This window comes from Stegodyphus dumicola, chromosome 5, assembly GCF_044657685.1.
Source record: "Stegodyphus dumicola isolate Sdum_Otavi_A_Nest chromosome 5, ASM4465768v1".
NCBI lineage: Eukaryota > Metazoa > Arthropoda > Arachnida > Araneae > Eresidae > Stegodyphus > Stegodyphus dumicola.
The window spans coordinates 210,064,332-210,136,420 of NC_140772.1; the positions used below are offsets into that span (position 1 = coordinate 210,064,332).

At 34.8% G+C, this 72,089-nt stretch overlaps 1 protein-coding gene and 1 pseudogene across 3 annotated transcripts; both read left to right on the forward strand.

Moving 5' to 3' along the window:
- The first annotated feature begins 30,050 nt into the window (after window positions 1–30,050).
- On the forward strand, window positions 30,051–46,724 carry LOC118190131 (uncharacterized). 3 transcript variants are annotated; one of them, XM_085817620.1, is made up of 8 exons: window positions 30,051–30,217; window positions 32,250–32,387; window positions 32,901–32,942; window positions 35,061–35,157; window positions 35,414–35,552; window positions 41,926–42,010; window positions 44,012–44,097; window positions 44,895–46,724. In XM_085817620.1, the coding sequence occupies exons 1-8, from the start codon at window positions 30,124–30,126 to the stop codon at window positions 44,928–44,930; spliced, it is 717 nt and encodes a 238-aa protein (XP_085673746.1). In that variant the 5' UTR covers window positions 30,051–30,123; the 3' UTR covers window positions 44,931–46,724. The 3 variants fall into 3 exon arrangements, with proteins under 3 accessions (XP_085673746.1, XP_085673745.1, XP_085673747.1); XM_085817619.1 differs by lacking the exon at window positions 30,051–30,217 and adding an exon at window positions 31,049–31,297; XM_085817621.1 differs by lacking the exon at window positions 30,051–30,217 and adding an exon at window positions 31,405–31,656.
- Window positions 46,725–71,316: 24,592 nt separating this feature from the next.
- The window catches only part of LOC146997400 (uncharacterized), a 1,436-nt pseudogene continuing 663 nt past the window's right edge, over window positions 71,317–72,089 (forward strand).

Below are 72,089 nucleotides of genomic sequence, written 5' to 3' on the forward strand. Positions count from 1 at the left end.
GTAAAAGTGGCAGGAGAAAGGTGCGCATCCTCGTTTCTTATATAACTCAAAATGTGATATTCTTTAAGTTTGTGATAGACTTTTGAGGAGTTAGGAAAAACGCAATATAGCTCTCTGCAAATCTCTGCGTCTGTAATTAAGTTATTCAAAATACTATATTGCAAAACTCTGCATTTCTCTTCTTGAATTCATTTCTTGTTTATCTGTCGTGCAACTCTTTATATTATTTATTTAAAAAATACTCATATAAAATATTCTTTACCTTAATTTTTTGACGTCGCCATGGCTGATATTTTTGAAAAATACGTTTTTAACAATTTATTAATGTGAATACAAAATCGGGTAATGCTCCGTGGTTTCAAAGCGAAAGCGCACGAACTATTTCTTATTTTAAATTAAGTATTAGTCATATCATTGTTTAAACAGTTTTATGACATTTTATATTAATTTCAATCCATTATTTATTTACTTTCAGATACCCAAAACCTATAAAAGAGAAATGGAGATTGTATTGTTTCCCTCAGCTTGAATAACCAAGTATTTTAATTTTGGTATCTTTTCTGAACTTCTTATTTCTCTCGCATTTCCTCGCCAGGAGGCAAATTAAATTAAGTGAAGAGAGAATTTAAACAGATGAACCGCTAAGGTTAGGCAGAGCGTGATTTCGCTAGTATACGGAGCGTTTGCTATTTTGCACACCAGCTGTTAATCTTAGTTGCGGCTACCCACTCTGGCTGTTTATTAAGTCTATCCCCGGTGTAGGTTGCTGAGTCAGACTTTTAGATTTAACTAAATTGTGTAGTCTAACACTACTGTTTATCTTCATGAAATTATTGTTAAATTATCCTTAAGTTCCCACTGCAGATAGTCTGTGCTATTGTGAGCACGAAGTACGTGCCTTTTTGCTAAAGAGTTTAAAAATAAAAGGGATATTTACACCTTTACTTCTGCGCTGTTATTCTTCACACCTGTCTGAGAAGTCACCAAGCTTACTATTAAGATGGAGTCACTCGTATGATAGCAAAACAAAGAAGATTTTACAAGATCAAATGTTACAATCAAAGCACTCTGAAATGCAAAAGCGGAAAGAAATAAAATTTATGAGGAATGAAAGAAGCAAAAGAAAATTTTAAAACGCCAAAATCAACTTTGCGAAAACACCCTTAGATTTACATTCCTCGTGTAATTTTCAGTCCTTGTGAATATTACTGCCTTATAGCGTTAAATTGCCTCTTAAAAGATTTCTCACTGTATTAATATTATCATTAAAATTGACCATTATCTACTAGTTTTAATTAATTTTTAAACCATTAATCAACTTGTTTTTTAAGTAAATTGATACAATATCTATTCTTTTAAATGAGTAACCAATTACTGTCAAAATGTAAATAGGTAAAAGAAAAGATAATTCCAAGTATAACCTTGATTACAATTCCACTTGATGGCGGACATTTTTGCATTTGAATGTGGATTAGTAAAAATGCCGATTAGTAGCAGAAGTTAAGAATGTAATAATGGTTGATCTAACTTTCAGGTTATAAGTTATTTCTCCCTTCTTAACATGCCTTCGTGGTGTAGTGGTCAGCACGCTCGGCGCGTATTTGAGAGGTCAGGGTTCGAGTCCTGGCGAGGGCATTGCACATTTTTCACGTTTCCCAGAATAAAAAATACCTAATGTCGCTATAGTGGCGCCCAAACTAAAAAAGGTGGTGGATGATGATTCTGCACTACCAGAATTTGGCGATTTGGTCCGCTAATCCCCAGTCGCCGTTTAAAAGGAGGAGTATATAAGGTATCTCCCGCCTTCTTAGCATGACTTCGTGGTGTAGTGTTCAACACTCTCGAAGCGTAATTCGAGAGGTGCGTGGTTCGAGTCTCCGCGAAGGCATTGTTCATTTTTCCTCTCTTCTGCTTAATAAAATATCCTAATGTGAAATCTGAAATATCCTAATGTCTCTACAAAGTGGCTAAAGAATCGAGAGTTTAAAGCACTAAACAGAGATCTTAAGATACATTAAAGGTAATTTGCATTTTTAAAAGATACACTGAAAGACTTCAATCATGATATAAAATCAGGCAAATTTTAAACATGGCCTTATCAGCCCTTAAAATTTACTAATTAATAATGATGATTTGAGGAGTTGCCTATTGGAAATTTTTCTTATGAAACAGATCCTTTTTATGACATAAATGATTATAAATTGCATCCTTCACAAAAAAGGGCAAAACTGTCTTATATGTTACTATATGCACTTTAACGAAAGCACAGAAATTCGATACAAATCAAGATAATTCGCAGCGACTGATTCGTTGCAAAAGCCATTTTAAATATTTTCTTGAACAGCACCTTTTGACTGTATTGCTTTGAGCTCTCGACTTCAAGGTAAAGCATAAATATGATAAGAGTTCCTTAAAACAAGCATGTTAAGCAGAATGTATTGCATGAGGGGGTCTAGGCCTTTTCGCCGTCGGGGCATATTTATCTTTACATCACTGTACTTTATCTTGCCGTATTATACTCCTAATAAGTTTATTTAGTTTAATAATTCTGTTTACCTTTTGTATACTTAATAAAGGTTGCTTTTAATATATATAGTCATTTACAAGCATGAGATATAAAGAAATTACACATAATTATTTAGAAAATTATATCAGTAACAAAAAGAACTGCGGCTAAACCTTCGAAGTATAGGAAAGTTATACTATCAATTTTAAAATTATGCGGGTACGATATTTACATGATTCGTCAAATTTCTTGAAATTTTAATCGGATAGTTCAGTTTTATGAAATCCGAATGGAAAACGGAATTACTTTGGAATCTTGTCAGCACCTTACTATCTTAAAATGAATACGTCATGTGTAACGGTGTATTTGTATAAAACTGTACACAAAAACATTTTATATAAAATTTTTATTAAATTAAATTAAATTAATAAACATATTTAATTAGATATAGCCATTATTACATTCTTAATAAACATATTTAATTTAAATCAACTTAATATAATACGACAAGATATAACACAGTCGTGTAAAGAAAAATGGCTTGATGGCGAAACGTCCCGACGGCGAAACGGCCACGGCGAAATGGCAACAGCGAATTTCCCGCGCCAGTCGATTAGGTTTAATCTTACAAACTAAACTATAAAAGGAAGCAGTTACATGATTAGAAGTCATTCAGTTGATACGCTTATTATGAAAGCGTCTAACATTTATTTATTTATTTTAATGGCTGAACTTTAACTGTTCACACCGTCTGTCTAATCAGTTTATTTCAGTAGACATAGCCATTGTTTCGTCTTTCTAACACACTCCACACATTTATCACCTCCACAGATAAAGAAGACTCTTTGTAAAGAGCCGAAAATAAAACGGTTTTCGTGAGATAAAACTATTTCATACTGTATTATCTTAATAGACCGTTACAGAAAAGTCCATTATGTGTCATCATCTATTAAAAACATTTACTTTTTCCCAACAAATACTTTTTACCGTTAAAAATAAATTTGAGCGAAAAGAAATATAGCTGTCATTATTGATGGTACCTCCATAAAATGAAGTCTGACAGACACGCGTGTAGCTGCAGGCTGTGTACCTGTAGAATATACGTATTTTCATTCAACTATGTTGACACGAAGTGTGTTACGGGCCCGTGATTTCGATCATGTGCCGCAACTGTCATTCTCAGGTTAAATTTCAAAAGCACCAATCCAAACTCTGAAAAAACGAATTTATCATGGATGCAACAGGTACGTGGGGATTGCAATTTGAATCAATATTTTTATATATTTGCAAAGCGTCAGACATTGCTTTAAACATGGAAAATGAATCAAAATTATATTGCTTCATATAAAATATTAGTTTTTGTAATGCATATTAGATTATTTTCATGATCTTTTTTTCTTTTTAGATACCCAGTTCTTTAATAATACTTTTAGTCTTTAGTAAAATCCTTAAATATTTTCCCGTATTTCTCTGAAATTTTATTTACAAAAATAAATATAGATTGTTTTATTTTTATAAATTGTTTTATTTTTATCTATTTTATAAACTTTCCTCAATAAATTTTTCCTTTGGTATTTTAGGAAATCAGTGTTGCCGAAATGATGTACTCTGTGAAACACAAAACGGGACAGTTTTTATCTCCCGTTCTATTGAGCCGATTGATGAAATTTAACTTGCGTTTTTCACGTCTCGAAAGCGCGACTTAGAATATATATTAGATTTATATATAGCATGGTTCTAACATAAGTATTTTGACACAAAATCGGACTTTTTCTGAAATAAGATGCAGATTTTTTTTTCCATATTTCGTTTCTACGAGTCAAGTTATGTTACAGTGCCAAGTTTTGTAAAATTTTTTCAAAACTGACGCTAAAAATTTCAGCTCCTCAATGTTAATTGAATTTGGTATATATTTATAAAGATCTCTTTTTTATTAAACTTATTTGATTCTTCCTTTCACATTTCGAAATTTAGGTCCATTCAAATAAATTTCGTTCATTTTTTATTACTTATTTTTTAAATTTGTATTTTTAAATATTTTTTATTAATTTTTTTAAAAGATTTTGAGTTATAACTTATAAAATTTTTACCATCAGCTTAAAGTATACGTAGCTCTGTTTATTTTTAATTTATTATTATTCCGCCTGCTTCACCTCTCAATGGATACTACAGGTCAGTCATGTTATTCTTGGTCGTTGCACCAGCCATTGGTTGTTTATCTTTTCAAACTAATTATTGATAAACAGATTTAACATTAGTGATTACTTTTGTTGGGTGCTCCAATTTAGAATGTTTTGGGGTATGTTAGTAGAAAATTAGCAAAAAGGGTTAGTTAGTTTAGAGATATTTACATATATACATGAATGGAGGCTTGCTACCTTTACATTTCGTCAGGTGCCTAGACCTGATTATCTGCTATGTTTATGCTTCTCTTAGAATAGACCTACTCTATGATAGTTCTGACGCCACACTGTCCGTAATAATCCTGAAGGAGGTCTTTGAGGCTTTGTGATCCCTGGAGCTGAAGAAGGGAGGCTCTAATGGGAGAAGTGAGTGGACAGTCGTGGATGTAATGTGAGAAGTCTGCTGAAGAAGCTGAAGCACCGCAGAAGCATTTGACGTTTTGATGGCAGAACCTGCTGAGGTACGCGGGAAGTCTTCTGTGATTTGTGAAAGCTTGTTGTATATAGAAGTTTGTTTTGAGCCTCTTTGTGGAGACCAGGGTAGGTGTGTCGACAGGTGTCTGAGTCGTCCCAGCGAGCTTGTCAGATGGACATGAAGGCGCAGAAGATCTTGTGTTTGGCAGCTACTACGGTGAGAGGGATCTCTGAGTCGATGGAAGGGTGACTTGTGGCTTCTTTAGCTAAAGAGTTGGCCCTTTCGTTACCTTGGGTAACTTGATGACTGCGTACCCAACATAGAGACACTTGTCTGGAAGAAGACAGGGTAATAAGCACTTCTTTTACTGAGGAGATGTGGAAGGCTTGCTACCGTTCTTGTTAAGTGCCTGTAGGACGCTCATGCTGTCCGTGGAGAAGCTGGTGGATCGAAAATTAGTGTTGCCTGCCCAGAGAGCTGCCTTCTTTAAAGCGAAGAATTCAGCCTGGAAAACCGAGGCATGGTGGCTAAGTCTGAACAATTCTGAGTGAATTTTTGTATTGTTGTGGAAAATGACATAGACTGCACTTACTTGCTCTGAAACTTTAGAGCCATCAGAAAAGATTTATAAGTCCTAGCCTTTTGTTAGATATGTAAGCCATTTTAAATCTTTCATGAGAGCTGGGAGGGGTTATAGTGGCATTGTGGTTCTAAGGAGGCTGGTCTGTGAAAGAAGAGTCATCGAGCTGGAAGGAGACCCTAAAATGAACTAACCTGTAAGTGCGACATTCAGTTACTGCTTCCAGATCTAAGGGGAGAACCTCTGCTATGATTTGAAGAACTGCTGTGGATGTGGTAGTGAAACACTTAGTGATCTTGAGAAGGGTGATGCGTTGAATTTGGAGTAGCTTCTGACGAACCTTTACCGTGCCAGACGTAGGTCTAAGCCAGCCTACAAAAAATTAGAGTTTTGTAATAAATTTACGAAAATATACATGAGTTTACATATTGGTACGTTTTGAAATTCGGCATATTTGTTATAAGCGTTAATAACGCCAAATGTGGTTTACGCACTTTGTTAAAATTATTTGGAAGTATGAACGATGACCTTTCGTGTACAGTGGGAAAAAAAAAGAAAGGAAAATAGGTTGCTATAAATTAAAAAGTTCGCCAAGTGAATTATTCATGGCTCAAACTGAAAAAATGCGCCAAGATAAATTTTTTAATTTGTCTATAAATTTCTCACTAAAATTTACAAAATTTAAAATTTAGGCATAATTTGAGTCGTAGAATCGAAATATGGAAAAAAAATTGGCATGTCATTTCAGAAAAAGTCCGATTTTGTGTCAAAATACCCATATTAGAACAATGTTGTATTATCTTAAATTCACTTAGTTCGAAAACAAGTGTTTCTAATACTTGCACAATAGCTGCAAACTAAAATAATAATTATTTATTTACTAAAGAAATATTGATTATATTATCTCCTAATATAAATTTAGTAGAAGTATCAAAAATGAGTGAACCCATATGTAGGAAGTTTAATTCCGAAAATTGTGTTTTAAAGTAACTTGAATGTAAATTATTAAAAATGTTTTTACGGGGACTTGTATTAAATCATGAATAACAAAATTTTAAACTTTGAAACAGAAATTAAATTAAAAGCAAGTAATTATCGCTATTGATCGGAAATTTGTTGACTTTTCAAGGGGAACAAACCAACTCTCGTTCAATGAACAATAATTAATTAATACGAAGGTCTTTCGTCTTTTACTCAAGTAAGAATGGTGATGCCAAATTGGCAAATTAAGTTAAGCGAAGTTACTTTAAAACACAATTTTCAGAATTAAACTTCTTACATATGAATTCACTCATTTTTGATACTTCTACTAAATTTATATTAGGAGATAATATAATCAATATTTCTTTAGTAAATATATTAGAACAATGTTATATATAAATATAATATATATCCCAAGTCACGCTTTCAAGACATGAAAAATGCAATTTGAATTTCGTCAGTCGACCCAGTAAAATGAGAGATACAGAACTGTCCTTTTCTTTTCTTTTCTTTTTTTTTTTTTTTTTTTTTCTGCAATGTGCATTTTCTGCAAGTCGTTTACACGTCACAGTTTAAAAACAAAGAAGGAAAAGGAAGTTATACTTTGCTTTACAAAACGTGATTTTAATAAAACTCTAAAAGGTTTTGAAATTTCAAGATTTGATTAACTTGCATGAATTTTCAAAGTAAGTTATGATTAGCTGGATTTTTCGTACATAATATCAATTTTTTTTTCTCGCAATAATTCTCAAAATTAGTTCTGTTTTCTATTTGAATATTGACTCAGTTTGTTTTCAGCATTTTCCCAAATTATTGTATTACATAAAACTATATTTACTGTTCTCACAAATTGTTGAGTTCAATTATTAATAAGATGGCGTCTATGAATTTTGGCTTATTACCTCTACTTTAACTAGTTGTCCAACATTATTGAATGTTTTTTTTTCGAATTATAAGGTTTTTGAATAATAAAAAATAAAAACAGCTTATAGAACTTTATTCAAAGCCTCTTCATAATTATTTGCCCTTTTTTTAAAAAGCACATGCAAGCAATAGTACGGGAGTAATAACATTAATATAGGATTATTAAATTTGAAGTTATGTCAACAGTTATGGCTTCGATAAATTGTTCATTCATCCATCAACATTTTTCTAAAAATTAATATTACTGATAAGTATTTCATGTGACGTTGTCAAATCATATTATTCGTTGAACTGAAATAAATTAGTTCTGTGCTTGGCTTTTGCAATTTTTAGGCATATTTTTGGCTGTTTTTAGTTAATGAAACTATTTATAATTATTTACTCCTTTTCACAGCTAGAAATTCTTAATTTACTTCTCATCACTAATTTTTCACCCAAATTTGTATTTTGCGCTTCGTTTTTCAGTCCTTTATTAGTCATGTAGGGAAAGGTTGTATAGCATTTAACTTTATATTGATATTATAAATTTTTTAGGTTAAAATTTCCTAAAATTACATTAGGTTCAAGATATACACTCAATGTGGCTGGTAATGATTGAATGTGTATACGTTGCCCTCACCCCCCAAATAAGACAGAACATGATTACCTTACCAGAGAGAGTAATTTGATGTTTACATATAAGTTTACTTTTATAATTTTATAATTTTATAATTTTATAATATATTTTATTATATAAGTTTACATACAGTTTACTTTTGTACATGTTTATAATTATGAGAAATGATAGATTCTTGTTAGTTTCTTTTATAATTGTTTAAAATTTCAAGATATTGTGAAATTTTTATTATTATTTTAAACTGCGCAGATATTACTTTAATCTTCGGTATATTTTTGCCAAATGTGCCAAATTATTTATTTAACTGCGTAGAAATTACTTTAATCATCGGCACGTGTTTGTCGAATATGCTAAATTTCTATCTAATTTTACCTTTCAGATTTGTTTACATAAATTCTAAACGTCTTTTTGCTTCAGTATTTTATTTTGGTCAGTTATTCGTGTTTTTACTTGCTACAGTTTTCGTGTTACAGACAGCTTGATAACGTTGGATTGCGTTTATATGTAGTAATGCTTATGCCAGCAAAATAGTGCGCCTAGTTTTGATTTACAACTAGTCGCGTTTTCTTTCAGAAGAATGGAATAAAAAAGGAATCTACGTCGAGATCCTTTGGTACAAAAAATGTTTCTTATTGATATAGTTATCACAATATTTTTAGCCCAAAGGGGCAATTTGTTCAGAAGGGCTATTAATTTCGTTTTGGCATTTTGCATCGTTCACTATAAAACGGAGTTTCACTTTTCAAACTGTTGCCACCAAATATTCAACACCTGCATTATATTCAAATAAATTAAATAATGAAGTATCTGCATGAATGTATGTATGTTTCTTGCACTGTTAAAAAACAACGATACCTAAAGACATCGAATTTCTGAATAATGTGTCCTCCACTCGAATATGGGCGTCTGGAAGCCCAAATTTAGAATCTGGAATTTGTTTTAATATCTATTTATATTTTGTAAAACTTTAACGAAATTTTCCTTAACAAACTCAACGATTTCAAAGCGAGGAATTGCAACACTGTACGGGGGGGGGGAGATATCTCCAGCGCGCAAGAATGTGTATCAGAAATTCTAAAGATAATGCACTTTTAAATATTTTGTGGTATTGGTGTTGAAGTGAATTTAATGGTTTTATGTGCGAAGAACATGATATTTAATAAATAAAGGTAACACACAAAACGTTAAAAAAAATCTCTTTGGGGGTAATATAAAATCTGAAAGCTTTCAAACTGTTTTCTTTCTTTTTAACTTCCTTGTAGGAAGTAAAGGAAGTATTGTAATCGCGAAAAATTTCGAGCATCATATTTCAACGAAAATATCCATTTCAACCACTCTTGAAAACATTTGAACGATATTTTTGCTTAACATCTGTACGTAAGGACAAAATAACGGACATTTTTTGTCAAAGAGGATTGTAAAATAGACTTAAATACATTCAGAAGAGAATTTTTCTTGAAATTGGAAATATCTTCAAAACATACCTTCTTCATCTAAGTGAATACTTAGAAGCACTACAGATAAAAGAACATAATCTTTAATGAGATATTAACTTTTTACTTCTTTGTACGAAGTAAAGGAAGCATTGTTATCACGAAAAATTCCGAGTGTCATATTTCAACGAAAATATCCATTTTGACCGCTATGGAATGCGAGTTAACGATGTTTTTGCTTGACATCTGTACGTAAGGATATGATCAAGGACTTCTCCCCCCCCCCAAAAAAAAACGGATTATAAACTTGTTTTAAAATGGAACCAGAAGAAACATTTTCGTGACGTCTGTACGTATGTATGTATGTATGTATCTCGCATAACTCAAGAACAATTAGCCGTAGATTGTTAAAATTTTGTATATGAGACTGCTATAACATATAATAGCAGTCTCATATATAAAATCTCTCTCATATACCTTCCTTTTTCGTTATCCTTTCGTTACGCTATAGTCTAATATACCTTCCTTTTTCGTTGCAGTCGGCTGCAGCAATAGTATATAAATAGATATATATCCCACTCTGTTACGTCACTCGGTGAGCTTAGTTTTTTATTCTTATATGTTGGTAAATCGTGCAATTTTTTTTGAAACGTGACTGAATTACGTGGATAATGTTTTTATGCTTTTATTTAATCTGCATGCAATAGATATAGAATTATCAACAATTTAGAGGTTGTCGAGTTAAACCTAACGAGCCTCCATTTGTTTACATTTAAAACTCAGTAGAATAGTGAATTAAGTCAGTTATTGCACCTTCAATGTATTTTTGCCGAGTGGGATCATAAGAAAACTTTCAGTTTTGTGCACCGAAAAATCTACCTTCTTCACCGCTGGCCGCATTGATTGTTTACTTATTCATTTATTTATTTAGATCTCAATTTTGCTGATTTATCTCTAAAATTGTTTTTGCTCCTTTATCATTTCAACTTAAGATAAATTCTAAACGAAGCTGTAGAGTCTTTATGGCTTACGTTTCAGAGATTCAGACGTAACCATTACGTTATATATATTTTACATATGATTTTATGGAGCTTATAAAGACTTACATTTGTTACAAATAAAACGGGTGGAATAGGAAGAAAATTCAAGATGACTCCAAGGCAATAAAGAAAACAAATTACTACAGTTCCCCTTGTTCATATTGATTATTTTTCGGTGTTTCGAAAGTAATGCGCAATTTACTGTATATGATGATTAATAATTCAGTAATATTAATTTATTAATTTTCAATACTATTTTACTATCGATAGTTAATTAATTATTTATAAATAACGAAATATATGTATAAACATTCTAAGCTATGAAGACCTTTCAAAAATTACTGCTAATAATTTCATTATTTAAAAAATAATTAAGGTCATGCATATAGCATTTGCTATTAAATCATAAACTGGCTCATATATGAAACAAAAATCGTATCTGATGTGTTCTTTAGAATAAAGAAGTTGCTTATGGATCTAATGTAACTTTTGTCTTCAGAATTTCATACCCATTTAAAAAAAAATAAGTAAAACTTAGGATTACTTACTTTTTCTTTCACTATTAAACGAAGATTTTATTGGTGATATAACTACAACGATATATCTATGTTTATGATATCTTATATATTATTATATTATTTATACGTTATGTTTTCATGCTATGTTTATCACATATATTGTTAGCTTGGGATGGAAACTCGTATTCGTGGCCTGCGGCCACCTCAGAAGACTCAGGTTTCGTTGTCCTCTGAGTTGAACGTTGGGATACACTAAGTGCGTAAAAGGGGAGATAAAGCAAATTCTTTCGGTAATCAAGGTTCAACAAACTTGTTCTGCGGTAATCAGTGATCTACCAATTGTTGATACCCATAAGATTTTGGTTCCATCAGGTTCCTTATATAGTAATTTATATAAATATAAAGTCCGATAAAAGACATGATCATGAGTTCGAAAAAAAATGTGTTAAAAGTATTAGGAATTCTTTAGGCATAAACAAATATAATAGACCAGCGATTCTCAACCGGTGGTGCTCGCATCACTGGTGGTATGCAAGAGAAAAATAGATGGTACGCAAAGAAAGAAAAGTATTTTTAACTATTAAATTCAAAAATTAAATACCTCAACAACCTGTTTAATTTTTTTTCTGTAAAACTGGTAATGCTATGAGTCTTAGAGATATATATAATCTTATAATGAGCTTTGTTCAAGGTCGATAGCCGCTCATATACTTCAACAAAAAAATCCTTTTCATTTTCACAAATATTCTTTTAACCATGGACAAAACAAAATTTGTCATAAGTGATGTTGTTTTTAAAGAAGTAATAGAAATGGATGTTATAGTTAATATGAAATAAAAATAAGTTCTTATAAAAATATAATAGTAATTAATTCTATTAGACTTGATCGATTTATTAGCATGTCCACACTTAATGTCGCCTCCGTTTTCGGGCTCATACTGCTCTAGTTTCAGTTAGAAACAATTTTTACGTCGATTTGCTGTCGCTAACAGTAGTAACAATCTTCCTGTTGCTTTGCATTTGTAGAAACATTAGGAAATTTGAAAGCAGGAGAGGTGAAAAATGAGCAACGTCTAACCCCGGACCTTTCGAATATGCGCCGAGTGTGCTGACCATTACACATTACCTTATAAACTAGAGAATTGTATATTGAAAACATTTTGAAATCAGGTTTGTTGCCGTTATTATTACTCCAGTCCTAAGTTAATTTGCTTAAATATTGCAACGGGATTTTGTTTAGTTATTGCTACGGGTTTAGTTATTGCCTCGTATTGCTAGTTTGTTTAGTTAATATATTGGCAGACAAGGATATGTCATCATTAAATTACACCATGGTATAGTTTAAACAGGGGAGCCCTGAACTTGAGGAAAATACATATTGCGTGAACGAAGTTTATTTTCCCCCCACATTTGACAGATACGGCAATACTTTCTGAAAGGCAACCCTTCCATACCACATAGCCATAGAATGACTCATTCACTATACCTAAATTTTATGTTTAATGTGCTTAATACATTACAGAGCCGCCCAACCAGTATAGTGATTAGCGTCGCTGACTGCCGTGTCGAAGGGCCTGGGTTCGAGTCCTGGAGAAGGCATGGATGTTCGTTAATGTATAGTGTCGGTGCGGCATGGCGGTGCTCTAAATAGCCGAAAGTTCTCTCGTGTGATTTAGTGGAAGGGAAGAGGGGGGAGATTCTCAGACCCGCCCCCCGGGATGCTCTCCATCAAAACTGGGGGCGGAACTCAAATAAATCGCACTGTTACCTGTACGGTGCTCAAGCCACCTGTACGGTGCACAAGGCTGTTGCCAACGACAGGCGTATCTTGCGCTTCTTGCTACGAGGAATTTCGTGGGCTTGGGCTGATGTTACTCTCAGATAAATGACCATAAGTAACAACAGCAACATATCACAGATTTCGAAAACTATTGCAGTTTACTACCAATAAAAGACGAGAAGCTCTGAAGTATATTTTTTATGACTTGACAATAAAAGCAAAGTTTTCAGGCAGATGATTTTACGCAAGTGAATGTTTACTATCTTATCATTTGACAGATACTTTTCGTTATTGATCTTGTAAATCAGCTTAATACAGATATATTTCGAGAATGTAATTGCTATTGCCAAGCCATTAAATAAATGTTTCCAGAATGTAAATATGCGAGTGTATATAACAAAAAGTTGAAGCAGATTTTCATGGTCTGCAAAGTATAAATAATTTCCCACATTACCTGTTCCCATTGTCTCAGACGAACTAAATTAAATATGATTTTCTTAAATTTAAAAATTCAAAGGTCAAAATTACGGTTAGTAATACGTGCAGAGTTTACATACAAAGAAAACAGAAATTTGCAAGTAAAAAATGATAATTCATGTAATTTATTTGTTTACAGAGTATGAATTAATGTGATATCTGAGCTATTTGGCTTGATCAAATGAAATGGTAACAGCGAAGTTTAAAATTTCCGCCATAAAGATATGGATTAGCTATTCATTACGATGTAGCTTTGAACTTAACAAATGTTAAGTGAGATGAAAAAGTTCATAATATGAAGCAGCAAAAAGAAATGCAATAACAGTGCATTGTGTAATATCGGTTTGCCACCAATCAGGTGCCAAATGTACAGATGACAGTGTACGAAAATGGCACCTCAACTGCAAAAATCACACTACGATCAAGTTCTTTGCTACGATCCTCATTTTATGCCGTTCTTTCATGACTTGATGGGTAAAGATTGCGCTTCATTGGCTGTGTTTTGCCGTTATCCACAGATTTTCACAAACATGTGGAGAACGTGTTTTGTGATGGACACCTTTTCGTGAAACGCGATTTTCCCCATTCATGTCATTCTGCTATAAATGTGGATCAGATTATTGCTTTTAGCCGTAGATTAAAGCTCCGTTCAATTGGTGGTATAAATATCATAAAGGCTTATCATAAAACCTAAAATGCGTTAGTTCCGTCAAAGAATTTGAATTGGGATTCAAATTCTTTGGTTCCGTTCACCCCTGCGAGACAGGGTATAAGCCGTAGCTAATTAGAGAAGCTCAAATTTCCGCATACGTTGGATGTGTCTACAGCTTTCCCGTTCAGGTTCTGCGTGTTCGATCTGATCGGTCGACTCTTATAGCAAGTCCGCAAAGTTTGAAAATTTGAATAATATACCGAAGCCCCTAAACAGTCTTTGTGACATAGAAAGGTTTGTTTACCTAACAACGAAGCTCCGCTTAAACCAGTTTCGACATTTATACCATCGTCTGAACGGAGACACCTGTTTTCGCGCAACGTGCCATCAGACGCACGTGTCATCGAATTTAGAAGCACTAGTCCAACACATTGTGCTATTGCATATGATTGTTCTTCGCTTTATGACGTCTTCAACCTGTTTCTTTCTTGTAACATCCGGTATGGTGAAGGATATATTTGAAAAGTGAGCAGCTAATCTGTATTTTCGCGAGAAACATTTTTGAGCACTTTCATCAGCTTTTGAATTCCAGCCAGTTGCGATACACTTTCGTTAATAGCCTGCTTAAGTTTCAGCTGCATATGCCATCTTTGTAGCAGTTTTGTATACAGCTTTTATTTAGACTACTTTACGATGCAGACTTTGTAATCCGTATCCTGACGATTACTCAGGCTAATGTCCAGAAACTGATTATATGAGTCTGCAATCAAGTGAAACTTTGTTTGTCCTTTCAAATATGCTGCATATTAATCTAAACTATTTTATTTGACTTCTTGATATGATGTATGATTAGTAAGTTGTAATTCCATTTTGGAAAACCTTACAAGTATTTTTAATTTAAAATTGAGTTCAAATAACGGCTATAAAGTTTGTTTTTATATTTCTTTATTAAACATTTAAGCTAGAAGTAGAGAAAAACTTAAAAATTCAGCCGATATTACAAAACATTTCCGATTATAAATATGCAAAATTTAGGATCTTTTTCAGTATTCATTGCTTACATTATTCTTACAAACGGCGCCATATCTTATCAAACCACACAAACAATATCATAAATCATGATTCACCACCTTTAATACCTAGTACATGCACGGAAGATTCAGAACAGTAGGGACATAATTCTGCGGATAAGCTACAAAATTCTAGAGCTCCTAAATTTTTCTTAAAACCGTAAGAAAAGAATTTCCACCAGTTAGCGTTTTAGTAGTTTAAGTTGCAGGAAGTTGGTTGAGAAGGTTTAAGGTTATTATTAAACGATATTTCATGGAAGTGATATCACGAAACAATTCTCAAGACAGTGAGTTTTTATGATATTTTTAAGTTTTTCTTTGATACTCCCTACCCCTTTCTCCTTTCAAACGTTTCTTGGTAAACGCTGTAAATTTTTTAATCTAATCATATCTTTATACAAGTATAAAGCATCCGAATTTACTTAACTCTTTTTTATCTTTTGTGTAAATTTTTCGGCGCCAGAGACATTTGCTGGAAACAACATGCAGTTACAGGAAATTTCGAGAAATCTGAGTTCAGACTTCATTCTAAAAACTTCATAAGAAAATGAATTACATACCTTTGGACTCAAAACGGCTTCCTTATTTTAGTATAAAGAAATATACAGAGCGAAATGAAAGGAAGAGATGCTTTAAAATGGCTGGAACCATTAATAACTGATACTGAAAAGCAAAAAAATCAAGCAAGAAATTTCTTTTAAATGCTTACCATTCAATTAATAAAATTTAACAAGACAACTACGTTAGTGGAAAATTAATAAGCGATACTCCGTCTGCCAGTTGTATTATTATAACAATGTAGCTGAAAAATCAACACATTTACAAAATCATTTGCTTTCAGCACAAGTGGGCATTAGCCCAGAAGGGCTATTAGTCTCAAAACGGCATTTTGCGTTGAATCACTCTGAAAGTTTGAATCATCTTTCAAATTGTTGCCACCAAATAGTAGCCGTGTATTATATTTAAAAATAATTAAATAATGAAGAATCTGAGTGAATGTATGTATGTTTTTGCACAGTGAAAAAAGCAATAGTACCTAGAGCCATCAAATTTTGAATAATGTAACCCTCCAACCGAGTATGGGAACCTCGAAGCAGTATTTTGAATTTCGAATTTGTTTTATTATCTATTTCATAATTTGTAAAACTTTAACGAATTGTTGATTAACAAACTCAACGATTTCAAAACGAGAAGTGGCAACACTGAGATGTCTAATTAGAAATATTAAATATTGTTATGAAATGACATTAGCTGGACTCATTAAAAACATTATATACTTTTTTACGGTAACTGTTTCAGACGGCTGGCCACCCGAGGGCCTACTTTTCAGAAAATAATGTAGGGAATTTAAAAAAAATGTGTGGCAATCATTAACACTCTATCGGTAATTCTAAAGGCATACTGTTTTTAAATACTTTGTCATTTTGCTTTGAATTTTATGTGGCATAAGTGCGAAGAAAGCAATGCTTAATAAACCGCTCAAAATAATTAGGGTATATTACGATTTTGGATGTAAACTGAAGATGAGGAAATGTTTTGGTGCCTGATATATGATGTATAGGTATTGTAAGATAGGAAAAAAGAAAAAGAAGAAACGAACAAGAAATAATTAAAAGTTATTGTTGATATTTGTCGGTAAATACAAAATGCACGATTTGTGCATGTCATGAAAACAAACAAAAAATGTGATTTCTCGGATAGAGATGGGTTTCAGCAAGAGGTATTTTTTCCCCTGATCGAAAGCGATGGTACACACCTATGAGGCATGGAATCAATGAAGTTATGAAGTTGTCGATCAGGGTCTGGGATATTCTCTCCCACTCCTGTAGAATAGAGTTTAAACTACTGAATTGTTTCTGGGTGTGATAAGCGACTAGCAGCCCTTCACAATAGAATGTTCCAAACATGTTCTATTGAATTCATATCTGGGGAGCATGCCGGCCAATTCACTTGAAGGATTCCTTCTTCGAAAAGGAAATTGTACAATAGCTAAGCACGATGTGGACTGGCATTACGATATATGAGAATGAATTCATCCCCGCTTGCTGCAGCATACAGGGCCACAATAGGTCTGGGAATCTCATCCCTATATCGCTGAGTCGTTAGTGCTCCATTACTGAAAATCTGCAGGCGGTGCGGCCATTGACTGAAATACCTACCGGCCAGATCAGCACTTCGCCTCCACCAAATAGACACTTTCATGCATAAATTCAGAAGTATTCCGTGTACTAGGTTTTCTTCAGATCAGAATCCGCCTAATATTGCTCTGTACGTCAAAGCGAGACTCTTCCATGAAGAGTACGTCGCTCCACTCATCTCGTGTCCATCTAAATGATACGCCTATGCCCACCTTCTGCGGGCAGCACGTAGGTCCTGCGTCAGCGAAACACAAACCATAGGTCTGCACGCATACAAATACACACGGTGGAATCGGTTTCGAACAGTTTGAGTAGGAACTATAGTACCAACAGCTCTCTGAACGAACTGTTGCAAGAAAATGGCCTTTATAGGGTGGTTCTTCTGGCCGTTAGTGTTAAATACCGATCCTAATTTTGTTTTGTTACAGGAGTACGACCCTGTCCCGATCTTCGGCGAATATTTCCAGTTTCATAAATCGTTTTCATAGTCTGGAAATAACGCTTTAAAAAATTCTAACGCTTCTGCTACAACAGATTGAATTTGACTCCGCCTCTAAATGAGAGATTCCCCTCCGGGCAATCGATTTAGCCAAGTCATCTAGCTGAAACATCGTATTCACTGTTATAAAACATTCAACGTGTAGCAACTGTATTTAATCTCTTCCTGCAGAAGGAATGCTGCAGGTCGCTTTTCACTCTTTATCCGAAACGCGTAATTTTCGATGTCGCAGACAAAATTTATACATTGCCAATTTTGTAAACGTTATAACTTTCCTTTTTTAACCTCATCTACTTCAGTTTTTTTTTTTTTTAAATTGTCGATTATAGGGTAATTTCATACCGAACTCGTAATATTCCCTAATTGTTTTGAGTAGTGTAGTAATGCTAAAAAGACCCCTCCCCCCCCGCCTAAAAATAAGTGTGTTAGCAAGAGTGAGTCCACAAGTAGATTGGCAACCTGCGATGAAGCATAAAAAACTTAACAAATGCTCTGATGCGATGTTAAAATTCGAATTCTTTCAGATTTTCTTCCTTTTGAAAAAATGTTTTGGCGCTTTCAAAAGGTCGGTTCACAACATGAGGTTATCTTCGAAACTGCATCATTCGTTTTCAACAGTTTGATTATAGTGACCTCTGATGGCAGAACGATGATGCTAAATTTTGTTGGCCTTCAAAGCTAGGAAGCAAAATTATTTCCCGTCCGAAAAAATTAATTTATGTTAAGAATAACCTTGGTTAATTATCTTTTGAGGTTATGATTAAAGGTTGCTCAGATAGCTGATGAAAGTACAACGTTCACAGTAATCTATCTGTCTGCGATGCTATAATTTAATAATATATTTAAAAAATGTTTAAAAGATGAAGTACTTCAGAATTACTCTTTCCTTTCTTGTTTTTTTTTAAGGCATAACATTTGCATTTTGTATTTATATATTTTTTTAATGTTAGCTTTTCTTTTATAATGTATTTTTTATCGTGTACAGTGGCTTCCAAAAGTGTTCAGACATTTTCGATAGCTCTTCATTTCTTTTTAAATAACATTTCTATTATATTTTTTGTAAAAATTATGTGTGAAAGTTATCCAAACAATGCTTTAACATTTTTTAAGGAAATGAAAATTAATTAGCGATGAAATCAAAATGCCACAAACATCTTTGGACGTCGCCTTGGAGAAGCAAGGACTTAGTATAAGTGTCCCTCGTGCAATTTTGTCTTGGAATTGCAGCAAAAATTTAAATATTGTTGGATTCTATGTTTGAAAATTTATTATGCATGTAAATTAAAATTCACTGCATTATATAATACATATTATGCTATGATATCATAAAAAATGAAGATATTCTATAAAACTTTATTTTTCATATCAGAAAGGACAAATCTGTTAGGCAAATTACTAAGAACTGGAATTTGCTGCTTTCTGCTAGTTGCAATTTTATAAAGAAATCATAGAAGGAAATAGCATTCTAAGTAAGAAGAGAAACGTTTATCCATCGAAATTATTTTGTGAGACCAAACATCATTTATTCAAAAACGTTTTTAAGTAATCTACGTTTAAATGTTATAAACGTTCTGCTGGATTTAATGAACAATTTAATATATATAATTCTCCTGAAACTATCAGAACAATTGTTGAATATAACACGATCGATTTGCAAGGAAAAGATTTAGTAAGTAAGAAGAAAAATCTGAAAGCTTTCAGATTCTATATTACGCCCACGAGGGCTTTTTTTAACGTTTTGTGTCTTGCTTTTATTTATCAAATACATTCTTCACACTTAAACCACATAAAATTCAATTCAACATCAATATCACAAAATATTTAAAAACAGCATATCTTGAGAATTTTCGATAGTCAGTCTCGCGCGCTGTAGATGAAAATTATCTTTTCCGTATAATGTTGCCCTTTCTGGCTTTGAAATTGTTGATTTTGTTAATTCCAACTTCTTTAAAGTTTTAAAAAATATGAAACAAATAAAAAAGTTGAATTTAAAATTCGGGCTTCCAGTTGCCCACGTTCGGGTGGAAAATTAGGTTATTCAAAATTTGATGGCTCTAGGTACCTTCGTTTTTTAGCAATGCCAGAAACATACATACATTTATGCAGCTTCTTCATTATTTACTTTCTTTAAACATAATACAGGGCGATAATGTTTGGTGGCAGGCAACAATTTAATATATAGCCATAAGTGATATCTAATAGTTTATATAGTATAAGGAACATTCATAATAAGCAACTAGAATGAAAATTGCTTGATATATTTATTTAATTTACAATAAGGAATATAATGAATGGATTAATATGGTATTTACATTCGTCATGCAGAGATTTACAACCTTATTCTAATGAAATTTAATAATATAGTATTTGTTTAGTCGATAAAAAAAAGCTCTATAATTTGCATTTTTAAAGCTAACTTTCGTCAACTGTGAACTAGAAATAAATATTTTTTTGGGTTGCCTTCTATAAACTATTTGTATAACTAGAAAGTGTTTACAGTTAAAAACCCTGGTGCTTGGCTTCTTTTTCTGAGGCGCCAAAGCGCATGGCAGTTGCATAACGGAAAAGTACACTAATTTCATTTTGGCAACGGTTAGTCTTATATTTTAATACTCTGACTACTTAACATTAAAAAGAATAAAACCAAAAACAGATTTAAATTTAAATTTGCTTAGTTAATATGAAAATAGACATCAAATGTCATATGACAAGCAGTTTGCGTACACACAGTTTGTCCATATATTCAGTGAAAGCATTTTCATTCCGCTAAATGCGATTCTCAGTGCTCCTAACATACCGGATACAGAGCTCAGAGGTAACCGAAATTAATTAGATGTTACTAACAGTAGAAAATTGTGTAATTATGTTATTTTGTTATTGTTTTAAAATCATTATTATTTCATTTCAGTAAATATTTTTCAGAAATGAAACCCATAAATGCTCATGAATTCAACCGAAGTAAAAATTAATTTTTAGCATGATATTCTGTACTAGTTTCAGTATAAGTATAAATTTGTAAATTATATTATATATAGCATATAAAATTACAAAACATTTTTTTAAAAACAAAATATAAATATGCCTGGTATTTTCGCACTTTAAGCTGCTGAAAATTATCATTAAAGAAATAATTCAGCTTCAGCGACTTTAAGAAATAATTTAAGAAAATTAATAGAGAATTTAAGAAATAATTTAAGAAAATAATTTAAGAATTTAAGAAATAATTTAAGAAGTTAAGAAATAATTTAAGAATTTAATTTAAAATAATTTAAGAATTTAATTTAAAATAATTTAAGAATTTAAGAAATAATTTAAGAAATTTAGAACTAATGTTTCACAAAGACCAACAATTTTTTTAAATTTATAGTTAATAAATTTCAAATAATATTATAAATGCAACAAAGATTTTAATGAATATAAAAACCAAAACTTTTAAACAAGCAATACCCCAATTCAAAAAATTTGTTAAGGAAATTTAAAGGAAAAAGAACATAACAGAAGAGGAATTCAATTAACTTCAATGCCACTTCATCAGGGGGTAAGGAACATTGAAATAAATTGAAATCTCTCTTCTACAAAAATCCTTGCTTTTCTGTATCTGCAATTAGCCGATGAACCATTTCAATTTATTTTAATTACAATAGATCATCCGAAAATTCTGGCCCTTCCCCAAAGCAAGGTTTGGTTTTTTATATTTATTAAATTCTTTGGTACATTTATAGTATTATTGGAAATTTATTAATTATGAATTTCAAAAAATGTTTGGTCTTTGTGAAACATTAGTTCTAATTTTTTTATTTTATATAGTTATGATATAATTATTAATTAAGTAATATATATATATATTATATCAGTATAAATTTTTAAATTATGGATAATTTCTGATTTCAATTTAAAATTGATAATCAATATAAGAAGAATAGATAAAAATACTTTAGAAACTCATCCATACTTATTAACAGAATTATAAAACTTATAAAGTTCCAGTTTCAATATATAATTTTTTTTTTTTTTTTTTTTTTTTTTTTTTTTTTTTTGTTTTCCGGAATATAAAATATAAAGTCAAATTTGTCGTTTGGATGAATTTTTTGAAAATATGTAAGTAAAAACTAACTTAGTCAGAAATTTGTAAACCCTAACTGGCACATTTCAAAATCTTTTCTTTGCGAGATAAACTGAATGAAATTTTACGAAGTCCTTTGTAATAAAAGACACTTGTTAGTATTGAATATCCAATGAAGTTATGAGTATGTCCTAACTTTCAGCCCACCAGCAGCCGAGCGGCAAAGTCGCTGAACACTGAAAGTTCGGTCCGAGATCGAATCCCGCAAACGAGCTGACTGCATGGGTGTTTTCATAATTTTCACCACGTGTAACGTGTATAAGGCATTTCTCCCACCTTCTTAGCATGATATCGTGGTGTGGTGGTCTACACGCTGGGCGCGTATTGCCAGAGGTCCTCGGTTCGATTCGCGATGAAGGCGTTGCTAATTTTTCATGACTCTTGCTTCCAATTAACCTAATGTCTCTACAAGTGGCGCCCGAACTAAAAGGGTGGTGGATGATGACTCTCTACAGCCAGGATTTGGCGACTGAGTTCCCTAGAAACCCAGTCGCCCTTTAAAAGGAGGAGTATTTAAGGTATTTCTCCCACCTTCTTGGCATGCCTTTATGGTGTGGTGGCCAGCACGCTAGGCGCGCATTTCCAGAGGTCCGCGGTTCGATTCCTGGCGAAGGCGTAGCTAATTTTTCATGACTCTTGCTTCCAATTAACCTAATGTCTTTACACGTGCATATGAGCCAGTTTACTTTATAAAGTCCTTCACAAAGGTCTCCTTCCCCTTAGACAGATAGCTCTTGAGGTTTTGCCTTAATCACATAAACCAAACGTAACTTTTAATTGTTGATAAGTCGGTGGGCATTTTAGTTACATCGTAAATTGAAATCATTGATAAGCATTAACAATTTATCTACGATTATCATTATATTGTTCATTGGTAACCTATACTTCCTGTGACTGCAATCCTTGTTTTGTAAACATTGGTATTGTATCCTAGGTTATGTTATTAGTAAACTTAATTGTTATGTGATTGTTCTTAAGATGCATTATTTATTATTGGTAAACTTTTGACAATGATTATAATCTCGATTGTTTCAAATTATTGGTGTCTCATTGTTGGTTGAAATACTGGCAGACATTAGCACTGAGGTCGTATTTAAATTATATGTTCTCATTGTGACTGTAATCTTTCTTGATTGCTACAAATCATTTCGATTGTATCATAAGAAGAAACTTTTGATAAATTTTAGCAATAGAATTATCCTTAAGTTTTATCATTTGTAATCTATTGACACTGTGACCGTAACTTCGATTAGAATTATTGTTATATCTTTCAGACGGCATCAAAGCTTATAGAAACTGTAATTGGCGATACTGATTTAGGGCCACACTGCGTGATGTATTAAAATTTATTCGATCATTTTAAATGCCACACTACATAAATTAAGTTTGTTGTCTAAGGTTCAAGTTTGTCTGAGGTCATTTTTTTAAATCAAAACAGTCTTTTATTTTCAGTCATATGTGAAATCAATTACTTATCTTTCTCTATCTTGCATGGCTTACAACACCCAAAGCTAAAATTTTCGCTCTTGGTTCTCGATTTAGTTCTGATTTCTTATCACTTCGATTTCAAAATTTATATTTCATAATGTAACGTATTCATTCACGAAGATTTTAAATAAGATTAGTATATCGGTGTTAGATCAGATAAAACATAGTATCGAAATATGGTGAAATCAAGTCCAAGTTCTGTACGTGTTTCTATTTCGAATGGGGCAAATTTGCAAGCCAAAAATAAAAATAATGCAAAATAAATATAAAGCAAATAAAGATTATTCTAGTGCCATAAATTTCTTAAGGTTATACTATACACTGAAAGATGAATCACTGATAAAATGTTGTCCAACTTCCTGTTGCTGAAATATTGTGACACCACTAATAAGAGAAGATGACGTGGAAGGTAACCTTGTGTCATTTTTGGCCTTTTTCTTCTAGATAAGAAATTACAGAAAATTCTGAAAGAAAATTTGAAGCTTTTCTTATAAGATTCCATTTTAGAATATAGTTCCTAAATGAAAAACGGTAATAGAAATAATAGCTAAAAGAATGTAAGGAGATTTCAGAAGGAAAACCTTTAAAAGGATATCCAAGTAGGCATCCCTCCTAAAGCAGATAGCTGAAATATTCTTCGCCATATTCATCTAAACAAGCAAGAATGAAAAAATTAAAAAAAAATCTGAAAGCTTTCAGATTTTACATTACGTCCAAAGGGACTTTTTTATCGTTTTCTGTGTTACCTTTATTTATTCCTTCGCACTTAAGCCATATAATTCAATTCAATAGCAATATCGCAAAATAATTTTAAAATCAGAATATCTTTAGAATTTCCGATACACAGTCTCGCTCGCTGAAGATAAAAATGATTTATTTTTCGTACAGTGTTGCCACTGCTCGTTTTGAAATCGTTGAGTTTGTTAATAAAAAATTCGTAAAATTGTTTAGACAATAAAACAAATTCTAAATTAGGGCTTCCAGAGCCCATATTCGGTGGAGGAATACGTTATTCAAACTTGGATGGCTCTAGGTACCGTTCTTTTATCACAATGGGAGAAACATACATACATTCACTGAGATTCTTCATTATTTAATTTCTTTAAATATAACACAGGGAAATAATATTTGATGGCTACAATCTGAAAAGTGATTTGCCGTTTATGGTGAATCGACGCAAAATGCCTAAATGAAAGTAATAGTCCTTCTGGGCTAACGCCCTTTGGGCTAATAAATAATGTAAAAGAACAGTGAAAAAATCCGAACGGTTTCAGATTTCAAGGCCACACTAAAGATTTTTCAAAGCCTCTGGGGTGATGCTTTCTCATATATATAAATACATATAAATAATAGGAAGAAATATTGTAGTGAGCTTGCTAAAAAGATATATACCTCGAAACTCCAATGTAAATCTGTCTCATGCTTAGTGATTTGTTTTCTTCCGCTCATCAACCATAATGAAACATTATTTAAATTCAAAGGTTTTAAAGCTTAGAAAAATATATGTCATGACCACGGTGCTGCATAATTATTTGAGTTTCGAAATTATTTTCACCCATCTATTTAAAACCTCGCTTGTATGATAAATTCGATGCTACACCTGGAAGTTGAAAAAAATAAGTCTTTTCCATAATTTGAGATTAAATAAGTATATTAAAGATGGTTTCAGAATGTCAATGACAGAAATGAAATATTTAACCACTTAACAGTTTTGCCGGGGCACCGTTCAGATGCCGCGAAAGGGCACTTTCCTGATTTGCTAGTAGATCCGCTTGAGCTATTTTTTTTTTCCTACACTAGTCCGTTGATATACCCGGCTTTTTCCCTTTTTTTTTTTACTTTACAGTGTTTCTAATAAATATCTCTAATAGTCTATGAGAGACTGGGTTGTAAAACCAGTTCAAGGGCAGATTGGGCAGATTTTACTGCTTTTCGTTTAGACTTCGTTTAGGCTCGAAAATTAATGATAGAAGAAAACGCGTTAGAAAAGAAACCCCATATTTTTGTTCCCATTGTGATATTGGACACCATATTTTAAAATATATCATACCAAAGCTGAATCTTGGAAAGAAATAGAAATGTATAATATTTTTTTTAAAAAAGGTACATTTTCCCCTTTCTCCTGTAAAGTATTCTTTCTGGTTTGGCACATTGGTTAGAAAAAAGCCAAGTCTAAGTAAAAATGTCTTATTTTCGCCGTAATTAAAATGATCTTAAATTTATAAATGCGGTACTTGAAACAGTTTTGATACCGATTTGAGCTTATATGATTCTTTCATATACAATTTTTAAATTCAAATTTCAAACTATACCTTATGGTCATAATGCGGAGAAGAACAATATTGATAGTCTACTGATGCGAGTTTTAAGGGTTTGTAGTGATTTGTTCATCACATTAAATTTAAATATTTTAATTTGCTAATAGATAATGAGCCTTAAAATGTAAATTTAATCAACATAGTATTGCTGTTTTGGTGTTCAACTGGAATCACCTGGCGGGGGAGGAAGAAAATGGGCAAATTTTTTGTTTATTTTTATGTGCATCATTTTCATAATTAATGCACATAATATACATATGTATGTGTTATGCAATATTTTTCGAAATTAAAAAATGAATAAAAAATTAGTAATAAAAATGTAAATAAATAAGTAGGTAAATAATAATTATTTCAGAAATACTCAACCATTTTCAAAAGTATTTTTAATTGAATTTTTCCATTTTGTGTATGTGAATGCTCAGTTTCATATATATATATATATTAAATCCGCAAAAGACTGATTCAGCTTTCAGAATCAAGAGTATTGTGTAAGTACCGGTAGTGAATGACTACTCCCTGCTTTTCCTTTATCTTCTAATGCATACTAAACGTATAAAACTAAAGCAAGTTCATAAAAATTAGTATCTTATCTATAAATATGCATGCTGATTTAGATTGGTCATTATTTATGACATATCTCTTTTTCATAACTTCTCGACTGATGATTACTTTGAGATTTTATGAGACAGTATTTATTTGGCAATGAAAATTATTCATCAGTAGCTTTTAGTACTGCATAGCATTTTTTTCAAAACACAAATGAACAGTCCTTCATAAATAAACTAAGTACATACTACGCAGGTAACATAGTGTTACGGTTTTTGTATTTAGTTTGCTATTTTTAGTAGAATTATAATTAAAATTTTTTTATATCCCCGTGCAATGCAGCTTGAGACTTATTTTAAGAGAAAGCTATGCCGGAAAAGGGGATAAATAGATATCTCGTAATTCTATTCTTTTGCTTTCCAGAAACCTCGAGAAATTACCAGAAGCTTCTCGTGACTGATTAAAAAGACGGAAGAACATCTCAGTTTAGTTGTTTACTAAGTTATTTTTGTTTACTTTGCTGCCGTAATTTTTAGGTCGGATTAGCTCTTTGAATTGTGTTCTATTTAACGTTTTAGTAGTTTAAAATATAACTACTGTGTGATATTATAATATTGTACGGATATCTATGAGGAAAAATTTCAGCATTTTGTTTATTTCTTGTGATAAGAATAAATTTTATTAACTTTTCATCAGACTTGTGCATTCAATCTATGTATGTTACGAACCCGAACGCACGCAATGCTTTTTGGTGTCGGAATTGGGTTTGAATGCTAATCACAAGAGCGAAGGAAGAACAATTGAGAAAGCTTGTCACTGCTTTTGCTGTATTCGAAGAAAAGATGGAAGCTGGCCAAACATCCTTTAAAGAAGAGATAAAATCGGGACAGGAATCCGTTAAAGAAAGGTGGAAGCTGTTTAAGTAAAGATGAAAGCTGGTCAAGAAAGACGAAATTGGGCCACAAATCCGTTAAAGAAGAGATGAAAGGTGAAATCTTTTCGCGAATCTGTTAAAGAGGATAAGAATGGTGTTCAAGAAAAGACTGAAGCAAAGGAAATGGAAATAGAATTTACCAGCGTAGTAGAAAACAAATTCGAGGCTATTGAAGTCGAAATAGATTCGAGGCTATAAAAGTAGAATAGACTCGGTCGAAAGTAAGGTTGCAGAAATTAAAGAAAGAGTTTCATCTGTCAAAGAACAAATAGAAGGGAGAGTTTCTGCTGCGGAGGAATGAATTAAAGGAAGAGTTTCTGCCGTTCAACTCCAAAGCGAACAATAAATTGATGACAGGTTTCTGCGGTCCCCAAAGAAGTTGATACCTTGAAGAAATTCGTAGCGACGGCAGGGAGCAATATAGATGGTTTTAAATTTTCACCGATACCTGCTCTTCCTAATCTGAAACTATCTACATATGATGGAAAGGACCTCTTGGCAACTGTATGACACAATTTTCTGTAATGGCAGATGCGAATGGATGGAATTCCCAAGCTAAGGCCTGTCATCTCGCCGCTTCTTTGAAAGCAGACGCAGCGGATACCCTTCAGACTCTTCCCAAAAACAGAAAGCTAGATTTCCAAGCACTTTCCAGCGCGTTGGAGCTGAGCTTTTGGGAGAATTGTTTGAAAGACTACAGCAGGCTCAAATTAAAATCCCGTCAACAGAAGCCCACCGAATCAAGCAGTTTCGTGCGCTGGAAATAAAAAATTTTATTCTCAACACTCAGCGCCGTTCCTAGCTCATTGGCTGCCCACGTACTTTCTTGAGATTGCCACCCCCAAATTAAAAAAAAAGCTCAATGATTAATAAAATTTTTATTTCATGCTCACTAGATACTTACATAATGATAAATTGTATGAAAAGTACTTACAATAAATTTAATGAATTTAAAACATTTAGGCGTGGTATCGCCGAGAGTTCGGCCGCCCGCGTACTTTTACGCGCTGCATCCGCGCTACCAACGGCCCAGCCAACAGTTTTTCCACTGATCGCTTTCAAATCGTTGAGTTTGTTAATCAAAAATTCTTTAAAATTTCATAAAATATGAAATATAAAATTTGGAATTCCAAATCCAGGCTTCCAGGTGCACATTTCGGATGGAGGACAATGTTATTCAAAATTTAATGGCTCTAGGTACCGTCATTTTTTCACAGTGCGAGGAACATGCATGCATACATGCAGATTCTTCATTACTTTATTTATATAAAGATAATACAGGCCGATAATATTTGGTGGCAACAATTTTAAAAATGATTCGCTGTTTATAGTGGATGAGGCAAAATCCTGTTTTGAGACTAATAGCCAGTTTGAGCTAAAAATTGTTGTATTCTATGAAACGCCTTGTTTAATGAAATAGAGTTTTAATGAAAGAGTGCTTACTAACCACTCTTTCATTAAAACTCTAATAATAAAGAATTGCATATGAAGGCCCGTTAAACTAAAGACTCTAGTTGAGAGTTGTGATATATGATAAGTGGATGTTAAAAAAATAACCTAAATGTGCCCAAGTATAGTAATCTATAAATTTTAATAAGAGGGATTCATTATTCGTAAATAACTTTTATTTTTCTTCTCCTTATATTAATGATCATTTCCTTCGTTTTAATGATCTGAAAAACTGAATTAAAATAACTCCGGGTCTTAAACAAAACTGCTTTTACCTACGGATCTAAAATAATTAACGACTAACTTCATAACTAGAATCTTATTACGTTATTATTTATTTATAATTTTCATAATATAAAATAATATTTACATTATTTAGAAAGTGTTTCTATAATTATTTTACATTTTAGTTATTTTGAAAACATTCCTTAGTTACTTTTTATGAGTGATAAATAGACTTTGCTTATTTTACTCAAAGCAATACTATTTGCAGGATGTTTCAAGTTCATAATTTTAAAATTGGAAGCTTGATTTTTTTTTCTTTTTTGTAAATAACTTTTGTAATGTTAAAATATTCTCAAAAGTAGTATTTGAGTACCGGGCTATTCAAATCAGCTGAAAAAAATCGTTAAAAACCCAATTTCAAATTTTTAGTCACAAAGAAAGTATGATATCGCTTAAATAAAATAATTTCTAAAACATAACTTTATAAAATTTGAATATTTTGTCATATCTTCCTAAAATAAAACTATAAAGTATAAGTTTATTGACAAACAAATATATATAAGATGAAAGAAAATCATGAACTTGATTTCAAATATCATGCGCTTATCAGTTGCACTGTTTGAAAATGCTGTTAGAACTGTTTTTAAATTATCACATTGGCTTTACACTTCCTTCTGGTAATGTGCTGACAACGTGCTTTTATGGAAACAACCAACCCAAACTGTGACCAACTGGATGCAACAAATTAGGTCAAATGTGGGTAGAGGAAGACAGAAGATCCCTGTTTATTTCTTTCCATAAATAGTTTAGGTTATATGTATAATCATCTTATCTCGGGACTTAGCTCCCGCCGCTCGATTGACAAGTCCCGTGACAAACTTGAGATCTGAAAGAAGAAGGAACTGACTTTTTGTTTACGTTACCTTATCAGCGATAAGAGCGAAATCGTAAACGTTACAATATTCAACTGTTGGTTATTCACTAAAGTTAGGTTTGCACCCGTCTCAAGGATAACTAACAGGGAAACAACATTTTATCCCCGCCTTCTGAGTAGTAAATTTTGATTTCATGTGCACGTGATAACGTCGTGCGCTGACTGTTCTAACGCGTCGTAATCAGCAAACCTCCGCAGATAAATATCGGGGGAAACGATGCTCCTGAAACAGTCTACGTATAGGAGATCTCTCCAGAGAAACGTTTATTACGTTCTACCTTTGCAACATCTGAAATGGCATCTATTTTGCCTGCATCCCCTATTCACAACCTGAATCTGAAGGATTTTCCATGGAATTGTCGATATCCACGAAATGGGTGGTACATTGGTAAGAAATAATATTTTTTCTTTAGATTTTTCTTTTGTAGCATTTCATGCTTTTCTAATATCTAAGTAAGATGCAATTATTACTTAGCGACTAAGTTAAACTTTTGTACTCTAAGCTAAAACTTTGTTCATTATGCCACAAAATTTCTCTTTGTTTCTTAGAAACTCTTTTAAAATGAACATTTTAAGATCAAATATTAAAATACAATCCATCTCCAGGTCTTAACCTGCTTTAGAAATCTTGTTTAAGTATGGATTCTTTCAATTATAAGTATTCAGAAAGTGTAAAATTTGGAGCGATCACAGAAAGAAATTAAATCGCTCTTTCATCATCATTTAATCTTTTCTCTTCTTTTGTCGAAGGAAAAGGGGTTAGACTAGAAAGAAAATATTAACAACTTTAATGAACAAGAATTGTCTAGCACTGAAAATTTAGGTAGGAGGTCCACCCTGTCTATTATTCTCTATTCTCCATCTCATAGATCCAAAGCTTATTCCGATGTTCCGAATCAGTAAATTGCAAATTAGAAAAAGCCATTTGAGGTTTTAAAAAAATCGCAAGACCAATGGTTCATTAACAGTTCTTGTTTCTTTGATTCGGGAATTATAAAAAATCAAAAAAGTTCAAGATAAAATATTTAGATTTTAGTTTTCAGTAAAATGCTTAAAAACATTTAATAATCTTTTAATCATATATAATGTATTTTTTTTTTTTTTTTTTTTTTTTAATTTCTCGGAAATTTTTCAATGAAGCAATAAGGAATGCCAAGCTTGATTACTGTTAACCAAAGAAAACTTGAGAAGTACTTCAACTGCGACTACTGTTTTTTAAACAATGAACAGTACCACGTTGAATTACGGAGGAGGCATAGTCGTGGCATTATGCAAATTAGATTATAGTTAATGAGTGTGCTGTGGACTTGTAGATTTGCATTTCATTCAGCGTCTTATTCTCATTTACGTATTAGCCGAAATCTGATTTATTCTTTTACTGAGTCCTATAAATATTTCCGGTTTCTAAACATGGATGATCCAATAATTTCTAGGCCGTATCAAAACGGTATAATGGCTGTGGCTAAAGGTAAGAAAAGACATTTTATGCTAGAAACATATATATCTAAATAGGAGTTTACGCCACGACGTTCCTTACATTATTTCCTTAAATCTGATTCGTCTGTGCTATCTGATGTGGGAAGTGTTAGGTCATATTTTATCGATTGCTGTTTTATCAGATATGTGGCAGAAATGGATTTTTGATTCTTCATAACTTGGATGCATACTCACTCACCGTTTGCATGTCATTGTATAATTCATGAAATCTGTGATTTCCCTAATCTGATTAATAACTAACGAAAATGCACAGATTATTAATTAACCGTAGCCGAAACTATTTTTTGTTGTTTCGTCAGTACAAGAGACTGCTGAGGCAAGTTTTACTGAGTGAGTAATTTAATTTTTAAAAATTTTTTATCGTGTAAATAAATTGAAGGCTTGGAATTGCAATGTTTGTTCACTGTCTATAAAATTTATGGTGGAGGTCATTAACCTAAATTGATATTTAATCACGCAACGTAAGTTTTCTGCTAATTGTTAAAGATATTACTCTTTTTAAACTTTAAAACTGTTTGTGCGTTTTCATTTCTTTGCTGCATAATTCATTATTCAAGCCTAAAAGATAAGATTTTTATATCCTGATATGTATTATGAGGTTAATTTTCCTCATCATGTTGTAAGACATAATTTGTATTTAACACTGTTTCAGTGGCAGTTAATGAATGTCATTTGCTGTGTGTAAACTAGGATTAAACTTAAAGCGTTGTAAATTAAAAGAAAAAGGGCGTCTTAAACATGAAATATGTATTAGGCTTGATAATATTGACTTTTTCCAAGTTTTTGTTAATACATCTTGCATCCCTTTCCCCAAAAAAGAGGTAAAATGTTATTCCTCGACATGTAAAGCATGCGATTGTTGGTTTCAAACGTTTAAAATGTAGGAAAAGTTATTTTATGGGTGTGTTTTTCTTGCCTTTTAGGTGGTGTACGTTGGTTATCAAAGGAAAGTGGTGTTGCTAGACCAGTAGTCATTTGTGGACCATCTGGTAGTGGGAAGTCTACCCTCCTTAAATACTTGATGAAGGAGTTCCCGGACTATTTTGGCTTTAGCATTTCACGTGAGTGACTTGCATCAAAATTTAGGTCTGTTTTAAGTTATGATAAGAATTATTTTAAAATTAAACTCTAAGTATAGCCATGACTATTTATAGTAAATAATATATATTCCAGTGAATATTTTATGATAAATACAAACATTGCATTGAATTTGAAATTATACATAATAATATCATAGTTGATTAACTTTATTATAAAGATTGCTTAATGTTTAAAAGTGAAATATCTGAGGATTGTTGATGCTAGAAATTACTATTAATAGAATAATAAGTTTATTCTCAAAGTTATGATTAAACATTATTAATTCTTATCTTAGAAATTATTAAGCAAATAATTAAGAGTATAATATCAAAATATGTTCAGTTTTGTATAAATTAGTTGAGAGCAGTTTAAGTACTTGGTAAATTGATTAAAATCAAATTTACTATTGTTTAATTTTTAATTTAATATTAAGTAGTTTATGTTTGTGTACATAATTATGTTATGCTAAGAAAGGATTTTTCTTCTGCTTTTAGATACGACACGGAAGCCAAGACCTGGTGAAACACAAGGCAAAGGTATGTATACTCATTTTAAATTTCTGTTTTTAAGTTTTCTCTTTCTGGATACATGTAAGATAGTCTTTTTAAGATATATTTTATCCATTTATAACTCTTAAAAGGAAAGTTTCAGTTTTCCTAAATTGGTTTAAATGATATATGGGCAGAATAGTCCATCAATAAAAATAATAGATATGGTGTCGAAAAAGGTGTTTATTCCAATTTTATACTCTTGTATACACTGGTATCATCTAAAAACGTAAGCTAGTTAAAAAAAATAAGTGTATAAATGCACTTTTTCACATTGCTAGATTGGCATAAGTAAGATTCAAGTATACAGCTAGAGGCAGAAGTAAAGAGACATTCTTCTTTAAGTAAAAGCAATGTCCTGTGCCTTTTAATGTATTGCATTTATGCTTGTAAAAAGGCTGCCTATTTCAGTTTTGGAATTATGTGCCACATTTTATCCTATATCCTCGCCAATTTCCCATATAATCTGACACTATACGTTGTACTTGAGGAAATCTTATTTAGGTTGAATCAAAATTCTTTAAATGAAAAATCGAATGTTAATGCATTTCATTATTGTTATGCATCCTGTAATACAGAATTTGAGGAAGATTAAAAGTTCATTTTGTGTTGTAAAAATGTTATATATAATGCTTCACTCTTTCACTCATCATTAGTTACAAATATAACATGGGAATTTCTAAAATTCTGATGTCTATTAAATATTCAGCTTCCACAAAATTTCTGTAGATTAAATTGTAATCTATTCTAACATTGGTCTTAATTTTGTATATATCTGTATTCTAAGAATAAATATTTATTCATCATAAGAATATTGGGGTTTTCATCCGCAGAGAACCCATTTGGGAAAGAACCCGTTGGCACCGTTGCATTTTTACTCGCCAAGCTCATGTTTCATCGGTGACGAGCCGAGCCGCAAACGTGATATTTTGTAAACATGATTTTTCGTGCATGTAAATTCAAGTTAGCAGACAAAACAATATATTAAGCATATGGTAGTAAAAATTCACAGATAATAAGCATGTAGATGTAAAACTAACTGGTTAAATGTGATATACTAAATAAATTTGTATTAAATTCAAGTTAGCACAGAAAAGAATATATTAAGTATAAGACAATATATAAGCATTTATAACGGAAATAAAAATTCATTTGAAAAATATAAAGTAGTATTAATGTACTGAAATTAACCGGTTAAACGTGATAAACGAAAAAAATTTGTCTTAAATTCCAGTTAATACAGAAAACAATATATTCCTTACACCAGCAGTGGTTTGCTAATTTTGATGACCATGGTGATGCATCAAACTATTCTGTCATCTTAGATAATCAATAATATTTTTTTATTTCAGTTTAATCATCTATTTATGTCACACTAGCCATCCTCTGAAAGGTTATTGTTAGAAAAGCATTAACAATATATTGTTAAAATTTATTTATTCTCATTGTAGATGACAATAACCAATAATTAAAAATAAAAGCATTACTTAGTTATTTAAATTGCTGGTTCTTAGAGCTGTTGATAATCAAGAACACAATGTGAACAGCCGTGTTACAAATTAGCATTCACCCCTCCCGCCGTATTTTCTTCCTTTCATCCCGAACCGAGAACCGGCATCCATCTACAAAAATATTTCTATCCATTCATTGTTAAAAAATTTTTAAAAAATAATGATAAATAAGAGAAGAATAATATAAATCTGCAAATGCGAACAACGACAGTGATAATTCAACAAAATGAACCCAAGAGGAGTGGTTGCAAACTTCGAACAAGCGAATAGGATACATCCGCTGGGTTACCAGGTTTGAACTATAATCGCCAAAGTTGGCGATGTTTACATTTACCGGGTTCTCTGCAGAAGTGCTTCCAAATATTGAAGTTTATTTTAAAAATTATGAGCATCATAAGGTACCTTTTTGAAGACAATTGAATTCTAAATATTATCTAACCTTTATCATCTATGCTGTAAAATATATTAATATAATAAAAAATTGATTAATGTCCCCCTCCTCCTTCTTATCCTGATATGTAATGAGAGCAAATTAATTTAACATGCCTTGAAGACGTAATCCTTTTTAATTGAAACTTAAACCTTCATTTTTCAGATTATAACTTTGTAGACAGAAAGGAGTTTGAAGAGGCTATTGCTAATGGTGAATTTTTGGAGTTTACGGAATTTTCTGGAAATATTTATGGTACTAGGTATGTTCTGCATTCATTCTAGTTAAATTTATAAATCTCCTTGAAAAGATATAAAATGATTAAATTTTTTACCCTCTGAATTGAAATTTTTTAAATTTGAGTTTGGCATGTCTACATGCATATTTGAAATTTGGCATATGTAAAGTGTTAAATTTTATAACATTTTGCATGTTGGTATACTCATTCCTGTGCTTACCTCGTACTTGCGTGTGCTGTACATTTTTTGCATATATTTTAAAGTGCTGTTTCTTTGCAGTAAAAAGGCTGTGAAGAATGTGCAGAATCAGGGTCGGATATGCATTTTAGACATTGAAATTGAAGGAGTGAAAAACATCAAGAAAACAGATCTGAATCCAAGATTTATATTTATCAAACCACCTAGCATTGAAGTATTGGTAAGTTTAGATATATTTTGTATGTTTATTTTAATGTTACAATGTACTTTCTTAATATATATATATGTGTATGTGTGTATTTAATAGATACATGTGTCCAATAATTTTAATTTAATCAAATTCCTGGAGAACATAATCTAAAGTAATTGGTCTTTATAATATATTGCAGAATCATTAAAAGTAATAGGAACTTAAATTATCTTAAATACTGTAGCTTTTCCATAATAAGTGGACTGTGGAATAACTATTAATGGTTAATGTTGAAGGCCTAGTCTATACTATTAAAATCTGTGTGCCTCTGTCTGTTTGTGTGTTTGTAACATCATCTCCTCGGGAACGGCTGGGTGTAGAGCTTAGCGGAAGGTACCGTTGGATTCAGAATGCCCGTGGCTCGCCGGATTGACCATCGGCATCTTCGTGCGACTTTAATTAGCCGAGATATTAATTAAAAACTGATTTTCTCCCTACATTTCCCTACGTTTTGCACTTTCTTTCACGGGTTTCCCCTATTTTAGGGATTTGGCCGAGTGCCAAATTCGTTTTTCTCGAATATCTGCGGAACGGCTCCGAGTTGCAATTCGAAACGCATATCCCCGTATTCGAAAAAAATCAACGAATCCATCGATACCGGTCCCATCTTCGTACGACAATAATCGGCGGAGTTATTAATTAAAAACTGCGAAAACGTTATTTCATTTTTCGGAGTGGCAACCGTCTCCGAATTAGCTGAGATAAAATTGCTTGAGATTTGTGCTGGCGAAAGGTCACGTGTCAATTTCTTTTTTCTTATATATCTATGGAACGGCGATGAGTTGGAATTCGAGGCAGGTGTCTGCGGATTCCAAAAAATTCTACGAATCCAATGATACCATTCTCATCTTCGTAGGACGTTCATCAGCTGAGATATTAATTAAAAACTGTGAAAACGCCAATTTTCGGGCTCATTTTTCCGATTGCAACAGTTTCTTGAATCGCCGCAGATACAAATCAAGGTTATATTCTAAAGTTGAATAAAGCACGCGATTGCATGTTACCTAACTGTATTTTAAAAATATTTCGTTAATGTAGGCATTTTAAATAAACAGCTGCTTTTCACAATTTTTTTTTAATTTCAGGTTAGGATGATTGTCACGTTAATTCTTTTATTGATATTGAATAAAAGTTATTATATTACATTAAATTTAAATGATGACGTTCTTGAAGTTGTACAACTTTAATCAGCTGGGATATTAATTAAAAAATCTGAAAAAGCTATTTTTTAAAAATATGTTGTTATTTTTTTAATAATAAATTTGATTTTTTGGAATAATATATTTTTTTATGTTATTAGATACGTGCACTTAATTTAGATATTATCTTTTACTGCAAATGATATTTTAAATAAGTTCGCACCAATAAAAATTAAATTCACACTTTTTTTTTTTTTTTTTTTTTTTAGATTAAAGATTTTTCTTTGCTCCTTTGAGATGGTATACGGTAACTTTCGAATCCCGGTGAGCAGGCAGGCTACACTCATGTTTTTTGTGATTTTACGCATATCTGTTGTGTATGCAGTGTCTTCTGGATGCATAAATGAATAAAGCTGAACTCTGGTAGTTCGGTCCTAATTTCGAATCCCGGCGAACGGGCTGGGTCCATGGGTGTTTGCATGATTTTACGCATGTGCCTCGTGTACGCAGCATCTTCTGGATGCATAAGTGAATAAAGCGGCCGAAATTCGCTGAAAACCTCTGATTACTGGTAGTTCGGTCCAACTTTCGAATCCAAGCGACCGTGTTGGCTCAATGTGTGTTTTTGGGATTTTTCGCATGTGTAACGTGTATGCGGTATCTTCTGCATGCATACTTGAATAAAGCGGGAGCAGCCCGCGCAAAACTACAGAACACTGGTAGTTCGGTCCAACTTTCGAATTCCGGGGTACTGTACATAAAATTTGGTCGCATACGTGAATACAGCGCGCGGATACCGGGTAAAACCGCTGAACACTGGTAGTTCGGTCAAACATTCGAATCTCTGCGAGCGGGCTGGCTGCATGGGTGTTTTCCTGATTTTCCGCATGTGTATAGTGTATAAAGTGATTTCTGGATGCATATGTGATAAAAGTGGGCGCAGCCTGCTCAAAACCTCTTAACGCTGGTAGTTCGATCCAACTTTCGGTGTCCGCGAACGAGCTGGCTCCCCGGGTGTTTTCTTGCTTTAACTCATGTGTATCGTTTATGCAGTATCCTCTCCATGCTTATGTGTATAAAGCGGGCGCAGCCCGCTCCACAAAATCGCTGAACACTGGTATTTCGGTCCTACTTTCGAATTCCGGGGTACTGTATATAAAATTTGGATGCATACGTGAATACAGCGCGCGGATACCGGGTAAAGCCGCTGAACACTGGTAGTTCGCTCAAACTTTCGAATCTCGGCGAGCGGGCTGGCTGCATGGGTGTTTTCGTGATTGTTCGCATGTGTATCGTTTATAAAGTATCTCATGGATGCATACGTGAATAAAGCGGGCACAGAATACTGGTAATGCGGTAATTTCGAATCCCGACGAACTGGCTGGCTCCATGGGTGTTTTCGTGATTTTACGCATGTGTATAGTGTATGGAGTATCTTCTGGGTGTATATGTGAATAAAGCGGGCAGAGCCCGCGCAAAGCCACATAACACTGGTAATTCGGTCCAACTTTCGAATACCGGCGAACAGGCAGGCTCCATGTTTGTTTTCGTGATTTTACGCATGTGTATCGTTTATGCACCATCTTCAGCATGCATACGTGAATAAAGCGGGCACAGCACGCGCAAAATCGCTGAAAAATTGTATTTCGGTCCAACTTTCGAATCGGCAGCGGGCTGGCTGGAGGGGTGTTTTCGTGATTTTACGCATGTGTACGGTGTACGCAGTATCTTTTGCATGCACACGTGAACACTGTTTTGGGCGGGCTCCCGCCCAAAAGCGCTGAACACTGGTATTTCGGTCCAAATTTCGAATACCCGCGAAAGGGCTGGAAGCATGGGTGTTTTCGTGATTTTCTGCATATGTATAGCGTATGCGGTAACTTCTGGATGCATAGGTGAAAAAAGCGGGGGAAGCCCGCGGAATGCCGCTAAAAAATGGTAGTTCGGTTCAACTTTTCAATACCGGCCAAATTTAACATAGGATATCTTTTAAAAACGAACAATGATAAGCGGGCTTCAGCCGGCTAGTCTATACTATTAAAATCTGTGTGCCTCTGTCTGTTTGTTTGTGTGTTTGTAACATCATCTCCTCCGGAACGGCTGGGTGTAGAGCTTAGCGGAAGGTACCGTTGGATGCGGAATGCCCGTGGCTCGCCGGATTGACTATCGGCATCTTCGTGCGACTTTAATTAGCCGAGATATTAATTAAAAACTGCTTTTTCCCCTACGTTTTGCACTTTTTTCACGGATGTTCCCTGTTTTAGGGATTTGGCCGAGTGCCAAATTCGTTTTTCTCGAATAACTTGGGAACGGCGCCGAGTTGGGATTCGAAAAAACTCAACAAATCCATCGATACCGGTCCCATCTTCGTACGACAATAATCCGCGGAGTTATTAATTAAAAACTGCGAAAACACTATTTCATTTTTCGGAGTGGCAACAGTCTCCGAATTAGCTGAGATAAAATTGCTTTTTCGAAAGCGCCGGGGGGGGGGGACAATTGCTTCCACTCAGATTTGTGTTGGTTAAAAGGTCACGTGTCAAATTCTTTTTTTTTTCCAAATAACTTTGGAACGGCGCTGAGTTGGAATTCGAGACAGGTATTGCCGGATTGCAAAAAATTCTCTTAATCCATTGATACCATTTTCATCTTCGTACGACTTTAATCAGCTGAGATATTAATTAAAAACTGGATACGCTAATTTTCGCGCTCATTTTTCCGATTGCAAGAGTTTCTTGAATCGCCGCAGATAAAAACCAAGGTTATATTCTGAGGTTAAACAAAGCACACGATTGCAAGTTATCTCACTGTAGTTTGAAAATATTTTGTTAATATAGGTATTTTAAATAAAATAGCTGCTTTTTGCAATTTTTTTTATTTCAGGTTAGGATAATTACCACGATATGTTATTGCCACATTATTTCTTTTATCGATATTGTGTAAAAGTTGTTATATTACATTAAATTTAAATGCTGACGTTCTTGAAGTTCTACAGTATTTTAAATAAACAGCTGCTTTATGCAATTTTTTTATTTCAGGTTAGGATAATTCCCACGTTATTTCAAAAAATTTTCTATGCAGACATTTAAAGAAGTTGAAATTACTATGTAAACTATTAATTTAAATTTTCACTAAAAAAAAAAAATTCTTTTCGTTCAGGGATTTAAATTGAATATGTTTTTTCTTGGAGATGGTATAGGAAAACCTTTCTTATTATAATTAATTATGAATTATTAATTTCATTAATGTATATATTGATACAGTTTTGCGTGTGATCATATTGAAGTTTATAAAGTAAAAAGAATTTTAATAACGAATCTACTGTTTGAATAATAAATGCGAAAATTTACGCGATTACACTTTCTACAACGGGCCATTTAGCGGGTGAGCGGTAAAGTCACTAAACACTGGTAGTTAGGTCAAGTTTCGAATCCCGGCGAACGGGCTGGCTGCATGGGTGTTTTCGTGATTTTCCGGTTGTGTATAGTGTATGCAGTATCTTCTGGATGCATACGTGGATAAAGCGGGCGCAGCCCGATCAAAACATGTGAACACTGGTAGTTTGGTCCAACTTTCGAATACCGGCGAACACGGGCTGGCTGCATGAGTATTTTCGTGATTTTCTGCATGTGTAACATGTATGCAGTATCTTATGCATGCATATGTTAATAAGGTGGGAGCAGCCAAGGTAAAATCGATGTACACTGGTAGTTCGGTCCAACTTTGGAATCCCGCTGAACGGAATGCCTCCATAGATTTTTTCGTGATTTTAGTCATGTGTATTGTGTATGCGGTATGTCCTGTATGCATAAGCGAATAAAGCGGGCGCCGCCCGCCCAAAACCGCTGAACGCTGGCAGTTCAGTCCAATTTTCGAATCCGACGAGCAGGCCGCCACCATGGGTGTTCACGTGATTTTACTCATGTGTAATGTATATGCAGTACCGTATGGATTCATTTATGAATAAGGCAGACGCAGCCCGCACAAAACCGTTGAACACTGGTAGTTCGGTCAAACTTTCGAATACCAGGTAATGGGCTGCCTGTATGAATGTTTTCGTGATTTTCCGGATGTGTAACGTTTATGAAGTATCTTGTGGATGCATACGTGAATAAAGTGGGTGGAGAACACTGGTAGTTCGGACCAAATTTCGAATCCAATCGTATGGGCTGGCTCCATGGGTTTTTTCGTGATTTTCCGCATGCGTATCTAGTAAGCAGTATCTTCTGAATGCATATGTGACCAAAGCGGGCGCAGCCCACGAAAAACCGCTGAACACTGGTAGTTCGGTCCAACTTTCGAATTCCGGCGAGCGGGCTGGCTGCATGAGTGTTTTCGTGATTTTCGGCATGTGTATCGTGTATGCAGTGTCTTCAGGATGCATATGTGAATAAAGCGGGAGCAGCAAGCGCAAAACCGCTGAACACTGGTAGTTCGCTCCAACTTTCGATCCCGGCGAACGGGCTGTCCAACTTGCGAATAAAGGCCAATAACAGCGGGCTTGCCCGCTAGTCACATATTTAAATATTGCATTTATGTAAATATCTACAAGAGATTAGTCTATAATTACCAGTAAGTAAATGATTCTAATAAACATTCATTGTACAGGTGAAAAATTTTATATTAAATTTGCATATGCTGTTAACATGTAATAAAACTTTCTGTAAAATAACATTAAAATGTAATTGGATATGATTGATCTACTTTGTTTTATTTTTCTAAATTACTGAAAACTTAAAATGGAATTCGAAATTCTCATAAACTTTAAATAAGAAACTTGGACTGTAGGTGACATTTCTGTTAGTTGAAGACATTGCACCCCTTGGGGCGGATAGCCTTTGTGTGCTTTGTCATATTCAGATAATTTAGTCTCATCTTCGCATTTGCTAATTTCATTTACCTCTTACAGGAAGGGAACCACTGCATAACTTTTCCATTTTTGAATTTTCATGGAATATGTTAGCTCTTTAGTTTTCATTTTAAGCTGTCCATCAGTGACCATAATGAAAAGGGCATTTATTTCTTAGACTGATGGTCCTCTTTTTTTTTTAATCATGTTTTAAGATTTAACCAAAATTTTTAAATACTTTTTGCATTGCTTGTGCTTATTGAGCTACACATAAATTTCTTAGAACTTTCATATTTTATTGAAAAGTGATTCATCAAAATATTGTTATAATAACTTAATTTTTTTCTATTTTTAGGAACAGCGTTTGAGGGGCAGAGGTACTGAAAGTGAAGAAAGTATACAAAAGAGGCTTGCTAGAGCTAGAGAAGAGCTTGCATATGGTAAGTAACTATAGTTTTAAAAGGCATTTTGTAGGAATCTTTGGCATGTACAAAGTTTTATAACTTTAATATAGATTTAAGTTTTAAAATTGATTTTTTTTATCAACACTTTTGGTGTCTTAACTTGTAGTTTGTTTCATTCAAATAGAATTAGTCATGTAAAATCATTCTCTTGGAATTATTTGCTACTTATTTGTAAGAATAATTCTAATAATTGTTCTGTTAACTGATTATGTAGTTGTGGTGCACTTGGAAAAAAAAAAAAAAAGACACTGAAGTGTTGAAAGTTTTGTCATGCAGTCATGCAGGTGTCGGTCATACTCGATTAGTTTAGCTATGCAAGAAAGGCTTTGTGTTTTTCCTGACACATAAGAAACTTAAAACAAGTTTCTCTTAGATTTGTGCCAAATCATGAAGAAACTGTATGTATATATAAATCTAAGCCTCTTTCCCTTTAGAATGTCCTTTGCAAAGGCATCTCTCTCTTTAAGCAGACAGCCCACCAGCGGCCAAGCGGTAAAGTCTGAACACTTGAAGTTCAGTCCAAGGTTCGAATCCCGCGAACGGGCTGGCTGCATGGGTGCTTTCGTGGTTTTCCCCATGCGTAATTTGTATACAAGCCAATTTTCCTTAGAAAGTCCTCCACGAAGGCATCCCTCCCCTTAGGCTGATAGCCCTAGTGTGCTTATAAGCAGACAGCTGTTGTGTGCTTTGTTATAGTTAAATAATCCTGTGTGTGTGCCCCCCATTGTGAGAAAACTTTGGCGTTTAATTGCCAGATTCGAAACTTGCTTCGTCCCTTATCCGAGCATGCATACCTTGCAGATGGCTTTATGAACACTAATTAAAACATTAGCAATTTAATTCATTGTGTTGTCATTTGGCAAAGCATAAGATATTTGATTTCTCTTCCAAATTTAATCTATTACTGAATAAAATGAAGTGACTTAAAAGCCATAAATGCAGTTTATCTGTTATTAATTACGAACTAAACTTGTGAACATAGCTTAAAATCGTTAAATATCTTTTTCAATTTTTATAATTATTAAGTTATTGCAGTTTGTACAAGAGTAGTTGCTTGTCGAGCAGCTGGCCCCGCATGTATTTAATCGTATACGAAATTAGTGATTCCAAGTTAGCTAACCCTTCTAGATCTTTCTTTAATAGGTCGACAAACTTGTGTTGGTACTTGTGCTTTAAGCACTAGTATTCCTATATCTAAAATTTTGATGCTGCCTTGTGAATAAATATTGTTTTGTTAGTTATGTTCTTAACCTTTCACACTCGCCAGCACCCGATCATTCAAGTTGCTGAACTCTCTGGGGTGTGAATCCTGGCGAACAGGTTGGCTGCATGGCATTTCCGTGGTTTTCCCCCATTTGTAATATATCCGAGCCAGTTTCCCTTAGTAAGTCATCCACAAAGGCACTCCCCTTAGATAGTCCTTTAGTGCTTTGCCATAATCCAATAAATGAAACGTTAACTTTTCATTTATCGCTTTAAGCATGTGTTTAATCCTTCCCAATGCTTTGATCTGATTTCAGAACGAGTCTAATTTATCTAGTGATGAAATGGAATGTATATAGTTTATTTGCTGGTACTATTTCAACAGCTACTTTGAATATACTATAAAACAGGCAGTAACTAAGCAATATCGGTCAAAAATAAATACAACATGTAGCATAAGTTAATAAATATAAAATGTAGCATGGTTACCTCTGCAGCATCTGAGCTATACTCAAACTTATCAAAATTAACTTGTCACCAGAGTTTTTATTCAGTCTGGGATAAAGCAGAATTTTCCTTGTACATTCGTTCCACAGATCCTTTTTCTCTTAATAACTTCCGAAATTTTGTGTAGCGTTTTATGGTTGCAGGATTAGTATGTTAACTTTATATTTCAATTGAAGTCAAAAAATTATCTTTTAATTTTTTAATTGAAAAAGAAATTTTACTTTAGGTTAAGATTTTGACTAATCTGAATTCTTGTCTTTTAATTAGGTGAGACCCCTGGAAATTTTGATGTTGTTTTAATCAATGATGATGCTGAAGAAGCATATAAAGAACTGAAGAATTTTTTGCTTTGTGTGAGTATTTTTTATGTACTTGGCATGAGTAACTTATAATTAAATATATTCATAGCATTAATTCAGGAGACGCTGTTTAATTGTAAGAAAGATGATTAACGAATCTGAGAATGGGTAGTACTGTTCTGTTTTTTAGATACATGCACTTGGAGAAAGTACTTGAATTCAATAATTCGGTAGTCTCTAAAGATATAATCTTAATTGTCAGAATTATTTGTAGGAAAATCTTATAAATTTATAAAATTTATTTCATAAATTGAGATTCAGAGTTTTTTAAAATATTCGTGAATTGCATGCTATCCTTAGCATTATAAATATTGCCTTTTGCATTTATCATTGTACACCAACCCAGAAAACTTTCCGCTTTAAAAATACATGACTAAAATGGTTAACATTTAATGGAAGAGCATTAAAATTTTTCAGGCTTTCATTATTATGCCTGAATAATAAATAATACATAGAATAATTCCTAAGCAGTGTAATTGTCTCTCTCCAGTCATAAGATTTGTCGTTTGGTATATATTACTTTGTTGAAAATATTTCTTGTTTATTTTAATTATCTAAATTTCATCTTAATAAATGTCTGTGAAAACATAGGCTAAAATAATTATACAAATTTAACTATTAAATATTGTTTAAACTTGGTTCTTCATAAGCAGATGTTAAAAAAAAAAGCCATGCTACTAGAAGCCTTACTATCTAAATTTCTGATATTTCTTTTTTAATATCAAATCTTGCATGTTTCCTAATTTGAAAACCTAGGAAAAAATAGAAATATAATTTTTTTTTTCTTTCAGGATATTGAAGAGTTGAAGAAGAAAAATCAAATGTGATTATATCAAAAATAATGCAGGTGTCTATCACATTTAGAAGGCATTTGATGTATAGTTCTCACTTGTAAATCTTGTATGCATCATCACCGCCACCGACTACTGTGCATAAGATTTGTCATACTTCATAAGACCTATTGTCGCTTTAACTCATTTTTTCTATTTATTTTCATGTATTTATTTATCGTTTGGTGATATTTGCATTTCTTCATTAAGGGGCCCAATCTGCAATTTTTCAAGAAATTTTCTTCCGAACTGAAACTGTTTTTTTGTAAATGTTATTTTGCAGAAGGTGTAAATGTTAAAAAAATAATTATATGTATCTTTTTATAGAACTATTAAGCAAGAGTGTACTGAATGAATGTCATATTTTTAAATTATGTAATTATGATATTAATTATGATTATAAAACATTTATTATGTGATCTGAGATGGGTCTTCATTGTTCATGCCTGTAAATACACGAGCTTTGAGTAGACTTGTTTATGTATGAAGGCAGGGTTCTCATACTAATATTAATTTTTCATTCCAGAATTTTGGAGTTTTCTCTTTTAGTGGTCATATTAAATTTATACATAGGTACCATGTTAGTCTGTGTTTTCTTTGGACGAGCAGTAATGCATAGTATGCAAGATTATGAAACTTATCGACTAAATATAAGATCTTTGTGGTTTTTTGCTGAGAGCATATATAGGATTTGAACAGTAAAAAGGCTTTGGTGTCTGAGAGTAGACATGACCACAAAGGGTAAATTAACAGTAATGATAAACTTCATTGAGAACTTGCTTTTTGTTTACCAATTTGGAAAATATCTCATATGTGATGTGATTCTTTGTCTAAAAAAATTAATCAACACTAACTGTATAGTTCTTAAATTTGATAAAAATTTCCATGCAGGATTAATGTAAGGAAGTAAAGAATTGGTAACTAAAATAAGGGACCATTACGTACATTGTTTAAATGCCATGTAACATTCTTGAATAAGATTTTCTTGTTGGTATCTTTTATTCTAAAATACAGAATTTTAAACAAATCATGATTTTTGTCATGAATACATTGCAATAATTATGTAATGGTTTCCATTTCAAACTTTACTACTTAACTGAAAAAAATTCATTTTGGATTATTAACCCTCTAAGCATGACCACTTTTTACCCAGTCTTAAAAGTTTTTCATTTGTTAAATGTTAATATTGTTTAAATTACTTTAAAATTTCTAATTTTTTTTTAGATATACATTTGTCTTAATAAATTACTGAAATAGAGATCGAAATAAAAATATACATATTTTCATAATAAATGCTGTTTAAATACAGTTCTTCACAAGCAAATTCAAAAAGCTGTGTGGCTCAGGAGGTTAAAATTTTATCTTGTTAAATGATTAGACATAAGGCTGTTATAATTTTAAAAAAATTTACTTCCTTAAATAAACTGCAATCATTTTTTGTTCTAAATGTGCTCTTTACGTGATATGTGTAGATTTTCTTTTGTATTGGATTAAAAAGAGTAACATATTGCAAGAATTTGTATTTTTCTATTGTGTTAACAATTTTTTAAGTTTCACCTCGAGAACTTTGTAAGCAGTAATGTCTGTTTTAATAATATTGTGAATAAGCATTATTGATCTGATTGCATGCAGTAATGCATATTTTCTGGAAGTTTTTGTAGACTATTGCTATTTGCACTGTAGATATGTTTGTAGTTAATGGCTGTGAAATATAAATTTTCTGTAAATGCACTTTATCTAATGTGTAATATTACTTTTATTTGATTTCTCAAATAAACATTAGTAGATTAATTTTTGTTTTGTTTTTATTCATAGAAACTGAGTAGCATTCTATTTTGAAAATTTTATTTTGCAATTTATCGGATATGAAATTTGTAAATTTATGCTTTCATGTAGGATCAGATGTGAATTGAACTTTAATATACTTCCTTAAGATATCAGCACTGTATTTTTTCATATTAACATATTTGATCTTATGGTTCACAAACAAAATTAGCGAATGAATATGAGTATATTGTTAAATGCAGGTCCATTTGAATGAACCTGTAATTTTAAAACACTGATCACCATATATAAATTGATTGGAAAAAACTGTTTTCAGACATAGTTTTTGAGGATTTGTAAACCTGATTAGTATTTTTTATTATTTAGGTGTATCAAAGTGTAATGTTTTATCTAGTCTTTCGTGCCCATCGTGGTGCTAATGGAGTTACTGCACATGCCAGACGGGTCACCTTGCCAATTGTGCATATGACCTAAATTCTAGTGTTTTGACATTATTTGTGTATCATCATTTGCATAATACATCTTTTTTTCAGAAAAGTTCCAGCACAAAAGATTTTTAAAAAAATGCATTTATCAATTAATGATCCTAGCTATCAAATTAGTCCCCTTGTCTATTTACAAACAACTGCCAATGTTTCTGGAGGTTTTGAAAGCAATTGGGAAACCTTAACTGCGATGCTTGCTCTGCAATAATCTTTATGAAGCTTTCCTTTCGTTTGCCTTTTCTCTCATGGAAACAAGAAAAAGATCGCAATCTTTCACACAAATGTGGGATCGCATCTGACTCTATCCAATAACTTAGCAGAAATTTGTCTTTCCTCTTTCTGTTCATGTGTTACTGAAGGGCGATATTTGCATTAAGTTTTCATTACCCTAAATCTTCATGTAAAATCTTATGAGACACGTCACGATTCAAATTCAATTCCGATATTATACACATAGTTACACAATGGTCTCGTAATAACTACTTTATGTACTCCACATTTGTATCGGTACGGGCGACCAGCTCTGGGATCATCTTGCACTGAATAACTGCCTTCACAAGACCTTTTGTACCACTCAAAAGCATGACATCTTAAACATGCTTCTACATTTCACTAGGGGTTTTCCCAAGTGCTAAGCACAACCCTACTACCTAGTCAATTTGTGTAAAAACAGGGCCAAGGTCATGTCAAGTGAGAATACATACCACATAACATTAAAAACGTTTCCTTTTTCATACTGCAAACTTGGAAATTAGGGCGAAAAATGTCCTGGAACTTTTCTGACCATGTAGATATTCCTTGCACACCATAAACATAATAAGCATTTGTTTCTTCCAAATAATATTCTTGGGCTAAATCGCAGCAATATACTGAAGGGCCATGTCACTTTATAGAATGACTGACTGGCAATGCTTTGTCAATAAGTGGTAATCTCGATGGTGGCCAATGTGTTAAAAAGTGACTGTCAGCACTAATATGGCAAGCGAACAGACATCCATCTGAAGTGTAAACAATTAAGTAACTTTTCAGCCCTCTTCATTTAACATTTTTGTACAAAAAGTCTTGATTATGAGTACAAGTTCATAGTAAGGAAGTATAAGAATTTGGTACTGTAATCATATGGCAGCTTGCAGAGCATGCACATTTTATGACATATATATTGCAATAGAGTTCCAATTATGCAAACTAAAAAGGCTGTACCCTAGTTGGACAATGCAGAAAGTAACAAGTACATTATTTCAAGAATGTATTGTTAAGTTGAATAAACTGCCAAATTTATGAGGTACAGCAAAGAACAATCAAACCTGATATAAGTTGGTAACTGGCTTTTGTTTGCTAGCTAATTGACTTTTTATCCTAGCTAAATATAACACTCTACAGATGTAAAACCTCTAGTGATAAAATTTCCTCAGCCACTGCATATATTTCAGGGCTTTATGCCCTTCAGTGCGAGAAATTTTGTCTACCGTCACTAGTTTACTTTTTGTATCTTTCTTGATTAGCACTATTTTAGCAATCCCAAGTGAACTCATCCAAGTACGTTTCTGGTTAAAATATTTGTCAAGTAAAGCATTTTTTGGATGCATTCTTAAAAGAGTTTCATTTTCTGATTTTCCTACCATCAAAAGTTTCATTTTAAGATTTGAAAAATACTATAGAATTACTATAAACCTTGGATATTAGGTGCTACAAACTGCCCAGACACAGAATTGACAACTGTACACATTTGTGATAGTCTAGCTATCCTTGCTGAATTGCTTAAAAGACCAAACCTCTGTAATGGTAAAATATTGCAGATTGCCAGGGCTGCTATCTTTGCCCATGGTACTATTTGAATATGCTCTATCATAGACAAGACAACATTGGGCACTACAAATTGCATCTTAGTACTAGAGTAGGCGCCGCCTAATGATATCACGTTTGTCCATAACAATTTTGATAATGTTTAAGAGATGAGAAAAATAGCCTTTAAAAATATCAACAGGATTTAACTAATTTAATGTAAATATAACTGGAAGCATAAATACTTATTTTCATAAGCTTGTAGTTAGGAAAAAAGGGTCGTTAATAATTGATTAATTGTAGTTATTACACGAGATTGCTAGGATTTGTTTCAGAACGTAACAGGAAGGTATTTTCTGTCATTGACACATGGATTTTAGTACTTTTTGTCCATATTCACTCAAGCATAAAATTCCTCCTGATTAATCTTAGTTTGGTACCTTTTTTTGTTTTTCAACTTACTTTATTTTATCTTAGAATGCCCTCGAAAAAAGCATACCTCACCTTAGGAAAACAGGCTTTGTGTGCTTTGCTATATTCAGTTAACCTACCTAAATTTTTCAGAGCTATTACTAACTGCTATTTCAGAGTTGGAATAGTAAAAATGCAAAATGAACAATGGCCTCGCTGGGATTCCAACTTCTACTTTTGTGATTATTAGCTGGACGTGCTTTCCATATAAGCCACAAAAGTAACCCGTAAGGAGAAAGAAAAACTTTATTTCAACATTTTATTAAAACGTCGGTATGCTTAAAATAGTTCTTTATTGTCTTTTCTGTGATGCTGTTGCAAAACTTAAATATAGCTATAAATCAAATCAAGATGTAGCGACATGTCTCTGTCATTGGCCATGTCTGTATTCTATTTCAGTGGTCTTCAAACTGTGTTCCATTTAACACCTGAGTTTCGCTAATCGAAAAAATATTATGAAGCACTCAAACTAGTTGACTAGTATTTATCAACTAAAAAATACAAAGATACATTTAGTTACATCATATGTCAAAGATATTGACAGTCAATACTTTGTGAAAGTAAACAATTTTTGATGGAAAATGAATTGAAGTTAGACAATAAATAGTAATAAAAGTTATACAATGGAGCACCTTTATCATTTGAAGAAAACTCTAAAATAGTATGTTCCAGAAGAAAAAGAAACTAAGTATGACTGGGTTAAAAAATCTTTCGAGTACTACGCTAAATCGGAAGGTTTACTAATGAAGGGCACCATATGAATTTTTTTGCACTTCCTATTAAATTATGCTCATCATTATATTTAAAATAACATTTAATAAATGAGTTAAAATACAAATTTCAGGTAATGTAGGAGACTACATAAATTGTCTACTCAGCTATATCAACGGGTCGTTTTTAAAGACGACTTGCAAAATTGCTAAAGCCGGAATAATCTTTGGCAGAGCTAGCGGTATGCGGTAACATGTAGGCGAGGTTGCCAAAACCTCTGACATTAAAACATAACGGATGCGGATACGCATTATGAGGTTGCTTATGGTGTCGCCGAAGAGGATTTAATAAGGTAGTTAACAAAATTAAGATTAAAGATAGATTAAGCCTCTAAGGGCACATAACTGAGCTAACAGATGAAACTCCGTGAACGGTCAATAAAGTGAGAAGACCATTGTCTCCTGTACTGCATGTGTGGCAATCAGATGAAAAGCGACCAGAGACAAAAGTCCCGCCGCTCAGTAGAAACAAGTCATGAGTCAAAGCTAGGTTACGATGTTACGAAATTGTGGTCTTTAAGCATCTGAATAGCAAATAGTCTGAACAAGTAATCTTCTGGAATGATTTGGTAACTAAAAACTTCCGAAAAATGTGCAGCATCACATCCAAGTCCAGTTTTGAAGAAACGCTTTTTAAATTTAGTAATGTTGTCTACTATAGGGTCGATTTTCAAGTCATCATGGATCAATTTCTCTCTAATCAGATAATGAGCATTGACAGTTCTCAGAATCTTATTCTGTACTGCCTGATGTATGTGGAAGTCTGCCTTTGAGGCTGACGGCCACGTCTGCAGATGCATAGCATAGAATTGGTCTTATAATACACTCTCAGACAAAAAAAAAAAAAAAAAAAAAAAAAAACGACGCACCGAGAAAGATATAAAGCAAATTGGACACAAATTGATATGCATACGGGTTTCGACGGAAAATGAAAAATGTTACATTTTGGCTGCCAGGCTGCCAATGAATGAACGGTTGTGGCTACAGTCCATCTGATCTGCACAACTTGGAGGATATTTAAGAAGAGAAACTACGATTCCAGGTCATAAATTCTTCACGAATTTCATTCCATGCACTCTGGTAGACAGTAACTATGCCTCGCATGCAGGTGCGCGAACGTATGCGTAGATGTCAGAATTTGAAAGAGGTCGCCTAGTTGGGCTCCAAGAAGCCGGTTGGTCTTATCGGCGAATAGCTCGACATTTGAGCAGGAGTGATGCCACTATTAGAGGATGTTGGCAGGAATGGGTGAACCATGGCCGCACACAGCGTCAAGAAGGAAGCGGTAGGCCTAGAGAAACGACAGAACGTGAAGACCGAGTAATCGTCAGAGCGGCACTCACAGCCCCAGATGCATCATTATCATTGATTGTACGTGCAACTAGTGCTTCAGTGACCGCAAGGACCATTCATAGAAGGCGCACAAAAAGGCGGATGAGGTCACGGCGCCCCTTGCGCTGACTACCATTGACCTCTGTGCAACGTCAAGCCCGTTTGCAGTGGTGTCGGGCTCATTTGCACTGAAATGTCACTGACTAGAGTAGAATAGTCTTCAGTGATGAGTCCCGCTTTGAACTGAGCTCCAATGACCAGCGAAGGCGAGTCTGGAGACGCCCCGGACAGCGGTGTGATACCAACCTGACTGTCTTCTGGCAGACCGGGAGTGACGGTCTGGGTGCTATTTCATTTCATAGTAGGACCCCTTTGGTTGTCATCCGTCGCAACTTTACAGCGCAGCGGTACGTCGACGAAGTTCTAAGGCCCGTTGTGTTGCTCTTCATGTCACGCCACCCTGGACTTACGTTTCAGCAAGATAATGCACATGTTTCTACTGCTTGCCTTAGTGCTTGCCGAACATTACCTTAGGTAGCACGGTCGCCGGATCTCTCTCCTATTGAGCACGTTTGGAGTATTATGGGCAGGGCCCTCCAACCAGCTTGGGATGTTGACGATCTAACGCGGCAGTTGGACAGAATTTGGCACGATATCCCTCAAGAGGATATCCGCAACCTCTATCAATCGATGCTAAGCCGAATAACTGCTTGCATAAGGGCCAGAGGTGGACAAATGCGTTACTGACTTTTTCACTTTGTGAAGCTCTATCATTTTAATAAATCATCCAATTTTTCTCAAACTGTAATCATTTGTTTTTCTGTGCATGTACATGTGGCGTTCCGACAGATACTTCAACTTCTATTCATGAGATGGCGCCACGTGTAAGATCCAGTTCTTAATCGGAGCAGCAAAGCGACATCTTTACTCACTCAGACTTCTCGTCGGACAAGTGTACGCGACGCTAGCACGAACTGTGTTCCGAGCTCTGTGTGGATCTCTGCAATGTAATTTAAATTGTAATTTAGTACTTAATATATTCTTTTGTTATAGGAGATTGTCTACTCTTATTTTCTTTAATTATATCATGCATTAAGCACACACGACCACCAAAAGTGGTGACCTTTTGACTGAGCACGCTACTGAGAATGGATTTTCAACGACCCTAAGCCACGTGCATCCAAGGCATTCTGAAGAACTGACTAAAAATAACAACGAATATGGACATTAAACGTATGCTACAACGTACCCCTTCAATTATTTCTAGAAGTATTGATATATATTGCTTGTGTTTTTTTTTCAAAGTCGTGCATATCATCGCAAGGAGCTTCAGCAAATCATCAATGTGATCTGTTCCGTTCCGCTGACTTCGCCAGTCGTGCAATAATTCTTCGATCATTCAACGACAAATGTGCTACAACAGTGATTTTCGCTAAATGTGCCACATCAGTAACTTTTGTGCAACGTGCTACGGCAAAATTCTTTTCTCAGTGTTCGAAAGTATTGTTTTCGCATGTGCTACAGGAGTGATTTCCTTTTTTCCTTCGAAAGTGCCTTAGCAGTGTGAAGTGGTGATTTTGTGCGTGCGCAATACAAAATTAACTCATCATTTTTTCTCAAATAGGGGTTTCTTTTCAAATGCATTTCGGTAAAATATTATTTGTGTGTGTAATTGCTGACCCTGTCTTATTTGTGTGTGTATCGTTACGTAAATTTTTTCTGCATGGTTAAAATATTTATTGTTATCATGGTAAAATATCAATAGTGTATCCTCATGCTACAATATTTGTGCTGATAAGTGTTTATTAATTAAAGTGAAAATTATCTATCAGTATGCCCGACGATATTCCACCAGAGCCACAAATCACACGCGTTGCGGTGAAGCCACCGCCTTTCTGGAAAAATAATCCTTCATTGTGGTTCGCTCAGATCGAAGCACAATTTTCTATCGCTCGCATTAGTGAGGATTCCACAAAATTCAACCATGTAGTTGCAGCAATTGAGTCTGATATTCTGAATTCAGTGCATGACTTAATTCTCAAACCACCTGATTGTGATAAATACTCCAAACTGAAACAGCGGCTCATTGAAATCTATTCAGAAAGTGAATCTTCCAAAATACGTACTTTACTACAAGGACTTGAACTTGGAGATCAGCGACCTTCATACTTGCTGTCATGAATGCGTGATCTGGCAGGAAGCCATTTTAGTGACGACTTGTTGAAGTCACTATGGCTTTCGCGTCTCCCTAATAACATACAAATAATTCTTGCTGCTTCCAATGAAGATCTAACCTGTTTAGCAGCAATGGCTGACAAAAATTAATGAACTTGTTACTCCATCTTATGTCAGTGCTGCTAATGCTGCACCTTCCAGTTCATCCCTCGAACAACAAGTGGCTGAATTGACCAAAAAAGTGTCTGAACTCTCTACAAGTCTTCATGCTTCACGGAGATACAATCGATCAAATCAGGGCCCACGTAATAAATTTAGTGCCCGAAGCAGGAGTCAATCTCGTCACAATACTCGAACGCAGTACAAAGAACCCACAAGTGGCATATGTTTTTATCATATGAATTTTGGAGATCAAGCTCGCAAGTGTGCCCCTCTATGCACTTTTGTACAAGCGGGAAACTAAATGGGCGGTCTTCTGCTGGCCAACAGAATGTCCGCCACATCGACAGAATAGTACTGGCTGATCGTTCAACTCAGTTATGTTTTCTAGTAGATACTGGAGCTGACATATTAGTGCTCCCGAGAACTAAAACAAATGCTCACCAACTTAATAAACTTGTACTGTATGCAGCCAATGGTACCCAAATTGCAACCTACGGCACCAAACTATTGACACTTGATTTAAACTTGCGCCGGACTTTCAACTGGCCTTTTATTATTGCGGATGTAACTCAAGCAATTATTGGTGTCGACTTCTTGACACATTTCCACCTTCTAGTGGATGTCAAGAATAATTGCTTAATTGATGCTACAACTCAGCTGACATCACAGGGCCAAGCTTCTCACATATCGAATGTACCTACCAACATAAGTGTTTTATCGGGCAGCACACGGTTTCATCGGTTATTAGCAGAATTCCCTGACATTTTAAACCCATCCAAATCAGGGCAGCATACTCATCAGCCAGAAGTGTATCATCACATTGAAACACATGGCCCACCTGTATTTTCCAAGCCTCGTCGTCTTTCTCCAGAGATGCTAAAAGCTGCTCGCAAAAAATTTGAATTCATGCTAGCACAGGGAACCATTCGCCCATCTAAAAGTCCATGGGCCAGTCCACTTCACATGGTTAAAAAGTCTAATGGTGACTGGCGGCCGTGTGAAGATTATCGTCGACTTAATGCCGTCACAGTCCCTGACAGATATCCAGTCCCACATATCCAAGACTGTACCCATCTTTTTCATGGAACAAACATATTTTCTACCCTCGATCATGCCAGAGCATATCATCAGATCCCAGTGCATGCTGAAGATGTGCCTAAGACCGCAGTGACTACACCATTTGGTCTCTTTGAGTACTTATATATGCCATTTGGCCTTCGCAATGCTGGCCAAACATTTCAGCGTTTCATACACCAAGTACTGTCTGGTCTCGATTTCTGCATCCCATATTTTGATGATATCCTGGTTGCATCTACAGATGCGGAAGAACATTTTCAACATCTGCGTCAGATTTTCACTCGTCTTAAAGATCATGGATTAAAACTAAATCCATCCAAATGTGTACTTGGTCAACCCTCAGTTTCCTTTCTTGGATGTCTTATCACTCAGAATGGAGTCAAACCTTTACCGGAAAGAGTCAAAGCAATTAACGACCTACCTCAGCCCAAAACCATCTCTGAATTGAAGCGTTTTCTAGCAATGTTAAATTTCTACCGACGCTTTCTGCCAAATGCCGCAAAAACACAAGCCTGCCTACATGAGTTTCTGAAGAATAGCAAAAAAAACGATCAACGAGCTGTCCCTTGGACTGAATCTGCATCTGCAGCATTCGTGCAATGCAAACACGATCTGGCAAATGCAGCCACACTTTCTTATCACTCACCTAGTGATCAGCTCTCTATTATGGTAGATGCATCTGACACGGCCATAGGAGCAGTGCTTCAAGCCCATACCACTAAAGGACTTTCCCCAATGGCATTCTTTTCCAGAAAACTCACTACTGCAGAAAGGAAATACAGCACATATGACAGAGAGCTACTTGCTGTGTACTGTGCTGTTAAATACTTCTGGCACAACTTGGAAGGACACGACTTCATCATTTTCACCGATCATCGACCATTAACCTTCGCTTTTAGAAAAAACTCTGACTCATGTTCTCCTCGTCAGCTTCGACATCTGGATTTCATCGCCCAGTTTAGTACAGATATCAGATATGTCTCTGGTACTGATAATTGTGTCGCTGATGCCTTGTCTCGGGTAAACAATATCAACCTCACTACCCCAGATTTCTCTGAAATTGCAAAAGCTCAATTGCATGATGAGGAACTCAAGAACCTAATCTCAAATCCACAAACCTCCCTTCAGTTACAACCGCTGCACATTGATCCAACGCTTAAAATTTACTGTGACATAGAGAACAATAGAATACGTCCCTATATTCCAGTCAATTTTAGACGTGAAGTGTTTAATGCCTTGCACAATTTGGCACATCCTGGAATCCGTGCCACCAAAAAGCTGATCGCAGACAGATTTGTCTGGCCAGCAATGAATCAAGACATCACAGAATGGACTCGTTCATGTATTAGATGTCAACGGTGTAAAGTATCCCGTCACACTCACAGCCCCATTCAACAATTTAACCTTCCAGCAAGACGCTTTGATCATGTGCACTTGGACTTGGTTGGCCCATTGCCTCCTTCAAATGGTTACACTTACCTCCTCACTTGTATTGATCGGTACACAAGATGGCCTGAAGCCATTCCTATTGAAAATATATCCGCTGAAACTGTAGCTCGAGCATTCATCTCCCAGTGGCTTTCAAGATTTGGCATGCCTACCACCATCACTACTGACCAAGGCCGACAATTTCAATGTCACTTGTTCGCATCCCTCACCTCTCTTCTTGGCATTCGCCATATTCGCACAACACCATACCATCCATCTGGAAATGGGATGGTGGAACGCTTTCACCGATCTCTCAAACAAGGTCTGAAGTGCCACAGTAGCACACACTGGACAGAAGCCTTACCCCTAGTCTTGCTTGGTCTTCGCACAGCATTCAAAGAAGACATTGGGGGCACTTGTGCTGAAATGTTATATGGTGCAACCCTCCGTCTGCCAGGTGAATTCTTTCACCCAGAATCTACTCCAGTTATCGACCCTCCAACATTCCTTCAACGTTTACGTGAGACCATGAGCAATATCTCGCCAACCCCAGCATCTTCGCATAACCAGCCAAGCTATTTTGTACATCCTGCGCTTGAGACATCTTCGCACGTATTCGTGCGCAACGATGCAATTAAGCCAACTTTAACACCTTCATATGATGGTCCATTCAAAGTTGTCAAACGAACACCGAAACATTTCACCATCATCTGCAATGGCAAACAATCAGTGATTGGAATCGATCGTCTCAAACCAGCATTTCTAATGAAAGATCCAACAACTTCCTCATCAACATCACTCCCGGAAGAAAGCTTACATCCCGTTAAAGAGCAACCTAAAACTACCAGATCTGGAAGAAAGGTTAAATTTAAACCAAAGTACTTATAACGTACCGATGGTACTTGGGGGGGAGTACTGTGGCGTTCCGACAGATACTTCAACTTCTATTCATGAGATGGCGCCACGTGTAAAATCCAGTTCTTAATCGGAGCAGCAAAGCGACATCTTTACTCACTCAGACTTCTCGTCGGACAAGTGTACGCGACGCTAGCACGAACTGTGTTCCGAGCTCTGTGTGGATCTCTGCAATGTAATTTAAATTGTAATTTAGTACTTAATATATTCTTTTGTTATAGGAGATTGTCTACTCTTATTTTCTTTAATTATATCATGCATTAAGCACACACGACCACCAAATACATCACTTCTACCGATTTTCGTCCCATTCGGATAACTCCTTCTTGGTGCGTCTTTTTTTTCGTCTAAGAGTGTATATAGGTATATCTTTCTCTCTTGATAGCGAGACAGTTCAGAGAAACAGGGAATTAGTTGGCTATATCACAGACTTTTCCTATGACGTACTTAAATCCACGTGAGCCTTTGGTTAATGATAATCTCTAGATAACAACACTAAAACGTTCCAAATACTCGAGAATAAATACTCAGTTCATTTGCATTCTTTGGAGAACTATAGAAAGCAGAAGTTAAAGTAAAGATTTTAATCATAATAATTGGTTAATGAATATAAAATTATACTAAAATTATTCAGTTCATTAACTACTCGTTTAAAACGAAAGAATAAATTACTTTTAACATGAATTAAATTTGATCATGTTATATAAAACTATGGGTACTATCTAGAGTACGATTTTAGTAGTAGCATATGTTTCATCTCTATTGTGATGTATATTCTAAAGCCTAAGTGTAATTTTTATAATCTTATTCATGTTCAAGTTCATTCTCATTCATTCAAGTTCTAAAAAGATAAATTACACGAACGCACAAAACTATCAAAATTTCAAAGGAACACATTAACCTAAAAGACGATCAAAATACCGATTTTTATATGTACAAGTTATAGCTGGGACTATCTCAATATATTGGCTAAATTTTGAACCTGTAACTTCAGTAGGTTAGAAGTTATTAAATTCTTTTGAAAGCAAATATTAAGGAAGCAAACTCTTTAAACGGATGCTTTTGCTGGTTTCACAGCCTAGCGAAATATCATACTGCAATGAACCTTTCATCTCGACCATCTTCCTAATTTTTCTGAGGACAGAAATTAGCACTAGCATTGAACATGATTTCTTTAAGCTGACCACCTCCACAGAAGACCAAATTCATCTGAAACCGTGAGTGGTTATCGTAGAATTTGCTATATTTTATTTTCTGCTGCCAAAAAGTTCGAACAAAACGAAGTCATAATTTATGTTAGCAATATAAAATACTTTTTAAAGTTCTTGCAAAATGCATATTATTATAATATTTTGCATAAACGAAAATTATAACGCAGCTATTACTTATTTTTTATTGTTGTTAAGTTAATTTTTATAGCGCTTTGGAGTTCTTGTTTCGAAGACAAGATGCATGAAATAGTTTTGATATATTTTGATTTATCTGTTTGGTCACTACATGAAATTTAGATACTTTCCTGATAAACTGGTTATTTTCGGATTGAAAACTTGACACATATTGAAAAACAAAACAAACTGAAATTATTTTTATCCGCGTTTATGTTTTATTGACATTTATGTTTGAAAAATGCTGAGGCTTCTCTTATAATTAATTACGACAGAAGTTTCAAATCTTTTGCTGTTTATTGTGAAGTATTTTGTAAAACTGTCTATGGAATTAGTGTTAACGATAGCAGTTATTTTTAACAGAAAATATTTAATCTTATTAGCTAGTTAGAGTGTTTTGTTTTTTCACTGAAATCACCCTATATGCGGTCAGGTCGTAAATTTAGAACCCCTTTTTTCACGGGGGTGTGTGAAAAGGAGGGGATAGTCTTGCTCGTGGTATTGTGAAAATGTGGGGGTTGTTTAAACATCTAACTTCTCTACATTCAGTTTTTATACAGAGGAAAATACAAATTGAATTCTTCGAAGGAATGCAATTTTGTACAATGAAAATGTATTAGTGAACTATAAACTGTAAGGCAAATAACATCTTTTTTTAAAGTAGGAGTAAAAAGACAGATAGTTGTTACATCAATGAATTTGTAGTAAATATTGAATTTTTGATTTTGAATGCTCTGTTACATGTATGCGAAGTAGCTGAGTATCTGAGAAAATAGTCTTAACTCAAATGGCTTTCAACTTTTTCACGTCTAAAGACTGTTTTTCAATTACATTGTGGTCGTTGCTTTTTGGTTAATTTTTTAATGACATATAAACATTATATTGTTTTTAATTTGAGATGAAATAACGCAAACTAGACTGCATAAAATTCTTCAGAATGAAGTTAATACTGAAAAATACAGTTATCCTATTATCAATTTTATCTTACATCAAATCTTTTAAAAAGTGTGGAATTAGCAGTGCACTAGGTGGAAATAAGGATGACAATGTGTTTTAACAAGTGGCAAATCTAGTTACAGTGACAACCTAAGTGAAAATAACTATGATTTTAGCAACAGTGATGACGAATTTCTGGGATTCTAAGAAACACTGAAGTATTTGCTAAGTTTTTTAATGCAACAGTTCCGATTTCGCTGTATAAAGTGTTTTTTTTTTTAATAATTAAAATAGGTACTTAATTCTTTTCTGTCTAAGTATTTTTCCCAAGTTTTAACCTGATAAATCACTGCGCGTCTTACAGGCCAGGAAATTGAGGTATAGTATAAATCGCTCTTCATTTCGTATCAGTGCCGACGATTTCGATGAAAAAGGTTCGTTTTTAAAAACCTTTTTAAAAACGAACTTCTTAACGAAGAAAAGCCGTTTTATGTACAGCATAATGTCTAAAAATACCGTCAAATTAAACACTAATCTTGACGTTAATACTTTTGTATGCATTTCTTGAATTGATTAATAAATGTAAATTTGTAATTTAAAAAAAATGTATAATATTTTATTTAGTTACATGCTAGTTATCTGTGTTATTGCTCCTTTTCTTGTATAGACCCCCCCCCCCTCCCAGAAAAAAGCGTTTTGCTCCTCGATCGCAAAAATTTCCATTACTTAACCAGTGGAATTTCCTAGTTTTCCCCCCAATAAAATTACAACTTTGCTACAACTGAGTAAAATATTTGCAGCTATCTACACATAAATTGAATGTTTATTTAAAAATAAAATATTTCCAAATTTTTATATCCCTTTTCTAGTTTATATGATATTTGAAAATTTAACGATATCAGTTAATGAAATACTTGCAAGTAATAGGTTCTGCTAAATATATTCTTGATTCCAAACCCTTACTGCTAGGCATCAGCCCATCGCTCTTAGAATACATTGTAAGGATCTTAAGTTTTACTAACGTTTATTTTTATTTTAAATCTTTACTATCACTTCTTATTTTCTACTTCCGGCCAGAATTAAAAGCTTTAACTTATTTATGCAAATTAGTCTGGCGAACGCCAAGTACTTAAGTTGTGGCTTTTTGCCAAGCAAGAGAGAGGATGGAGTTAGTCGAAGCAGGCCGCTTACCTTAGCAGTTTTACTCGGTTGCTGGTTGCCTTCCAGGCCAGAGGTTTAATCCTCTTGATAATTTTAAACGTATTGTAGTGCTAACAGTTCTCTGTACTACATACGGCTTCCTGTTAATATACGGCCAATCTTCCACGTAGGCCCTTGTTTATTATTCCAAATTTAAGTTAAAGTTTAGTTAATATTTTTATATTCTTACGTTCAGACCACAAGTAGTTGGTGTCTGTATTCCGAAGTACGGAAATTATTGTAAAGAGTGAAAAATAAAGGGTTTCGTATACCCTTCCTGTGTATCTTGTCTACTTCCCACATTTATTGGACACAGCTTTAGTAAGCTCCCTGTTCCGAGTCAGGTTCTTCAATGTTCCCCAAGCAAGTAAGGAGAAACACTGAACCTGAAAGTGGACGAACGAAGAAGCATAACCATGGCCGAGTTTCAAGAAGAACCTGTGCTGCCTGCAGAAGTGGCTCAGAATCCAGAAATGCCAGCTGCCGCCCTGGAAGGATTTGGTTACATCGTCCAGACCATGCGCGCTTCGATGAAACCAGAAGCAACATTTAATGGAAACTCACCGGTAACCAGTTTTTTGGAAAAATTGGAGGACCACTTCATGATGTATCCCGTGTACGAGTTCCAGAAAGTCACCTTAGCTACCAGCGCTTTGAGGGGCCAAGCGCTTAATTGGTTCAAATGTATAGGCAGAAGCCTCTTGGGTCAAGCGGGAAGTCGCACCTATACTTACGAAAATTTTAAGACCGCCTTAGTAAAAGCCTTCCCTGTCGTAAGAGATCGTGCATGATTAGAAACGGAACTTTTCAGCATATATCAGCAACGAATCAAAAATCTTTCCACCTTTATTTTAAGAAAAATTCATGTCTTTAAACTCTTGTATGGAAACCGTCCGGATCCTGAGATAATTCAAGTGATTTTGCCGAGGTTACTTCCCCAAGTACAAGACTTTATTGAATTAAGGAATCCGACTACACTGGAAAAATTATTTGAGCAAGCAATCCAGTTTGAAAGTAGAAGAACGGCGGACATTGAAAGAAGACGCCAATATCAACAACGAAACCAATTTGGTGCGCCAAGACCACAGCAAAGTCAAGCATACGGCTACGGAAGCAAAGCGAATCAGTGGGCAAGGAAACCCGAGCATCCAAAAACAGCCGGCGAACGTCGACAGTTCAAGAGCAATCCAGGAAAAAAGTCTGAAGGCCAGTGGAAAAAGAAGGAAAACATGGAAAGAAAAAAGGATTTAAACTAAAACGGATTTCTGCTGACGGGAGGGTGCGGAAATCCGAAGGCCAAGAAAACCCCTCTTCCTTCAATTTAAATACAGTAATGGTGAAAAATTTGACTCTTCTGAAGATTGAAGTGTTGGTGAATAATATCCCAGCCACCGCACTCCTGGATACAGGCGCGCAGTGTTCCTGTGTGGCAGAAGATTTTTTTAAGAAGTATTTTCGTAAATATCGCATATATAATTCGGATAATACGACAGTGTTAGCTGCGCAAGGAGAAAGATGTAAGTGCATAGGTAAATTACCGCTATACGTCCGTATCAAGGACGAACAAGTAAAGGTTATGTTTTTTATAGTAAAGAATCTGCAAGCACATATTATCTTAGGAATAGATTTTCTTTCAGAGGCACAAGCAACGCTGGATTTTAATGAAGCGTCCCTTAAGTTGACGATGAAACCAGTTCGAGAAGAAAAATCGGAGCCGCCGATGTTAAACCTTGACCACCTGCCTAATGAAGAGCAACAAAGAATCCGACAAGTGGTAAGTCAATTTGCTTCGTTATTTAGTGATATTCCAGGATTTACTCAAGTTACTAACCATAGTATTGACACCGGAGATTCAATGCCAGTTCGCCACAAAGCATACCGGTATGATAAGAATAAAGAAAAAATTATAGAATGGCACATCAACGATATGCTACGTAAAAAGATCATAACGCCCATCTCAAGTAGTTATGCTAGCTCGGTGGTTTTATGTAAGAAAAATAATGACTATCCATTGACACATCCAAAAAGGTGGCGATTCGCGATTGACTATCATAAATTAAACTCCATAACTAAATATCCGGTATATCCGTTACCTATTATTGAAGAAATTCTAAGGAACATAACGTCTACCAAATATATGACGACTTTAGACTTAACGACTGGTTATTTTCAAATAGGGGTTAGACCTGAGGACGTGCCTAAGACTGCTTTTATAACCAAGTCTGGCACTTATGCATTTCTGCGTGTGCCGTTTGGCCTTTCAGGGTCACCGGCAACATTTCAGCGATGTATGGACATTGTGTTAAGGCCTGTTCTTGGAAAGTCCACATTTATCTATTTAGACAATATCATTATTACTAGTGATAATCTGGACCAACATGTACAGGATTTAAGACAGGTGTTTTCTTTATTAAGTGAGGCCGGTCTAAAAGTTAATGTCGAAAAGTGCAAATTTGCAGCCCCTGAATTAAAATATTTAGGTTACAAAATACTCGTATCTCAGAAAGGAATCGAGACAGACGAATCAAAAATAATCGCTGTGCAAAAGTATCCGCCGCCAAACACGGCGACGAAGCTCTTTTCTTTTCTAGGACTTTGTTCATATTATAGGTCCTTTATAAAAGATTTTGCAGCTATTGCTGAACCATTGTTAAAATTAAAAAGGAAAAAGGCAAGATTCTCGTGGACGGCCGAAGCCAATAGTGCTTTCGAAAAATTAAAACAAGCATTAACGCAAGCCCCTGTGTTGAAATTTCCTGAAAAGGATGAAAATTTAGAAATTTCAGCGGATGCTTCGGATTATGCGGTAGGAGCGGTACTTTCGCAAAATCAGCAGCCCGTGGCATTTTTTAGTCGAACTTTAAATCAAACACAAAGAAATTATTCCGCGACTGAGAGAGAGGCACTTGCAGTTCTGTTAGCAGTGCAAAAGTTCCGAGTCTATTTTGGAAAGGCGCCAATAACAGTGTATTCTGATCATGCGGCGGTAACTAGATTGTACTCAGGAAAAAACTTATCCCCAAGGTTAATAAGATGGGCACTTAAGCTACAAGAATATAATCTGGTAATCAAGCATACCCCCGGAAAGGAAAATATCGTAGCAGATGCCCTATCCAGAATAAAAATAGATGAAGAAGGTAATACTGTAAAGGTGGCAATGCTCACAGCATGTACAATAAATTCCCGAGAAACTGTAATAACCGAACTGGGTAAGGATCCTGAGTTTGGAAGCATTTATGAGTATTTAAAGGATCCTGAAAATTTTAGCCACCAAGATATTGTGGCGATAAGAAATAGGGCGGCCCATTACGAACTAATAGATGGTCTATTATTTTATACAAAAACTACGAATTCCAACAACGAATTTCGACCTGTTATCCCAGCTAGTATTAGATTAAATATCCTGCAAGAGCTCCATGACAGCCCTCTAGCTTCTCATGCTGGTATTCGAAAAACTATCCAACGCGTACGCGAGGCAGTCTATTTTCCTGAACTGCAAAAGTTAACAAGTGCGTATGTCCAGTCCTGCCCAACATGTCAAGCAGTTAATTATATTAATTTCCGCCCTTCCGGGTTTCTAAATAGTATTAAATCCGAATTTCCAAATGAAATAATTGGCATCGATTTATTGGGCCCTTTCCCAAAAAGTCAGTTAAATAAAAGTCGCTATCTCCTTATTATGATTGATCATTTTAGTAAGTGGACCGAAATTGTTTCCTTAAGGCCCGTCCACACGAGTACGCTCGACACGTAGAAAGCGTCCAAACGAGTACGGATCAAGGATCAAGGAAGTGCAATTTACGGAGTTCATAGGCAATTACGCCTTTACCTCCACATCTTCAAAGGAAATTTAATCGTCCGAAAGAGGGTATTGTCAAATAAGGTAAAAATTTTGATAAGCCGAATGACTTGGAGTAAGTGCCTTCACACTGAGTCAAAAAAAGGCAAAAAAACTCAGAAGGTCTTAATTTTGCGCCGAAAAAGAGCCAGAATAATTTAGATAGGGGCAGCCAGAAAATTTTGACCAGAAAAATAAAAGGTGAAGTTTCCTTGAACCTTGATAATCATTATCTTAGCATACGTCAGATGAAGGACACGCAGGGGAATTCCGATGCGCGCTCTTCGAGGTGGGGGGGAGGGGGGAACCTGTTTACAGGTCGAAAAAGTGGTTGTCAGTGATCAGCTGGGAGGGAGAAGTTTCATTTTTGACCGCTATTCATTGCGGTTTTTAAGAGCCAAAAAGGACGCTGTTAGGCGCCTGAGAAAGTTCCTTCTTAAAGGAAGAGAGAAGTTAAAGTTTAAAGAATATTTTTCAGTTTTTAAGAGATCTTTTCCAGTTTTATTGTATTTGAAAGATTAGAGTGTGATAAAGCAGTCCTATTTGACTGTGATGTTTCTTGTTAAAGAAACGTTAAGGAGGTTCCTCGAGTTAATGCCGTGTGCATTAAAGAACTTTAGAGGCGGGGGGGTTAAGGAACGAGAGGTAGTTATTCACGTGGTTATCGGTGTTCTCATATCTAGCCCGTTTAAATGGCAGAGCCGAATATTCCCGATTAAGTACCGCTCTAGGTCTTTTTCGGGAAGAAGCAACTGCAGGATCGTATACGGGTAGCATATGAAGCACAGGATTAGCGACACGTTGAATATTTTTGAAAAATTTTTCCGAAAGTCGCTGTATATAGCGATTAATGGGCATAATTTTGAGGTCGTTATGAATCTCTTCGTTCCGTACAAACCACGGAGCTTTTAGAATTTGCCGAAGCATTTTAGATTGAAAAATATGGACATGTTTTCTGTTAGTCAGTGCGCATGGGCCTCATACGGGACACGCATACGTAAGAACCGGCCTAATCATTGATTTGTAGAGCAAGATTTTGTTATCAGTTGACAGGTCGCTATGACTAGCTAAGAGGGGGCGTAGGGCGGTTTTGACAGCTGTCGCACCCGCTATAATTTTGCGGATGTGAGGCTGCCAAGTTAATTTTGAGTCTAGTAAAACACCTAGATATTTGTAGGAAGAGACCCAGGGAATGGGTTCACCGAAGAGCATTAAGTTGGGTAAATTTGGGATATTTCTTCGGATGAACATGGTGGCAGCACATTTTGCGACATTAATTTTGATTTTATACAGACCGAGCCAGAGTTCTAAGGTCGAAAGGTAACTCTGCAATTGTGAGATTACCTGGAGGGTGTTGGAGTGTTGAGAAATGATGGCTGTATCGTCTGCGTATAATGCAAGATCGATATTTGGGGCCTTAGGAATATCATTTACATAAAGGTTAAAGATTGCGGGGGCGAGGAGACTTCCTTGAGCCACCCCAGCATAGATTGGGGGGGAGAGGAGAATTCGTGGTTAACTCGCACGCGGAAACTGCGTCCGGTCAAGTACGAGTTAATAATTTTAATGAGATGAGCCGAAAAACCAAGCCGCATGAGCTTGTAAATAATCCCGTCATGGCAAGTCCTATCAAAGGCTTTGGCAACGTCTAGATAGACAATTCCAGTTCTCTCTCGCTTACGAAAGCCTTCATGAATGAATTCCACTACACGGAGTAACTGGTGTACCGTGGAGTGTTTAGGTCGGAAGCCGAATTGTTCCGGGATTAGTAAATTTTGATCCCGACAGAATTCATTCAGGCGATTAAGTAAGACAAATTCATAGATCTTAGAGAGAGAAGATAACAGATTGATGGGTCTGTAATTGACGGGCAGATTTAAATTTTGTCCCGGTTTTGGAATGGGAACGACTGCTGCAATTTTCCAGCAGTCGGGGAAATAGCTTCTCCTGAGCATTAAATTTATGAGGACCGTGATCCATACGATAAACATAGGGGGGAAGTTTTCGATCATGCGATTCGAAATAGAATCTATGCCAGGTGCCTTGTCAGGTTTCAGTTTGTCAATGAAAACCATGACTTCCGAAGGGTCCGTCGGCCTGAGTTCAGATGTGGTAGGTTGTGTTAGAAAATCTTTAACCCGTGCTTGTATGCGCCCCTGTGTAACCGGACGGTTACAGTAGGAGTCGTGGTTTGTTGTGAATTGAGTTGCAAGGCTGTCAGCTATGACATTTGCCTTTTCTGAGTCGGTGTAGGCCATCTGCGCGCCATCGGCCGTTTGAAGGGGCGGAATGTGTGTTTTATGTTTGCGTAATCGGGCGGCTGCGCGCCAAATCGATTTGTCTTCAGTCGTTAGGGACTCAATGAATGTTTTCCACTCCGCTTGTTTTAATAAGCGGGTTTCGGTCCTTATCTCGTTCTGTATCTTGCGAAATTGGGCACGGATGTTGGGATCTCGTGACCTTTGCCAAATTCTTCGCAAGTAATTTCGCTGCTTAATTTTGAATTTAGTCTCAGGTGGGAGCCTAGCACCTGGATGTTTACGTGGCTTTGAAGCCGCAGCTCTCGCTTCTTTCAGTAAAGACTCCAAACTTTTGATATGCCTGTCAAAGTCCGAATTGCTGGAAATTTTGATGGGAGGGAGTGAAGTTTTTTCCAAAATAAATCTAAAGTCGTCCCAATTTGTTGAGACTTGCTCCTCTAATTTTGAATATCTAGGGATATCAAAACGGGGTAGTGATCAGAGTCCAATTCCTGAATCACTTTTATCTCATGCCGAAAGAATATGTTATAAAAGGCAGCCAGATCAAGAACTGCAGGGGATACTCTATGTGGGTAAAAGGTCGGGAGGGTAGGAGCTATGATCTGTACATGGTTACTCTGGCACCATGAATTTAGACTAATACCATACCTGTTCCTGTTAGAACAAAACCATGCGGTATGGCGTGAATTTAGATCACCAGCAATTATTAGGTGATTTGAAATATTCAAAATTTTATCAAAATCACTGACAGGAAAAGCTGGCCTTCCACGTGCTGTAGACAGTGGAGGTAAATAGGCTGAGACTATTGTCAGCGGGGAGGAATTTTGAATGAAAATTTTGATGATTGTCGCTTCCAAAAAATTTAAATCAGGGGGCGGTATCATGTGGTGCTTTAACGAACGCTTCACATAGATACAAGTGCCGCCACAGGGATTTCTGCCCTGTGACACCCTGTCAGTACAATAAATGTCATAATTCCCAATTTTGGGAGTATTCCCTGGGGTAAGGTGAGTCTCTTGGACTAAAAACACGTCAATATCGTGCTCTACTACAAAATCACGAACTTCGTGAATTTTTGGAGTTAAACCATTGGCGTTCCATGTGCAAATGGTCAGTTTTCTGATGGTGTTTGAACTGTTATTTATACAATTGAATTTTATGCCGTTGTTAAAGGTTCATCACTGAAAAACAGAAGACATGGGTCTAAAAAAGCCTAATTAGGTTGAAAGCTCAACATAGCTTTCATAAATATAAAATGCCCTCATTAAAGCATCTGCTTGCCTGAGTTTAGGCATTGCTTTTTTGAAGGCAAGGAGCAGAATATGCTTGTCTACCGCTGGGTCGCGGGAGATTTCAATTAAGCATTTTAGTGTAGATGAGAAGACGTCGTCTGAATCATTGCTACACTCTGCTGTGGCTGACACTGCTGGGGCTGCAGGGGCTTCTGCAACCGGCAGTCTTGGATTCGTGGATTTGAATCCGTGCTCAGTGGTGTTCTTCACCATCTGTGCATAAGATGGTGAACTGACGTTGCTCGGGGGAGCAGGCATGGGACGTCTTGTCTCAGCATTTGCTGGGGGCTTAGAAGAACCCTGAGGGGGGCTGCTTGAGCAGCTGCCCTAGTCCTAGGAGCGGAATTTTTACCGCGAGCCCGTTTGTTGCCTGGGTATCGGGGGCAAGATTTGTACGAAGCTGGGTGATCTCCACCGCAGTTGCAGCAAGTGGCTGGTACATCTAATCCTTTGGTACACTCACGTGCCCAATGGGGTCCAGAGCATCTGACACAACGGATTGGAAGGGTGCAGAGTTCCGAAGAATGGAAAAAGCCCTGGCACCGAAAGCACTGAGTAGGGCCCTTGCGGCCGCGGTAACGCTCAATGCTGATCTCTGTGCCCCACATGTCAGTGACGGCAAACAGATGATCGAAGAAGGGGTGAGGGATAACTTGTAAATATACAAGTGGCATTGGATGTCTGGAGCCAGGCTGAGTAAGCCGAACGATGCGATGCACTTTAAATCCCATCGCCTCAACTTCCTCTTTGATATCCCCGATTTCAGTTTCAACAGGGAGGCCTCTGATAACAATTTTGACTGGCCGGTCCTGCTTTAAGTCGAAAGTTTTGAACTGGATGCCGGCTTGCTTCATCCAGCGGGTAACCTCCCTGAACTCCAGCTCTGTCTGAACAAAAATTTTGAGATAAGGTCCAGTCAGGATGCTCCGTAAGTTTGGGGCAATTTCTCTCATGAAAGACACTTGCGTCTTCCAGTTTCCAGTTTGCAAACGAGTACGCTTGCGAAGAGTGCATTTAACCAATAGAATTATTTTGCGCAGAAATCACGTGACGCTGTAATATAGCGTCAACAGAGCTGTATCTTATCACTTCGCGTGCTTCTGTATGTTTGCGGCAAGTTGTCCGAATCAGATGATTTTTTTTAATAGCTGAAATTTTACTATTAAGTGCAATTATTAAGCAGAGGCAAAACCGCAAAAAATGGCAAGAATGGGTCCGAAAGATTTATTTATTTTCAAAGAGATTTTAGATTTTTTTTTTACCGCCTCGTTTACGAAAGGAATATCCGGAATTATTAAATTCCTACTATTATCTCACACTCTCCCTATATCTTGTTCAAATTTTCAGTACATAAAATGCTTTTTATTCATCAAGTTCAAATACAATTTTTTAAACTTGTAGTGAATGACACTTGATGTTAACACAGCTTTTTCACATATTAAAATTTTTTAAATTTTTAATTTTAAAAAATTCTGTTTGTATTTTTATTTATTTATTTATTTATTTGTATTTTTTTAATTTTTCTTTGTGGACCTAAGTAGGAATTAACTTTTTTTTTTTTTTTTTTTTTTTAAATATTACTTGTTTTTTAATTACTTCAGGATGAGTATCGACCAGTTTGACAGACTTGCAGATTCTATATTGTATGAAAATTAGGATTTATAAAATTGGTTTGGAATACAGTATATAAAGAGAATTAAATTACTTAATTCTCTTTATATACACCATCCACCATATAATAAAACCAACTTCATATTTTTTTAACTCCCCCTCGATTGGCCTTTTGTTTTTCTTTTTATTTATTTTTGAATTTAGAATGAGGTTCAAACTTTGTACAGTTTATGAGAAATTATGTGCCTGATAAAATATGCAATAAAGTAAAAATAAAGAGAATTTGTAGATGATATATGATAAAGAGATGCAGATATATTATTATATAAGGATTTCTATTTGCAATGCACATTTTTAAACTAAATTAAAAACAATAATAATAATGAATAAAATAAGAAATGAAAACAATAATAATAGGTAAAATAAGAATATAATGATTCATGATTAAATATGAGAAACACGTTTCAAAATGAGAAAAACTACTAAATTTATGTATTGGCTACGGGTGTGGTTCGAACTCGCAACCTTTCGCTCCGCACAGCAGCGCGCTGACCACTCAGCTATCTGCGATATCAGTGTTCGTGAACAATAATGTAACAAGTAGAAGTCGCTGCAAAGGTAATTTAATTAAATTTCAATAAATGATTGCCGTATGACACAAGTTGTAACTTTCCTCCAAAATTTCGTAATTGTATTTTATTGAATACTCTTTCACAGTCAACTGCTTTATTTTAGAAGATGTTATATTGCTGAAGTTAGTTTTTGGTGTATTTAATATTGGGATATTTATAGAGCTTTTTATTACACATGATATAGCCAATATTTTAAATTAAGGATAATTTTGTAAGGCAGAAACTTTGATTTCGTAGAAACTGTAATTTATTTAGGTTCCTATTACTTACGGTGTTATAAATAGGTGAAGCATATACTGGTCGGATCATTGCTTTATAAATATACAGTTTTTCCCTTTAATGAGAATTTTAAATTTATACGAATATATACGGTTTGAGAAATCTGAAGATGGAGTGATTATTTTATTGCTGTAGACACATTTCTAAGCAAAAACTCATCTCTGTGAGGTTCTGACGCCATATTGAAACGGGTAAGCAAGAAGGTTTTCTGATTTTGACACGTGATAAGAACTCGGTCGGATATTGGACGAACGCGCGCGTCGCGGGCGAAAAAGCTGAACAGGAGCGTACTCAGTTTTACGTCTTCTGCGTCATGCGAATTTACTGTCTGTCTACGGTAAGAACACCTCCCGCCACGGTGTCTGGCGGGTGGCGGTCGCTATAGCAACAGGGCTAGTATATTTCAAATAGGGACGAACCAAGGGTTGCTTTATTGTTATTTTGTTTTTGGCGACTGTTGGCTGAAGGGAAAAGAGTTTATCATTCGTCTTCTTAGTTTCATTCCAGCTGCACGCATCTTTTCTTAAGCTTTATATTATTACTATTAGCTATTTTTATTCTCGTTGTTATATCTTTTGTACTGGTATTTGTTCAAATTTGCTTCTATTTAGCTTGATTTTCGTAGTGCTTTGTTAATCGCCAATTTTTTAAAATGCCCTTCCAGTTTAAGAAAGGTCAACCTTTAAAGTCTCAGGCACGTCAAATAGTGTACAATGTCGCAGAATTTTGCGCTTCTGAAGCTTCGGCGAACTCTTTAGTAGTTCCTCTTCCTCAAGTTTTGAAGAGAACATCGCAAGCTACTGGAGTATTGGAGTATACAATTAAAAAAATTAAGCGCGAAGTATCAACAATGGGGCAAGATCAACTTCTAAATACGCCTGGAAAGAAACGTAAAAGCCCTGCTAATCATAAGTGCGAAATTGACGATTTTGACAAATGCGTTATACGGCAGACTATACAAGACTTTTACATCAAAGAAAAGAAAGTGCCATCTGTGCGGAAATTATTGCCTGTCTTGAGGCAAAAAATAGACTTCCCGTGGCAAAAAGACTCATTGTGCAAAGTTTGGCGTTCGATGAATTTTCGCTGCAAGGAAGTGTGTTAACAAAAGAAAAATTCTTATCGAAAGACCTCACATTGTATTTTGGAGGAACAATTATTTACGCGAAATGAGGAAACTCAGAGCAAGTGGACGCCACATCGTTTACATCGATGAAACATGGATTGACAGCAATTTAACTTTTAAGAAATGTTGGCAGCATGATACGGTTTTGGGCGCACAGATAAATGTCAGTTCCAAAAATAGGATTGTTGTCCATGCTGGCTCTTCCGCAGGATTT

Coding starts and splice junctions, on each gene's coding strand:
- LOC118190131 (XM_085817619.1), top strand. CDS start 31,120: ATGAGTGTGCTGTGGACTTGTAGATTTGCATTTCATTCAGCGTCTTAT. Junction 35,553..41,925: donor CACCTAGCATTGAAGTATTG/GTAAGTTTAGAT, acceptor TTCTATTTTTAG/GAACAGCGTTTGAGGGGCAG. Junction 44,098..44,894: donor TGAAGAATTTTTTGCTTTGT/GTGAGTATTTTT, acceptor TTTTTCTTTCAG/GATATTGAAGAGTTGAAGAA.